Source organism: Amblyomma maculatum, chromosome 3, assembly GCF_055883805.1.
Source record: "Amblyomma maculatum isolate TAMU_Amacu chromosome 3, ASM5588380v1, whole genome shotgun sequence".
In the NCBI taxonomy this organism is placed as follows: Eukaryota; Metazoa; Arthropoda; class Arachnida; order Ixodida; family Ixodidae; genus Amblyomma; species Amblyomma maculatum.
In genome coordinates, this window is record NC_139346.1 from 129,769,181 (window position 1) to 129,841,269 (window position 72,089).

Sequence of the window (72,089 nt, forward strand, 5' to 3'; positions counted from 1 at the left end):
TAGCGCTGTAGGGCCAGCGCCCATCGCGCGAGTTTTGCCCCATGAGGCGTACTAGTAGTGAGATAGGAGAGGGGGTTGTGGTCAGACACCACGGCCATTTCCGTACCTCGTCTCCCATCTGCGCCAAACAAGCCCCCGCTGCAACGTCGGACGCGTCGGTGAACAGCCAATATGGCCTTTTAATGTCGGGGGTGTTCAGCGATGCAGCTTCGCACAGAGCTGACTTGAGCCTGTCGAGCGCGTTTTGCGCTTCCTGGCTCCACGGAATCGTGTTAGGTACACCTCGCCTCGTCAAAGACGTGAGTGGTGCGGCCACGTCGACGTATCCTTCAACGTAATCGCGGTAGTAACCACATAAGCCTAGCAGACTCCGTAGCTGTCTCTTTGTTGCGGGGGGCACGAGCCCACGAATGGCCGATATCTTTTCTGGGTCGGGCCCATGGGTTCCTCCTCCCACTATGTGTCCTAGGTACTTAATGTGGGCCTGTGCGACCTGACACTTTTCCCGGCTCACTTTAAGCTTGGCGTCGCGCAATAAATCAAAAATTATTTCTAAGTGCCGCAAGTGTTCAGTCCACGAGGAAGAGAAAATGGCGATGTCATCGAGGTATGCGGCCGCATAAGCCTAATGTTTCAAGAGGAGGGTGTTCATTATCCGCTGAAAGGTGGCCGCGGCGTTCTTTAGCCCGAACGGCATGACGCGCCAAGCATATTGTCCCTCGTGAGTTACGAAGGCGGTCAGATCTTGGCTCTCCGGAGCTACCGGCACCTGCCAGTATCCGCGTCGCAAGTTGATAAGAGTGATATACCTAGCGCGGCCCACCCTCATGATGAGCTCTTTAGGGGGTGACATTGGAAAGGCATCCGTGCGCGTCGCTGCGTTTAAAGCGCGATAGTCAACACACATGCGCACCGATCCATCCTTCTTACCCACGCATACAGCGGGATGGGCGCACTCGCTTTCCACCGGATACACCAGCCCGAGGTCTGGCAACTCGTTTACCTGGCGGCTCACCTCACTCCTTAATAACTCCGGCACGCTATATGGGAAAGTGCGTTTGAGCTGGTGGCCTTCGTGCAGCTCTATCTTATGTGCCCCAACTCATGCGACTCCCGGCGTTTCGCTGAAAAATTCTGCGTAAGCGGCAAACACCTGCGAGATCTCGAGGCGGTCCTGAGTGGGTACGTGTGCGAGTTTCTCCGCATCTATCAGACAACCACCACATCTCTCAGGCACAGACCGAGGGGTGTACTCGATTTCACCAAACTCCTCGTCTTCCTCGAAAACTACTCCGACATGGCTGACACGTGCGTAGTAGGGTTGCAGCCTGTTCTCATGCACTATCGCTGTAGCCTTTTTTCCCCTGTCGATTCTGTACGAGTTCTGCCTCTCTTGCGTGGTTACGACGAATGGACCGAGCCATTTGGGGGCCATTTTACTGCCAGGGTCTGTGTCAAAGAGCAATACCTGGTCTCCGACGACAAACGTCTTGCTCCGTGCGCGCCTGTTATACGCCTGCGCGTAACTTCCCTGACGTGCGCTCGCAGTCAAACCCGCTACTTCTGCTGCTACTTCTAGCTGCTCGCGTAGCTGTCGCAAATACTTCGCGGGTTCTTCCCTGAGTGTGTTCGGGAGGGGTTGCTGGCTTGTCCATGTTCGGTGCAGAATTGCTAGCGGTCCGATAGGGTTTCTACCAAATAAGAGCCGGAACGGCGCCACGCCTGTAGTGTCATGGGGGACTTCCCTGAACGCCTAGAGAACGAACGGGACCAGTCTATCCCAGTTCTTGGGATCTTTCTCAATAACATGGAACAGCATGTTCTTCAAAACGCGGTTCCACCGTTCCACTGTCCCGTTGCTCTCCGAATGCTCAGGAGTCGAAAAACGCGGTGCGCATCCCAGTCTTGCTAACATCTCACGCGTCAGCTGCGCCGTGAAGTTCGTTCCCTGATCTGAACAGACTGCCTCAGGTATGCCTGTGCGGCTGAAAATCGTAAGCAAGCCGTCCCATGTTGCCCTAGCGGTTAGGGATCGCAAACAGACTACCTCCGGCCACCGCGTGCACAAGTCGACGAGGCAGAGAGCGTACCTATGACCCCTGCTCGACGGAACATCGAGCGGCCCGATTATATCGACATTTACGACCTGAAACGGATGGTCGGGTCTGGTGAGAGGTGTGATGGGAACCCTATCTTTAATTCGCCTGTCTGAGCAGACTTGACAGCCGTGACATATCCTGCAGTGTCGCGTTACGTCCCCTTTTAAGCCTGGCCAGAAAAAGCTGTACTTAATTCTGGTCTTTGTCTTCCGTGGCCCCAAATGGCCTTCCCAAAGGGACTCATGCGCAAGGCAGAGTACCCCTTCACGCCTGCCAAGGGGGAGCACAAGCTGCTTCACTTTGCTACCGGAGATCAAGTCCCAGTGATACAACAAGCCGTCTGAAACAAACATGCCTGCCTTCCCTGCCTTTGCGTCAGCCCACGCTTTCTTTAAGGTTTCGTCTGATACTTGGTCGGATCTGAATACCTGGCGCTGTTTTAGGGCTGCGTCCGCGTCATCCTCGATCGAGATTACATCTTCCTTCTCACTTTCTTCCAGATCTACTTCACAGGGCTGATCCGTCGCCACACCCTGCTCACCACTCATTAGTTTGTCTGCCTCGGGCCCCGCCGCTTGCTCCTCGTGTGATGTAAAGCTCAGCTTTGCGCTCTGCTCCGCCATGGTGACAGACGCGTTAACTGCTTCAGACAGAGGGCAGGCCTTATTCATAACAAGTCACTCGTAATGACTGTCTATCTCCGAAAGCAGTTCCCAATCCTCTCTGTAGAGCAAACAATCCACTCCCTCCGCCAGCTTATCAGAAAGCGCGCATACAATGTCTACTGCCTCGGGCCCTGCTATGTGTGCGGTGGGCCGCCTGATGCTTACCGCAAGAGTGACCAGTTTTCCGTTAACCGTCTCCCCAAAAGCCGAAACTAGCTTTATCGAGCCGGATGGCTCCCGACATTTACTTGGCACGAGGCCTTCCCTAACCACGGTTATCTCGCTACCGGTATCAATTATAGCTGTCGCCGGTATCCCTGCGCACTCAATCTCCACCTGCTGTAGCTTCGATTTGCGTACCTCGTCGAATGACTGGGGCGTTTTCATCTCTGCTACTAGGGTTGTCTGGGAGGTTACTGACGCCGGTGTTTCGCATGCCTCTACGTTGGCTACAGCTACTTTTTGGGCTCGAGCGCGTTTCTCCTTCTTCTGCACGTTTTGTGAAGCGCGAGGGCATTCCTTGACTCGGTGGCCAGATGCGCGGCACTCATAACACTGAATTGGCCGTTTGCTATCATTGTTCGCCGCCTGCGGGGGTCTCTTCGGTTTTTCCGCATACACAACAATTTGTTTCGCTGCGCGCCCCTTGCCCTTAGCCTGTTCGAACGTCTGGAGAACGTCGGATATTTCATCCGGTTTTAGCCACCTCTCCTCCTCACGAAGACGCACATACTCTAAGCCCTCAGGGCTCAAGCTACCCTTTATGCGATCTGCGATGATCAATGATACCAGGTCGTCTTTGGTTTCTACGTCCCGTGACCGAAGGTAGTACTGAAAGTACGTCTTAGTGCGCCAGGTGAACTGCGCCCAAGTTTCATCGCGGCGTTTCGTCGCGCGCTCAAAGCGTTCGAGGTATTCTGAGGGGTTAAGCTACAGCTCCTTTAAAACGGCTGTTTTTACCGACTCGTAGCTGCCACACTCATCGTACCCGAGGTTACGGAGAAGGTACCTGACACGCTCAGCTAGTGCTGGCATGATTATGTGAACGCGGCGTTCCTTTGGCACCTTGTACGTAGTGAAAATTCTCTCGACTTCCTCGAACCATAACGGCACGTCCGCGTCACACGGCAGCTTCAGTCCCTTAAGGACTTTAGTGCATTGGGAGACTGGATCGGGCCCCATTCGACGCTGATCGTCAATGTCTGACCTTACAGACGTCTGCCCGCTTCCCGCTATTGACATTGCAACCGCTGGATCTAGCCCAAGTTTCTGTAACTCTAGGCGTTCCTGTGAAAGAATTTTCAATTTTTCCAGCTCAAAATCTAGTTCCATGCGGCGAATTGCCACCCAATCGGATAACGACATCTCCGCTACTTCACGTAGCGCTCCTGCTACAGGCTGAGTTGTCGCTTGCTGCGACTGCTCGCTGTCACCTGTTATATCTCCCCCTGTCTCTCTCTCGCCTACGCTCGCCATCATGCTCCGTGTTAAAACCATACGCCACTTCACCCTTGAGTCATAGCCACTTCAACAAAGCGCAAGAAATCCCGCTTACCCGTGCTGGTGTCGCCAGTTGGGGCCTCCGTCCCTTGGTGCCGAAGCCTCGTCGGAGTCCTTCCCCAGAGCGCTGCCTCTGGTTCGGGGCCTGGTTCACCTTGCTGCTTCTGGCTGGACGTGCGGACGCTTGTTGCCTAGTGGGTTCCCAGGGCCTCGGTGCTCTGGGTGATGCTCGTGGTCGCTGGTTGCCGAACCCTGTCGTGCTACGCCAGTGATGTTTAGCTGTCTTCGGCAGGTAAGAAGCAGAAGACGATGATCTGATGATGGTCAGGAGGAGATATATACTTACAGAAGCAAAATAGTATACATAGGCAAAGTTACAGCAACCAGTCACACAGACAACTGTAACTTAAAAGAAAATGAAGACTCTCACACAGAGAAGTCACTTTACAGGCCCTTACTTTCCTACCGAGCGTTTCGTTTAGGGGGTGTAAATACGTGCTAAGCACGCAGTCAATCTTGACTGTCGAACATGGTCCGAGGACCGCTTTTTGATACCAGACATCAACAAAGACCCAAGGGCGGTCACCTTAGGTGATCCGCCCCGAAAATGAAGCAGCCAATCAAATTATTTAAAAACATGCCACAACCCCCGTGGGTTGGGAATAATCTTGGACCCAGGTCCTTAATTACGCCAAATAAAAATACAACATTCAAAACACACACTCTCTCCACTCGCTGGTCCCCAAGCCCTCTCACACGGCGCCTGTCATTGCCTCCCCTCCTCAGCTTGTTTGCGACGCGACCTTGCAGCTGGCGCCTTTGGGAAAGAAACGCCGGGGGGGACCAGCCATCCCGTTCGAAGAAAAGGGGGGGGGAGGGGACACTGTTCCAGAGCAGTGTACAGTCGCCGTTGCTCGGACCCAATGTCTCGTGACACAGCGGGAGGCCGCTGGGCTGATTGCCTACTTGGGAGGGCCAAGGGTAGCGCCTATTGTCGCCTTCTGCGGGACATTTAGTGAGCGCTTGTGGCAGTGCAAAAAGCTTCATTAACGTCGTCTCCCTGCACCCATGCTTGGCGCCACGGCGGGACATCGCTGGACGAGCTGGCCGTAAAGTAGTTCGCAGAAGCGTGCTGCTGTTGATCCCGGCTGATAAGGATGCGTCTGCCGCTCGCTTCTTGGCGACGCCTCGGGGCGAAGGGGCGAAACAAACCAAGCCTCCTGCGCGCCCGCGCCCAAGAAAAGGGGAGAAAATGAGAAAGAAAAAACAGCGCTCGCTCCTTGGCCTGGCGCGTGGGGGGTTCGACCGCCAGCTCGACTCCACGTGCGAGTCGCTTTTCACTGCGGCCTTATAGGCAGGTATGGTTTTGCAGCGAATAAATTGCCCAAACTATGGAGTCGAGGACGACGTCAACTACAAATTAGGACACGTGATGCTGTACGTGCCGTCAAATGTCGAAGTCAAAGGCCATGTGGCTGTATACCACAGGTGCTACCATGCTTAAGCTATATATCTACACTGGGAACTCTGGCTGGTTGTTGGTCAAGTAGCCGGACAGGTTGACCTTGGCTCATGAATGATAAAGTGAAGCTTTCGCTTGAAAACAAAACTAGTCTAACGGCGAAATGCGTACTAAGGATGGTACAGGACTGTTGTAGAACACACACCCGTGGCTGCGCAAATCGGATATATCGAACGCAAAGGAACTATATAAAGTCGTTCGCAGCTGAAAAACACGCGCTTTGATCCCATCGTAGCCGTTCTGCCGACAAGATGCTGTGGTACGTTCTTCGCTCCTAAAGAAACATGTCGACCCAACAGTGCAGTTGAAATGACCGCACTGAAATTACCTCATCAATTTTGTCCACGAGCGAAGCGCATGCTACGCACATGGACAACAAAAACCCTCATTGCGATGCCTGTGTGTCGGCTGAGCGCACGACATGAGAGTGACAGAAATAGCGTTAAAAGCAAACTACTTCACATTGTAGGGGGTCACCAATAAGTGACAGTGATATGAGACGTTTCGATGCCCACCGCTAAGTATGCATTTATGGTCTAACTGATCGCGTGGCGTGCTTCACATATACAATCGGCTCGACACATTCTGCACAGCTGCTGGATTCAGGCAGCCTATAGACAGTGGACATTTGCTGCTGCGTGCGTATGCGTATGCGATGCGTTCACTTCTTCGCTACGTCCCTACAATTTCTTCAGGAACCGACAAGAGGCCAGCCATTCGCCAGTTCCTATGAACACTGCAATGGCCGTCCATGTTAATCATCATTGGTATCTTCTACATAAAATTGACTGCGCTCATTCCAGAACCAAAGCCTCCCCTATATTTGGTCAGTTATCCGGGTACTGTAGCAGATGCACCAACCTAATCAGTGCGCACTTCCTAACCTTATCGTCCCACCTAACTTTATGCCGCCCCCTGCTATGCGTGCCTTCTCTTCGGAACTTATTCATTTATCTATCGGTTATCTTGGCCTTCGAATTACATATCCTGCCCACGCCCATTTCTTCTACTTGATTTCTACCAAAATACCGTTAACATACTCTTGATCCCTTTCCCATTGAGCTCTCCTTCCTTTCTTACTGATGTAGGCACTGATGTTATCTTGCCTCCAAAGCTACTCGTGAGCAACAATTTCGGCGAGGAGCGCAAGACTGATATGGAGAGCTTCGAAAGAGCCCTAGTCCGTTGCTGTATGAAGATTCGGACGCGCATAACAAGCACATTTTAAACATTGTTGGTACATCTGTCTGACTGAATTTTTAGCTGCCATGAGGGAATGATGGTAATCGCTTACAGCCATGCTATCGTGGCTTATCGCTTCGCGGCGCAGCCTATTCGCCCGTAGGCGCCTATTAAACGCCCTGAGTGTGCATCATGCACCCTCATCCGCCTTCTCTAGCTTTTCTTGTCTTGAAACTATATGCTTGAATCGCAGTAAACGTTCTTTATTATGCGCACACTTCACTTGTGCGGTTTATATAGCGGAGTGGCCGCTAGACGTGCCTTAACGATGTAGTAGGAAGTCCTCTTACCGAAAACGTACGATACGCATAATGCAGTCCACGTGAAATAAGGTTTTTTATAAGTGTTCTCCAGCTGTAATCAGAGGTCTCGATCAACAGGAATATGGCGTAAGAGTTACCGGAAAGTTTATTAGTAACCTGCAGTTCGCTGAAGACGGTGATTTGCCAAATAACTCATGGGAAGAACTGCAAAGCACTGTCAATGACATAGACAGGCAAAGCAAGACGGTAGATCTCAAGCTTGGCATGTAGGAAGCTGAAGTATTGTTAATTAGAGTAGATCAAAACAACAATGGTTTTCTCTAGAAGATAAGAGTTGGCCGTTGTATAAAGCACTGTACTTGCGGCAGCTCTGTTGTGACCATATATCTGAAACACGAACATGAACTCTCTTGGAGAGTAAGATTGCAGTGGTGTGCATTGAGCACGTACTATCAGACCATGAGTTGAATTTGGCTACTAATACCCGAGTATAAAGTACATTACGCTTATTATGACTATGAAATAGCTGTGAACAAGAGTAGAAGGGGAGGCTCCGTTTAAAAGCCGAGCTTAAGTTTCGGCAAGGGGGCCTGTCTTCGTCTGGACTCGTCTGTCGTCGCCCAAACAAAGACAAGTCCCTTTGTCGAAACGTTGGCCCAGCTTGTGAATCGAGGCTCCCCTTCAACTAAGGCACTGTTCCTCTTTCATAATGTGTAGTCTGCTTCTTTCTCTCTTCTACCTTGTACAGAGTAGATCGGACTTGTTTAGAGCACTCCAGTGGTCTGGTGCGGAGAAATCGCTGTCAAACATCATCGAGGATTCTACGCATTTTCAAGAAGATTGTGGCTGTGTAGTTCTAAGGCCTATTCGGCTATCCGCAAGTGCTATAGTATTACCAATTAAATTCAGTAGCTGCTTTAAAAGTTTGCTTTATTTCTTTGCAAAACATTCTGTAGACAAGTGTGATATAGTAGTAGTAAGATTGAAAGTTGGGTGAGTTGAAGTGTGATATACTTTGTAATGTCCAGTACTGACCTCTGTAAAGAAAGGCGAAGCTGAATAAAAGGATTATATTTGAATTGAGAACAATGTAGCCTGATGTCTCTGTTCAGCTTCATATTTCCTCCTTGTCCATGGTCACTTCCAGGGTTGCCGTTGCGACAGTCCCGGATATCCCGGTTCTACAACTAGGCGAGGATGACGAAGAACAGCGCGAGAATTCAGTTTTAAGCAACATCGCCCTCTTATGCGCTGCGCTGTTCTTGACGCTCATGGCACTCTTGCTGGGCGCCATGTACCTGTACAGATGTTCGGGTGGTAAGTTTCCGCACTTCTGCTCAGATATAACCAACAACTTCCACTGCCACGAGCTAGTTTGAGTGACCGATTCTGCCCAGTTTGTTTGAAAAATATCCACTCCGTCAAGGAAATATAATTGAGTCTTAGTAAAACAAACGCTACGATATGCATGCACACAAGATGATGTCGCAATGTCGGGCGTGACCAGGAAACATTCTCTTGAAAATTTGCTGATAGACGAAAGTTATGTGCAAACGTTTAAAAAGAAGTTCACTGGGATGTGGTTAATAAAGCTTGTAAATAGTAGATACAATTACGTTTTTGCAGAACACCGAAAGCAGCAGGTGTCAAAGACATCAAGAAACATATTAATTCTAAAATATGTTGTTGCTGTATTGCCAGTAAAAATAAAGATTGTAAGCGATGAATACACTGCCTTAACAAGTAGATATATTATTTCTACTTTTTTTTTTCATACATATTTATTTTTCACTGGTAACGAATTCCAATGAATGGTAGCAGATAGCTTTACCTTGATCAAAGCAGCACTGCATTTAGGTGAAGAAAAAATAAAGTTCTCATTGCCACCTTTTGACGGCGGGAGGTTCGGTTACTCATGACGCGATTACTTGTGACCCTCTAATGTTGTGCCCTTAATATAGAGTTCGATAGGCAGCAATAGGCTGCCTGTGGAAATTGTATGGTCAGATTCTCACAGTTCGAATCCTATCCATTACGGTATAAATAGAGCTATATGGTCCCGTAAACATGCATTACATAAGTTAATATCTTTTTTAACACCATTGCACGTTTTTAGAAACTTGCATATATATGTGAAAATGTGAAATAATTCGTGTGAATCAACTGAATTTTCTTCGCGCTTAAGGACGTGCTGTGAGTTTTTTGCGCTTCACAGCATCATGTATACCTAACACAGACTCCTCTGCACATTGCTACGAGGAGTCGAAACGCAGGTTCCCGCTCGGTGTGAGAAAAGAAAGGTGTCCCAACGAGCGCTCCAAACGTTTCACAGAAATGCTCGTAGTTCTCGGTGCTCCGACAGATGGCGTCATACGATTAAGGGCGCTTTTGGAGCTAGAAACGACGAAGTAAATTGGGCACCAATACGCGATAGCAAGAAAATACTGAAGTATTGGGGAAGTATACATTGAAGCGGGACAAGAACAAATGATTTAAATGAAAAGCTTAGCCAAAATTAGTAAATAATCAAAACATAAGACGCATATTTTCTTATAATCCTCAGTCCTTACCAGCAGCTCTCGTAACCTTCAGGTAATTTAGCGTGTGAGAAACATAAAAATTTCCACTATTCGCATGCGACCAGGCCGATAAATTCTAGATGCCTGTGTTTATCGGTCATCTGTTATTTATCAAGCCTTCGAACCGAACAGCATTCACTGAATTTAGTCCCCGACGTGCAGCTTGTCTGAGCAGTGGTGTAAATATATATATATATATATATATATATATATATATATATATATATATATATATATATATATATATATATATATATATATATATATATATATATATATATATATATATATATATATATATATATATATATATATATATATACTGATGTACATTGCATTCGTCATTAACCTAATGCAGTCGATCGGGGAGAAATGATTAGCTTTATTGCCAAACAGCAACAAACTCTAAAACTGATGTCACTGGGAAGTGAAAGAATTCATGTACTACTTACAAGACAAACAGGACGTAAATTATACCTCGAACGCACGTTTTTACCAAACCTTCTGACTTCACCTAGTACGCTATAAGTCGATGGCAGCTTTGCCAAAAGCTCGAAGGCAAAATGTTCGGGGACACTTCAAACAATGTAGCTGAAGACGCGCGAAGTGGTGTCCAAGGAGAATTTTTTTCTGCCGGTTCTTGTCCGTAGACGTACAGGTCTTGATTCGGTGCATCCTCTTGAGGACCACCGAGCGGCTCGTGAAGATTGCGGCGTTTTTTTTCGCACGGGAATGCCGTGCCCCTCAGCAGACCTTTCTCTTCGCTTGCTGACTTTCGACAGGCGTGCAGATAAGCCAGGAAACGTTTTGTCACTGCATCTTTTTCAAGATGCTGACACCGCGGTGCACGTACACGAGTAGATGGGATAGCTTCCCAAGATTTGGACGTGAGATGAGGCTCTAAAGGCTTCTCACATTAAAAGTATGAAGGTCGTAGCAAATGGTCCTTAGATGAAAGGTCCACTAACCTTCAAAATGTTGATCAGAAAAGCTCTTTGGGCCAGTTGGCTCATAATTAGCACATAAAACGTAAACAAAAATGAAACACAAGTTGTTAGTCATTTGGTGTCGAAATCAGCGACAACTTTTCTTTGCCCGACTTATAGCTTATGGTGCATCGCAGAGCAAAGCACTTTCGTCCCATCGTGGAAGCACCTAAGAACAAGCGGCCGTACTATACACACCCGCAGTCAACATGCAGTCATGTTTCAGTGAGAAAAAAAAAACGACTATACAGACCGGATTAGAAGGCCGTGCTGAGCAAATCTTACGTTCACTTGAAGCAGACAACAAGGATGCAAGCAGCGGGAGCGCCCACGTGTCTGCGTCACCGCCTGTCTGCAAGTAGCGGAACTGCGAGACATCAAGCAACTAGAAGCACGGGACAAGCGGCGTCGTTTATACGCCTTTTATTCTTACACCGTGGGTTTCCGACTGTAATTTGAACCATTTTTTCTGTAGCATACTTCATGCAGCTCTTTTCAAAATGTAACCTGAGCCCTTTTTTAGTTATAAACTTATCTCTTAGCTTTTGCCACTGTATAGATCAGTGGTTAATACGCTTGGCTGCTGGTCCTCGACATGGGTTGGAATCCCGGCCGCGGCGGCTACTGCTTTCTGATGTAGGCAAACAAAAAGGCGCCTATGTATTTAGGATGTCTGTGCACGTTAAATTTCCGGGGATATTTTTATAGCACGAGTTCATTAAACCAAGCCACATGCAACTCCAACAAGAAAGGAGTTAACTATAAAACAGGTTTTTTCAAATTTTGCTCAGATATTGCGAACCTGTTTCAAAATCAAATAGCCGCGTCTTTTCTCGAGCAAAATTGTGGAGTGATGAAAATAAACGTCACAAAAGACTATGCACAAAATCCTTGTCGTTATCAGTTCGAACTAATTCTTGCAGTGGTCTACCAAATGTTGTATATCTAGACCGCAACAAAAGGTTTCGTTTTCACTTTTTCAACATTACAATACCGAACTCTAAACCCTCGTGCGTTTTTGAACTCTAATAAATTGCAAAACCTCCACACCGTGGGCTCAGAGCTGTATAAAATTTATTCGCTCTCTGAGTAAATAGCGAGAGAGCCCTGTACCGGGCCGCGATGTTACCGTAATGTTAAATAATGATGTTTTCGTTCAATGAGTTGTTATGGTATCTAGGGCCGGGTCTCCAACTGCCACTTTCGTGGGATTAATATAATTGTTCTAATTACCACCGCTAAGCTTTGCGGTGACAATCAACCTTGTATACCTTCACCGCGGATTGTCTTTCAGTCATCACAGCCAACTTAGATGCGACATACTGGAAGGAGACACAGACGCACATGTTTTCTTCTCGTGTGCTGTTTTGTTGGCCGTTGTTTCTGTGCTAGGTTGTGCCTCACTAGCTCCGATTCATATTCGGTTTCATACGGTTTTCGTCAAATTACACGGTATTAATTAGTTTTTTTTTGTTTCATTGCAGACGCAGAAGAAATTAAAGGTAAGTTTCAGGTGTCGAGAAGTCTCCGCTTTTTGATGAGCTGCGATTCAGATTCGTTTTGATTATTTTGTGTAAATTACATAATTTCTCTCCTTACGTTGCAGAGCCACAAGCATATAAAAGTAAGCTCCTGGTGAACAAACGTTTCTAATTCACCTTTTCTGCTTTTTTGTTTTGTCAGTAGGCTCATTGTCGTCTATATCATTGAAAGAAGTTTAGTTAGCACAGTGTTAGGCAAGTTAGGGAAGTCTCGCTACGCTAACTGTCATGTCTGCAAAAAAAGATATAATTTCTTATACGCAATGAGAGTGCTTTTTGGAGGATTTATTAACACATTCCCTGCATTCGGCAAGTGGGAATCAAGATACCGGCTGATACCTTGATTCCCCCACGGTTTTAAGTGCTAAATTATTGTTCGCATTGAAACCGCAGAATTCAAACAGGCGGTATGCGCGCAGAAGTGATCAAATCTAATTACCTGTAAAGGAAAAGAATGTGGTCTGTGTAGATAGGTAAATCTAAAACAGCGCACAGTAAAACTACGCTTGGCAGACCCGTCATTCCACGTGAAAGGTCCCAGAACCCAAAAGCAACTTGCGCCAATCATTGTAGAAAAAAAATGACGTGTTGGCGGTTGTGAGTGGTCTTTAATTCGTATCAGGATTTATTTGCAGAAACAAATTGCCCACATAAGCATTCTTTGAACTTTCCACGCTGCAACTAAACGTAAATAAAAAAACTTAAAATCAAATGTAGAGCAAGATGCGATGACAAATATTACTATTACAAATATCTCACTTGGATTGTTTTCTCATCTACTTGAGTAAATAACATGAGAATTTTTCGTGCTTTCATTACTCAGTGAAAATGCCAAAATCTTACGCCATTTGGAAATATTTACATTAACCTTGATATTTTATTCGAAACATTAATTTCTTTCTTTGCCGTGTTGCTATACTTTATATTAAAATTTTTCAAACTTGCGAAACAAAGTATGTTTTAAAAAATGTTCCAAAGTTCGCATTCAGTCAAATTTTTCTTCAACTCAGGCATTCGTGAATCAAGGCACTCGAGATGAAAGTGCCTGGGGTGGCTCCATACATTAATCAACATCTTAGCTCCGAATATAAATATTAAAAAAAGAAAGTAGATTTTATGTGGCAGCCTGCTTTCTATATACGCTAATGAATATAAGTGGCATCAGTGAAGGACAAATTCAAAGATTTGGGATTAAAGCAGTCACGAAGTGAATGTTCACCGGCAAGAAGTCCGCAAGGCGAGCCGCCAAACGGGATTCACCAAATCTGTACCGCCATGTCATTGAAGGTGGAGTAAATCTCCGCTAAAATTTTATTTAGCTGTGGTATGGATGTGCATCCTCTTTTTTCTTCTGCAACGCTTATCTCGCAAGAGGGCCGAACTGAGCTCGTGGCTCGCATCACCACCAAATGCATTTGAAATGACGCAGAAAAGTTGCCCCGCCAGTGACAAAAATTTCTTTTTGTCAATAGCATTACTCGGACAAAGCTACAATGCGCGTGACAACAGCATATTCGGTGACTCTGGGTGTTTCAGAGTAGCTAAGCTGCGAAACGTTCAAGTATGATTAAGAGCTTACCAAGCCCTTGCTTAATCTTGACCTTCCGGCAAGTTTTATCCGCCCTAATACGCAGGAGCACAGAAAATGCGGTCATCACGCACGGCAGTCAAAGATTTGGGCGCCTGGCCCTTATCATTATAGTTGATACCATTTATGATTATACGATATATGTTGGCAGACTTTTTTTTATGCTCAAAAGAGTTATCATTACACACGGTTTTGAAATAATTGGTGCATTTACAGAGCTCCCAAAGACTTCTGTGAAACATGTTCCCATACTGTTCCTTATCCTGATATCTTGTCTCTCAGTTCCGTTAACTGCCATGTCTTTTTATAACCAGCCCAACTAAGTGTGCATTTCCTCCCAAACTCTGTAAACGGCTGATATTCGCTCTCGCAAATACTCTCTTACGCAGTGCTTGCTTTGGAAATTCACCGCCTAATCTAAAACTATTTCATGCATGCATAAGCATGACTGCAGCTTCAGCAGCCCGAAGTGCGAAAGTCATGCGCTTGTTATCCATCCCAATGGCAATAGCCCGCGAAATTTAGAGTAGTAAACTTACTGAACCACAAAATGTAAGACCAAGGGGGTTTCCAGGGGTAAAGCACCGCAAATACTTCTGCACGGCCGGTTGCATCGTCGCCTAGAACTAATTCAGGAGTTGTGGTGTCGTCCACAGAGCCTCAAGCAGCCACAGGCAAAGTGGTGTTCCCGGGTCCTCTGTGGTGCATGTATCCACGTAGCGGCGGCGGATACACGCCAGAAAACGTGCCCACACAGTTCTGTTCGACGCTCGTCTACGACTGGGTCACGGTGAATGGAGACTTGCAGGTGCGCGCACTGGACGACCGAGAACTGGTGAAGCAGCTGCCCGCCTTGAGGGCGGTGCGCAGCGCCCACGCCGGGTACGTATATACTATACTCAGGTATGTACAAATCAAGTCTGCTGTAACCAACACACACAAATCATCCGTGGCAGAAAGTATTTCGCTGGCAAAGCTATTGTGGTTGCCTAATGAAATGCAAAGCCTGAACCCAAATTATAAGATACAAAATTTCGATGCCCCGCTTGTTTTTTACCAGCCAAATATAAAACACTGATATTTTACTGTTCACCGGAGCATGTCGGCGCGTTAAATATGCAAGAATCCATAGATATTAAATTTTACAAGTTTTGGTGTATATCTGGAGTGCGCGTTGTTTCACAAGTACCTCGAAGATATGAGGTCGTCGAAGTGTGCGCTAGCAATTACATACGCTCATTGCGTTTCTTTTTCGCGTGCAACAGTCACTGCAGTTCATACAACCTTGTGATGCATCTTCATATCGGCGACTGAAGCTCTGTCACCTTCAACGCAAACGTGCAAGCAAGAACGTACTGCTTCATTAGCGAAGGCGAACATACCCTGGAGAGTAAATGAAACAGTTCGGTGACCATTGGATTATGCAAAAATTAGCCGGACATCCGGCGACACTTCATCGAGTGTTATCGTATCCAAAACATTTAGTAGGAAGTGCTTTCGTTGACGTCGCATCTCTGCTGGCAGCAGGTGAAGCTATAACACGCAGTATTACAAGTCTTAGCGCACCGGATATCTTGCATGTAGTGTCGTGACGCTGGGGCTACGTCGACCCGGCCTTCACTTGGTAGCGTGCAGAGACTCGGGGTTGAAGTAGGATTGAATCTTCGAAGTTGGTGAAATATGTACAAGCAGGTTTACTGGCACTTTGAGAAAACGTATTTACAAGAATATTTACATGAAAAAGAAGGGTACATCAGCAAAATGACAAGCGTTAAGAGTTCATAGCGAGAAGCGACTGGATGAGCCGTTTACCCAGGGCCCAGAGCGACATTTCGTGCTCTGCAGCGTCCTTAAAACCCCCTATGTCCAGCCCCTCTCTGAAGATGCTGACCAACCAAATCCAGGGCACGCCCCTCAGGTATCGGCATCCAATCGAACACATCACTGCACTGATGGTCTGAAGCACTGACTGGTCCGGCATTCATTCGTTGGGCGTGATCACTTGTTGGCGGGAAAAGCTTGGGAACGGCGAGGAGAGGAGGTACATTTCTATTCTTCAGCAAAGAAACCACAGGCTGGTTCTGACAAGTGGTTTTACTTCTCAGAAACCCGAGTGCACGTGGCGCCGCATCCGCTCCCAGCATTGTCCGTTTTCGACAATTGCAAATCTTTCCTGCATTCCTGGGAAATCACTTAATGGCTGTATGCGTCATGCTCCTTTCTTGTCCTGCACGTCAGCGGACATGTCACTCTGTCGTCTCCTTTGGAAAGGAGGCATTCATCACTGGAGGATAGCACTTCTCCACTGGAAGGGTGAACAATTGAACGAAAGCACTTCCTGCTATTTCCCGCAGGGGGACGTTTCTTTGTGTTTTTCCAGACGTTCTCTTGGCAGGGTCAATTTGGCATTTGCAGGTTGTCCACAAAGCAAAACAGGCTTACAAAACAGGATTCCTGGAAACAGGCTCACTTAGAGCCATTGGACCATCACCACATATTCACAATACTTTTCCATGCCCACAGGCGAACAATAGAGCGCGCAAATGCGGATGCACGGTCGTAACAGCCTCCTCCCCCGCCAGAAGAGTCTCGGAGGGCAGCAGTCGCAGCTACTGCATGAAGAGACGACTTAATGGCCTGCACGTGAACGCTTGAAGCTCGCTGTTGCTTGTCGCGGTGTCTTGATTGTTGTAGGCCAAATTGCTCGAGCTGTCTGAAACTCAACCACATGTCTAAACAAGCACTCGGCTCCCGTCTGAAGAGACCAGGTCAAAAGAAAACTGCCATTGTTGTTCGAGAAAAGCCCACTCTCAAGACGTTCAGGACCCACGTATTCCTAGAAAACCAAACGTGCTGCTTTACATAGTCACACATATACAAGCGCACGAAAAAAAAAAAACCTGATTATCAATTTGGATACATGGTGAGGAACATCTCGGACCGCTTAGAAAGAGCGGCTAAGCGCGTCCGCATTCCCATTTAACTTCCCCTTTTTGTATCTTATTTCAAAATTGTACTGCTGTAAAATCAAGCTCCACCTAAGAAGGCGACTGTTCTTCGATGTCGCAGTTTGCAGCCAAGCCAGGGGACAATGGTCCGTCTCTACGGTGAATTTGGCCCCTCCAAGATAGCACTGCAATTTTTGAATGGCCCATACAATGCAAGCGCATTCTTTCTCTGACGCGCAATAAGCCCTCTCTCTAGAACTCAGTTTTCTGCTCAAGTAGAGCACGGGGTGCTCATTACCGTCGTCATATCTCTGGCAGAGAACAGCACCTAACCCTCGATCACTGGCATCACACTGGACCGTGAATTCTTGGCCATAGTCTGGAGCTCGCAATACCGGACGGCTAATCAGCACAGCCTTCAGGTTTACGAAGGAGGCTTCCTTTTGTTCGTCCCAGACTACATTTGTCGGTTCTGTCTTGCGGAGAGCGTCGGTCAGAGGGCTAGCCAAAGCTGAATAGTTAGGGATGTAGTGATTGTAGTACCCAGTCAGACCTAGGAATGCTCGAATTTCCGTCTTCGTGCTCGGCCGCGGATAGTCTGCTACCGCAGAAATCTTAATCTCGCTGGGTTTCCTGAAACCCTGACCTACATTGTGACCCAAGTAGTCCACGGTCGCCCTTGCCAGGCAACATTTCTCGGCCTTTACGGTTAGTCCAGCTTGACGCAAAAGGCTCAGTACAGCTCTTAGATGTACCATATGGTCCGCCCATGAGTCGGAAAAAACCGCAATGTCGTCTAAATAAGGCACTGCGAATGTTTCACACCCCTTTAAAACCCTATCCATGAGTCGGGAAAAACAAAATGGAGCATTTTTGAGCCCGAAACTCATCATTGTTGGCTGGTAGCTGCCCGTCGGAGTGACGAAAGCCGCGTATCTGCTGGCGCGTTCAGTGAGCGGTACTTGCCAGTATCCTCGAGTAAGGTCCAGCGTAGTCACATATGCCGCTCTACTGACCTGTTCTACTCTCTCCTCAATATTCGGAATAGGATACACTTGATCCCTGGTGAGAGAATTTAGCTTTCGGTAGTCTACCACAGGCCTTGGGTCTTTACCTGGAGCTTCTACTAAGATCATAGGCGAAGCATAATCGCTTTCCGAGGGTTTTATTACTCCCAATTCCAGCATGCGAGTTACTTCCCTATCCAGAATTTCTCTTTGCCTTGGAGAAAATCGGTAGCACCTTGATCGCACTGGCACGTCTGAAGTCAGCTCAATATCGTGCTCAGTCAAATCAGTTCTGCCTGGCCTGTCCACGAAGCAGGCCTCAAACTCTGTTATTATCTCGCCCAGATCGGACAGCTGGGATTTCTTTAGTTCTCCTCTCTGCTCCGTCTTTTTGAGAAGCTCCTGAGCGTTGCTTCCTTTTCCGCTGAGGCAAATCAAGTTGTCCCCCATCTCCTCGGGAAGGTTTAACGTTAGATTTACCACGGCTTCCCTCTGCACATAAGGCTTCATAAGATTGCAATGATAAATGCGCACTTCTTTACGCCTATCGGGGATTTTCACTGCGTAGTTAGTGTCAGAAAGCTCTGCAACGACTTTAGCAGGTCCTTCCCACTGTACTTCGAGCTTATTCTTGGGATCATTGGCTTGCTCCATAGCTAAGTCCTCTCGGGTTCCACTTAGAAGTCTCGTGAGATTACTAGAGACTGGCGGCAAGAGGTTACTCTCAAGAACGTCCTCATTCCGCGTCTCATCAAGCTCACTTTCAAGTTGACTTATCTGAGATGCCTCGCTCTCAAAGTTTTCTGACCCGCTATCTTCCGCATCGACCACTGTCTTAACTGCCGTTTCCTCCGCTGTGGAATTTTCTGGTATGAGCAGTGTAGCTAGTTCTCGCGCCTTTGAACGTGTTAAGGCCTGCACATCTCTGTCTCCGAAAATCAGAAGGCAAGCTTTGACCTTCTCGTAGTTGTCCGCGTCCTCCTTGTTTAGCCGCGCGACAACCTCCGCTGCCTCGCAGGGCAGAACCGTCAATAATCTCTGAGACCACGTGTCTCGCTGGAAGGACAGTTCTTCGCAAGTTCGCTCAAAGTTACCCAGATACAGACCGATATCCCCTGATATCACATATGGCTGCATGTACTTTGACATCTTGAAATCTGCCTCCTTGTTGAGAAGAGGTACCGCTAGCTGGGGACAATTGCCCGACCTCTTGCTCAACTCTACTTCTAATTTCCGGAGCTCAATTTCTAGCTCCCGCTTTTTTGCTTCTCTCTCACGCTTCTTTTCCTCTTTTTCCCACTCACGTTCGCGCTCACGCCTCTTTTCTTCTTTTTCCCGCTCTTTCTGCTGTCTGAGCTGCTCCTCCTTTTTTTGGGCGATGAGGTTCCATGCTTCACTGAGCTCCTCATCATCGGCTCCCAAATCTGTGATTGCCTTTATAATCAAAGGTTTTCGTGCCAAACCACTTGTATCAATTCCCAATTCCTCACACAATAGCAACAGGTCCGGTTTCTGCAGCTTTTGTAGGTCCATGATCGCTCCGAGTGTCGGCTACTTCCAAAACAACAGTGCAAACTACCAAACCTAAAGGCGTTTCAACACTTTTTACCAGTTCTAAAATCTAACCCTGTTCTAGAACCTGGTCCACATCAGAAGAAAAGCCAAGCACTCACCCACACATGCGATCGATGTTCCGAGCTGCCCTCTTGTTGGCCGATTGTTGCTCCTGCTTGTTGCTTGAGATGCCACCTCCGATCACCAGATGTTGTGGCTTGTAGATTCTGATCCACCTCGAATCACCAGATGTTGTAGCTTGTAGATCCAGATCCCACCTCCAGTCATCAGATGTTGTGGCTTGTAGATTCAGATCCCAACGCTGGTCACCAGTGTTGGGGCTTGTAGATCCAGATCCCACCGCTGGGCACCAGTCGTTGTGCTTGTAGATTCAGATCCCACCGCTGATCACCAGTTGTCGTGACGCTGGGGCTACGTCGACCCGGCCTTCACTTGGTAGCGTGCAGAGACTCGGGGTTGAAGTAGGATTGAATCTTCGAAGTTGGTGAAATATGTACAAGCAGGTTTACTGGCACTTTGAGAAAACGTATTTACAAGAATATTTACATGAAAAAGAAGGGTACATCAGCAAAATGACAAGCGTTAAGAGTTCATAGCGAGAAGCGACTGGATGAGCCGTTTACCCAGGGCCCAGAGCGACATTTCGTGCTCTGCAGCGTCCTTAAAACCCCCTATGTCCAGCCCCTCTCTGAAGATGCTGACCAACCAAATCCAGGGCACGCCCCTCAGGTATCGGCATCCAATCGAACACATCACTGCACTGATGGTCTGAAGCACTGACTGGTCCGGCATTCATTCGTTGGGCGTGATCACTTGTTGGCGGGAAAAGCTTGGGAACGGCGAGGAGAGGAGGTACATTTCTATTCTTCAGCAAAGAAACCACAGGCTGGTTCTGACAAGTGGTTTTACTTCTCAGAAACCCGAGTGCACGTGGCGCCGCATCCGCTCCCAGCATTGTCCGTTTTCGACAATTGCAAATCTTTCCTGCATTCCTGGGAAATCACTTAATGACTGTATGCGTCATGCTCCTTTCTTGTCCTGCACGTCAGCGGACATGTCACTCTGTCGTCTCCTTTGGAAAGGAGGCATTCATCACTGGAGGATAGCACTTCTCCACTGGAAGGGTGAACAATTGAACGAAAGCACTTCCTGCTATTTCCCGCAGGGGGACGTTTCTTTGTGTTTTTCCAGACGTTCTCTTGGCAGGGTCAATTTGGCATTTGCAGGTTGTCCACAAAGCAAAACAGGCTTACAAATCAGGATTCCTGGAAACAGGCTCACTTAGAGCCATTGGACCATCACCACATATTCACAATACTTTTCCATGCCCACAGGCGAACAATAGAGCGCGCAAATGCGGATGCACGGTCGTAACAGTAGCAACAATTACATGCATTCGAAGACGATGACTGAACACATCAGCACTAATAAATTGTGATATCATGAGATTTGCCTGCAAGAGAGCGATGCATTGTTAAGATGCGGGACAATGGTAACCTGTCGTGATAATCACGAAAAATATTAAGCTTGTTTAAATGGCGATCGGTGAATTACAACCACTAATTGTACACCCCAAAAAATATAAAAAGTACGAAAGAGCAAAATTAACTAACATAAACATAAATATCACCCTACAAACATAAGTGGTCGTGGAGTAGCGTGAGGTGAGCGCGCACTCTCAAGACTAGAGCCTTTGCTGTGCATGCGTTAATTTTAGTGTGATAAATCACGTTCCATGCAGCTTGATTAAGACGTTTCATATGCAAATACTTTTGTGTGATTTTTGTTCATTTGATTTTACTGAAATACGATGTGTCAAAGAAAGGCAATAAAGAAAAACAAGCGGCCGTGGAGTAGTGGTTAAAGCACCTACCTGTGAAACGTAAAGACCGAATTCTTAAGCAGAGTTGTGGGTGGGCACCAAGTTTTATTGTTTTTTTTTTTCAAATGTAGGCAGAATATTTTATAGCTCCCTGCATGCTTTTCTCAGCATAACAAAGCGTTTTTCTTTTTACGGAAACGAGGGCCACCGACCATACAGGAATTTCCGAAATCAGAGCTCCCCACGGTTTCATATCGGGCTTTCCTGCGCAGTACCGGAATTTCCTGTAATACTGGACAATTCTAAATCACAGGTTCTGTACAATAAGCCTGCACACTAATTCCTGTATAGATTTAATGCAGGAGTTTTCAGTAGAGAAGCATGGAATATAAATGACTAATCCATTCTCCCTCGTCTCCAAGCATCTGACAACGAACTGCTTCCTGTAAAAAACCTTACGTTCCGCCCCTGGCTAGTTTGGTTGGCCCGTTTCACAGCATACCGTGTACGCGTCCTACGGCCTTTCTGAGTGGCAACCGTTTGTGTCCAGGATGACCTTACACGTTCGCCTTAGCGGTCGGGGCAACGACGGCGTGGGCAGCCGCGCGCTGGGCGCGGTGCTCTACTCAGGCAGGGAGCCGCAGATCCAGCTTCTCCTGGAGCTCATTACGTTTGTTCAGCTGAACAAGCTGGACGGCGTCGTCCTTGACCTTGGCGAAGCGGTCACCATGCACAAACTCTCCACGGATGAGGCGGTTCGCTTCGTGAGCACATTCGTGCAGGTGGGTCATTTTCTTCAGAGCCCTTCACGCAAGTGATGCTCTTACCACGGGACAATAACACTATTCATCATTCATGCATTCATTGTACTACACATTCCATTTGCTTGTGTTTTTATTTGCTGCCCTAAGTCTCGGGCAGCATATAGAAGCCACGGCCACGTTAGCTTCTCGTTATAGGCTCGAGCCTGTTGGCGAAGCATCTCCTGAGCCTAAGATTTAATCGCAGCGCAACATGCAGGGCAGGAGACAACAGTGCTGTGATCGCCTGCGCCAAAATGCTAATGCGAGAAATAATGAAAATAATCTATATTGTTGCATGGTTTTGGTGTGTACCGATAAACCTAAAAAGCCACCTATGAGGCATATTTTATCTGTTTAGATGAAAACAGATAAACGCCGAACTTGATCTGTTCCCCAAAAAAAAAAAAGATCAGCTTCACTCGAAGAAATTACCAACCCTGTTTTATCTGCTTCGTTGACCATAAAAACTGCCACACGAAACTGTCAGCGTGGCTTTTCTTTTCCATCAAAAACACACTTAATGCACCTCTTCTATCTCTCGTCATTACCAGCATAGGCCTTCTAGTTCAACAGGTGCTCGCAAAATAAAACACAATCTCTTAGCCATCTTTCTGCGGTTGCCTTTAAGTTTCTATCGCATAACTTTATTGGCTCGCGAAGTGAGCCTATCAGGACGTGATTTTGACGTAGCGTATACGTAGGTCTCATGTGAACTCTCTTGAATGTACATTTGGCGGAGAGTATGAAGGTGCCATAATTCAATGTTTCGAGGGGTTCGTTATTCGTTTGCCAGAAATGCTCGAAATTCTGCAGGGGGTATATCCCTCAAACTGCACGTCTCTTGCAAATCTATTGGTGTTGCAGTGGAGCAACTGGCCACAGTAGTTGCCCGTCCTCGCTTTAAGCGCTTACAGATGTTCTTTAGGGCTACTCAAGCAGCTCGCGGCTGGAAGAAGACTGCAAGAAAAACATCAGAGACTGTGTAGGCTCGCTAACCCTTGCTACATGACTACTTTACTGAGAAGCGGAATTAGCGCGCTCAGAAAGTCCACTTTTCAAGACAAGCGAAATTTGTCTAAGGATGACTTTGTCGTCCACGAGTCCTCAGTCATGGTTTTCGGTTCCACGACTTGCTTCGGCGAGATCCGATAGCTTCCGCAAGACGCCCGCCCACTCCCTCTTTTACGTCCTGCTATGCGTGTGGGCACGGTATTAAGCCTGGTTCCTTGGAGTCGATTTTAGACCGTTAGGTTTTCTTATCCTAGCGCGTTCCAAGACGGGTCCATGCATGAACATGTCATAATTTTGACGGGGAGAGCGCGAGGGGTCTGTGGCACCTATTCACATATTCATGGCTTTTGGGGTTCTTTGAGGCAAAGCAATTTGTGAACCCTGGTCCTAGAGTCCACCCTCGCTACTCGTTGCCTATCCGGACAGTGAGTGTAATCGTACGAAGACCGACATACTCTCAGAAAACTGAGCTCTCACTTCAAAGAGTAATGTATGCTCAGCTTTCACGAACACTCCCTTGTGATTCAAAGTGGGAATTCGTCCAATTGTTATTTCTCGAGAAATGACTCCTGGCATCGAAGGCGTTTACGGACCCAGCTAGAATGCAAGATATAATCATAGCTTGAAAAAGATGCCGACGGTTATACTTTATAGTATGAAATTTTAACGAATCTCTGCAGGCATTTCAGTTTTTCATTATGCTGAAGCAAATAAATGAAAGGCATATTTTATAGAACGTGAAATTTGAGCCTACTCTATAGTTCCCCCCACAACCTTCCTTCAACTGGCACTCAACTTTTTCCAGCTTATTGGATAATATTAAAGAGCAGCTTTGATTACACCTCAAGGTTCGGCTGCCGTTTTTGACGACCTCGCTTCGGGCGGTGCGTATTTCAGGCGATCGGGTGCTTCGTCTTGGCTAGTGCCAACTGTGATGAGATGACCACGTTAGCCGCCCTATAGTTACTCAGAGGTTACAGAGTTATTCCACTGCTAAAACATACTTTACCAGCACGTTTGTATATTGCAATTATTAAAGTAAGGTCAGAGTTCCCCTACAAATTTAGATTAAAGGCGCTATATTTCACAACCATTTAAGCAAGGCCTTCGTGTGACATTTTAGCACGATAACATTAAAGGCCCTGTGACCAAACGTTTGGCCTCGGGCGCTTTTCAGCGGCGTTGACATTATGATAAAAATTTATATGTCATAAATATCATCACGAAGTTTCACACATTTCTGTCCTTGGATCATTGCAAGTAACCATACTCGCTACCTGCAGTTATGTTAAATGAATGAAATTTATGCACTTCATCGTCCACTCACGTCATCGTCTCTCGATCGACTGCTACTTAACGCGCGCCAAGCCGACGCTAACAAGAAGCTATCCCGACCTTAATCTCGTACGGTACATTTCGCGCGCCAACACCTTTAAAAGCAGTTATTTCCGCGTACCATTGAACATTGAAATCAATTGCCTGGCTCAGTTCTTTTGTTACCAGTAGATAAATTTAAGCGGGCAATCGACAACATTCTTAGCTTTGTTTGCATTCTCTAACACGATCTCTATTTATATTTCTAGCATCTGCTGTTATGTCTTGTATGTTTTGTATTTTTGTTTTCTTATTGCACTTCTCCTGCAGTATGTATAAAAAACTACCGAGCATGGCGCTGGCAGCTGTCATGGCTGAGCACTAACTGGACGCAGGGTTGCCTGACAATAGCGTTTGGCCACAGCTCCCAACTCGAATCTCTCCTTTCCCATGAGAGGGTGATGTATGAATCAGCCTTGCAGGATCCTTGCATCCACGTACTCCTAGGCCATGTAGGCACATTCATACTGCTCGGCGGTTAAAGCAAGATCCTTGCATCCACTTAGCCCTAGGCCATGTGGGCACATTCATACGGCTCGGCGGTTATAGCGGGGCTTTATATGTGGGCTTGTAGCCTACGCTATCGCGTCATACTCTTACAAGCGGAGCTTACGTGCACCTCGTGTTTTCTTTTATTAGTTCTCTGCGTATACAAAATCATAAATAGTTTACCTCTGCTTCTGGTTGCAGTTGCACGCACTTACACTTACAACTAATGGGAGCGTGAGCTTAAAGAGCCTTTGCTGTTTTGCAGGGTATTGTAAATGAGACCATTCGATGATTCTACGAATATATTCTTGAATATGCATGTTCTTCCAATTTCCTCATTATCCAGAGTAAGAGAGGTAATAACCGCCTATCAAATTAATTTTGAATTGACTGCTAAATACCCCAAGTGAGTAACATCAATGTTAAAAGGCATCGTTCCCTAACTGCTACCTCACATTGCGCCGTTTTCATCAATTTGGAGCGGCTGAAATAATTTTCAATTCTAACACACTGCAAGTCCTTGCAAAACTTGGTATCAAAGATCCTGTCACGAATTCCTAACGCCTGGTCCATCCTATTTCATAATCAATTTTCTTCTTTTGACGACCGTTTACCAATGCAACTTCCAGGACCAGTAAGTTCAGTTTTGCTTCCTGCACCGGCTTGCAGTAGTACAGCGCCCGCATAGTTCCTCCTGACACTGACAGCTACTCCTTCCTTTTCTAACCATCTCTATATAGCGTCTTAGCCTTATTTTTCATTAACCGATATCTCTCCAAACGTTTTGTAGCCGCTCGCTTTACTGGTGTTCAGGTACCATACTTTCAGTGGGCATAAAATAGCCATGTACTAGAGAAAACGCACGCAATGTGTATACAGTTCATATATTAGGTGTGCATTGCCGGCCTTGTTATTACGGAGCATGCTTCACCAATCTAAATGTTGCCCAAGTAGCAAAAGCAAAAACAATGCAATAGTTCATACATACAATAGCATATGCCTTTGGCTTAAGTATGAAATTATTAAATATCTTATCTTCCCCGTGGAATGGGCGAGCATATTTCAAGCACTAAATCGTGCTCGGTATTGTTGAGTTGCACCTGGACTCGCGATAAAATCCGTAGCTTCTTGTGCACCAGTCTGTGAGGCACCATCGGGAGGTACAGCGCAAAGGACACAAGCAAAACAGGACTAGCGCAGAAGTCACCTTGCCGACCACTCCAAGAAATGCAAAACATGTGGCTGCAATCATGATTGCGGACTAGAATGCAGTTTCTAATGTGAGGCGCTGTATGATCAATCTGAGGTAAGGCAACGAGCAAAAGACCTACGAGAAAGGGATGTAGTTGAAGCATGGCTTATGTCTAGGGGTGGAGACTGATGCATCAGCACGTCGTCAATTTGCTTGTCGGAAATTAAAATTACCTTTTTGGATGGCTCTACAAAATTATTTGCTTTGGTTTAAGGGCTGGTTTGCATGTACGGTTTTATTTTGATACTGTTGCGAAAGAAACTTCGGTCGCCCTATTGGACACTGGGATCGCCATAGGAATAGAAAGAAATCGAGATCTACCGCCGGTAGAGGCGGAGGAGATTGCAATAGCCATTGCCATTGCACGACCAGGCGTGAAACACGTCATCAGCGATAGCAAAGCGGCGGTTAGAAATTTTAGCAAGGGTAGAGTCAGCAATCGTGCTGCAAAACTTCTGAACGAGTCGTCTCTCGCCGAAAGCGTGACCATAATCTGGACCCCAGCACACGCCGGTCTCGCCGGCAACGAGGCTGCCCACATGCTCGCCCGCTCCTCGCTACCTCGGGGTGCTGCGGACGCCTCCACAACATCTAAAACCAAAGAATGTATAGGTACCTTTAGGGATGTAACGGACAACTTGAAGAAAGACCGGAGGATATATCCGCCACCGGTTAGATCCCTGAGTAAAAAGGAATCGTATGACTGGAGAAGACTCCAAGCTCGAAATTTCTTTTCGCCCCTGTGGAGGAGTTGGACGGGTGCCAGAGGGCGGAAGAGGGACGGTGCAGAAACCGAAATTTGTAAATTTTGCGGCCACGTGGCAACATTAGATCATATAATATGGAGATGCGTTCGTGCCCCAGGGCGCAACGCGATTAAAACTAGCGATGAATGGGAGACCACGCTAAGAAGCTCCGACGAAAAAACACAGCGATTCGCCGTCCGCCTGGCGGCCGAGGCTGAAGACCTCTTCTCCTAGACGAGGCCGGGTGTCCTCTGGCCGCGGTGTGACAGACTGCCTCCCCGGACGCCTGCGTGCGGACTCGTAGGTGGCTGCTGCACCATATTCGGCGGAAATAAATGTTCTTCCTCCTCCTCCTCACTATTCCCCTCACATTGCTTTGGCGCTGTTATGTGATGTCTATGCGTGAATTCTTCACCTGTTTTGTTGGTGCTGTACGGCTTAGGGGGGAAAACGCAGGAAAAGATTACAGAGCGGGCAGATCCATTAGTTACCGTAATAGGAGAACCAGACTGAAAACCAAAACTGTAACTAAAATTAAAAAACAACACCGCCAACAACAGGTGCGAATGTCAGGCATAGACGTCGCATAACAGCACCAATGCAATGTCCGGGGGTAAAAGAATTTATTTTTAAAATAGCCTCACAAGAAAACCGTAGACACACATGAACCCATAAAAATAAAGCGAACATTTTGATTGAGCCATCCAGAAAGTTTACAGTGTGCGGATATGCTTTTGCTAAGACAGTAACTAACAGATCTGCTGGTTCTCTAGTCCTTTCCTCCGCTTCCCCATCCTAGATGCCTCTAAGCAATCTAAAGAATCTAAGCCTCTAGATTGCCTCTTATTTTCCAGGTTTTATAAGATGATCATTGTGCTGGCAATGATTTGTCTTGTGCGATTTTTGGAGTATTTTTGGAGTCTCTCAATAAGAAATCAGTTAGTAGTCACCGCTAGTCCTGTTTTCCTTCTGCCTCGTTGTCCTTGTTTCTTTTGTGCTGCACATCTCCATGATCGCGCAAAAACCTGCGATACACTGAGGGCTACCCACGCATATGCAGATGAAAGCTCGACTCGGCGCTAACCCTCAATGTCCCCGCTTCTTCCTACGGTGCACGTCAGCACGCGACCGGTAACGTGATGCCTTCTGCCTCTTTCGGCACCTCTGACAACAGCCTCTCCTCCTCCTCCTTTGATGGCGCCCACTCCAACCCCTCCTCCTCTGCAAACACCCGATGCGCTAGGTCACGTGGTATAGGGAGCTAAGGGGATATGCTACGCGAAAACATTTTTTTTTTATATTGATGCTAGGTGAATGAAAATTGCATCACCCATGGAGATTGATCTCCTTTTTACAGATTGGCTTTTAGTTTTGAGATAAGCTTATGACTTCGTATTCGAAACGCCATGCATAAATGAAAAAACAGTACATGCTTGTGCAACTGCTGGACGTAGGCGCAAGCATGAAAGAGCAGTGTTAACTAGTTCTTGTCGCCAGCACTCTACTCAGTGCAAATAAGGAGCATAGCAACATTCTCTTATCAGGCAACGTTTTGAGATAATTTTATATCTGGTAATTGGTCCTTAGTGGCTACAGCCTCAGACATTTTTAAATTTTCGTGCCAAAATATGTTTATTGCATTTAAACCTAGGTATATGCATTCTTCTGATCCTAAAGATTATGCGTGCCAAATTTGGCTTTGATTGGACTAAGATAAGGACATTAAATGTTGCGCACAAAACACGTGTTCGACTCAAATTAAGTTTAGAAAAAGGCGATTGGAAGTTAGAAAAACTGCTTATTGCTGTTGTAGCAGAACTATCTGCATGAACATTGCACACAATGCATGCCAGAGAATCAAGGTTCATTACACAATTTTAGAAATGACCAGCGCCATATGGTGCTACCTCAGAGACCTTGTGAGACGCATTCTCAAGATGCGCCTTCTTGGCTAGAACGCGAAGCGGAGCTTCTGCTGTCAGCCACTGCTTGCAAATTGGGCAGCGAAATACAGACAGCACCTAATAAGAAGACTGCATAAATATAGTCATTATTAATTTAAACATTATTATTTCATTTAAATTTAATGAATAAATACCAACTCGCCCAACAAAGTATCTTGGTAATGCATAAATATAGGTTGCGCTGCAATTTTGCTGCAAAAGATATAAAATCTTGCGCCAAATGGTGGTCCTTTAGTAATTCCTTACGAGTAAATGGCCCGCAAGAGGCAACAAGCTGGGGAGGGGGGGGGGGGGGGTCACATTACCACAAGAACAAGAACGCCTGTATGCCGTGGTACCACTCACCGCTTCGGTTGCTAAGGGCTGCTGACATCATTGTTTGTGTGGCAACTGTGACATAAGTGAGACACAATAGATGTGGAGCCTGCACCCAGGAACGTTGCGGAACGACGGGACATTACGACCTTTGTTAAGTTTCGTTACGACATACTATACCCTGATCCCCTTTACACCCATTTACTAGTATTATCGAGTTATGACGCCGCGTCACGTGATTTTCGGTATCTCCAGTTTCGACGACATGTCGCATTGTTTGCTTTATTATCGTTTTTGTTTTCCTCTAACATGATCCAAAACTACAAAATAAACTGTGTAGTGTATTGGAACAGTAAGCTGAGGAAGAAATAACTACGTTGGAAGCGCGCTGCTTCAGCCTTTCCGTTGATGTGGTTATGCGGCGGTAGGCTACTTTGCAAAATTTACATACGTTCTGGAGTGCACCGCGCCTTTTCCCATTATTATATCTACACTGCAGAGGAATGCACACAGAAAAGTGTGGAAGCGTTATTTTCTGTTCTTTGTATCCCCTGAGAGCCTTGCGATGTATATTAAAATAAGTTGGGGAAGTATGAAGCTTTATTAAAGCACTAATATGTGCGACATGCCGGCGAGCTTAGTTTTATGGCCCTGATTTTGAAAACGGTGTCAGGATATTTGCGACCAATTGTCTGTTTTCTTTAGAAGATAGTGACGTGGGCCTTCGCGCCTGCTTACGTGCGCACCTGCGCGCGCATGTGTGCGTGTTCGCGTTAGTGTGTGTAGTAGGTGGTAGTGGTGTGTGTGTGTGTGTGTGTGTGTGTGTGTGTGTGTGTGTGTGTGTGTGTGTGTGTGTGTGTGTGTGTGTGTGTGTGTGTGTGTGTGTGTGTGTGTGTGTGTGTGTGTGTGTGTGTGTGTGTGTGTGTGTGTGTGTGTGTGTGTGTGTGTGTGTGTGTGTGTGTGTGTGTGTGTGTGTGTGTGTGTGTGTGTGTGTGTGTGTGTGTGTGGCTGTACATACCGGAAAGTTATGCTCACGAAGAATACCTTCAATAGGCTACAATAGAGCATTTGCGTTCGTGTAGCGAGGTGATAGTCAGCTCCTCCTTTAACAATTTTCCTTTCGTTGCGGCATTTATCGCGTCTCTGTCATCTTTACACTCACAGTCTAGAGGAATTGACAAAAAAACTAAAAGAGTGGAAGTGTTAGTTTGTACTCTGACCATTTTTTTTTTTTTGTGTGGCCGCTATTTCATTCATTTATTAACCTTTCTTGATATGTTCGTCACCTCACCTGTGTACCTTTACGTGTCGCTATCAGTTGTGCGCATCCAGTTTCAGTTAGCTGTGCAGAAGGAAGGAAAGAATGAAAAACTTTACTTAGCCCTATGTTATTTTCGGGCGGTTTTTGAGGCGTCTTCAGGGGTGTCTCCTTGTTGCATCCCCAAGAGTCTTCTCTGTCGACCTCATCCACTTGAACCCAATGGAAGGTTCCCATCAGTCCAGGGCTCCGCTGGCCACTGCCGCCCGTCGAGCTCGCTGTACCAAACCTTGCTGGTCTTTGCAGCGGTCGATGGACAGCCGTTTCCCATTGCTCCGCACTCGGCTTTCGAATTTTGGGGACCACGTCTTTATTTTGATAGGCAATGTGATGTGATATAGCATGATTTTTTCATCGCACCACGGACATCTGTCCGCGTATATGGTAGGGTGCATTTTGTTTAGTGTGTGTTAGTTTGGGTATGAACCTGTCTGTGTCTCCAAATGAGACCTTCTCCTCTGCTTGAGAGAACTGTTCGGTGGGGGATATCGCATTCTTCTGCCACTATAGTTTTCTAGTATGGCCAAGTATACCTTGGGTGCTGGCAAAAGTTCCGTGGACTCGTCGGATGATTGGAAAGTTGTGTATGCTCGAAATATCCTATCGGCCCCTTGGTTCCCAGCCATCCCCATGTGCCCCGGTACCCACATAATGTTGTGTGTGGTCTTATGTCCTTCGTGGCTGGTAATTTTGTCGCTCGCTTCGAAGAGTACATGGAGCAAGTCACGCCCTATCCTACCATTTGTGTAATTTCGACAGGCTGTTTGAGAGTCCGTGATTATCGTTATCGACCACTCAGTTTTATAGCCCTCCACCACCGCTAGAGCATCGGCTACTTCCTCGGCCTCTGCTACCGTGCAGGGTCGCATAGAGGTGCTGGTCACTTCGCGAGAGACGAATCGACCACTGTGGCCACTGCAATTTTGTTGTGTCCTCCTCTCGAGGACGCGTCTGCATACACGGTCGTGTCTTGAGCGTATGGTTTCCGGACAAATTCGGCCTTTGCTTCGCTTCTGCCTCGATGGAGGTTGGGGTCCATGTTTTTACAGATTGCAGTTTCCTTGGGGGACTTGCGAAGTTCTTCGAGGATCGTTTCCACCTCGCTATTTCTCGCACCTGCCCGCGGTGTCCGAATTTCTGTGAGAGCGTTCCTGAGTTTTTGCGACTCAAGCTGCGCCTCGCGTAGCTCTTCGAAGGTGTTTTGCAATCCAAGAGCCATGAGGTTTTCTGTCGGCGTGTTGCGTGGTAGTCAGAGCACTGTCTTATACGCTTTGCGTAGCAGGGCATTCGCTTGTTGTATTTCGCTCTTGTTGAGGCACTGGTAGGGTAGGCTGTACATACTTCAGCTCACTACCAGGTTTCTGACTAGCTTCAGTGTGTCCTCTTCGCGAATGCCATGCCGCCTGTTGGTGATGCGGGTGATCATGTGTGTTACTTGTAGTGTCGTTGCTTTGAGCAAGGTAAAAGTGTGAGCACTGCGTTTGTTGGATTGACAGTTTTGGACAGCTCGCAAAGGCATATATGCCGCCTGCCTTTTACCGCGCAAGTCATTTTCTAGTCTCTCTAATTTAAAATGTAAAATCACTGTTTTAGTGTGCACGACACGCCGCTTTTGGAAAGGCAGCAAAGCATCAAAGTACGGTGGCATGTAAAACGTGTTTCACTTTTACGCCGATCGATGGCCGTGCTGCACGTCAAAAATTATCCTTCCGTAGATGTCGATTGGAAGGCATCATTTCCATTTTTATGGGTGCCAAGTTGTTGTCTGGGGCATATCTTGGCCTGCTGTCGAGCGTCTTCCCTAATGCTAGCGCGAAACCTTTTGTAGATGCCAGCTTGTAAACACTACGCCAGTCGAGGTGATGATTGTCGTCTGCTAAAAACTGCACCACGGAGATCACGCCACCGTTACGGCGAGCTAGGGGGGGGGGGGGGGGGGGTGAAGAAACGGAATAAAGATCGGAGGAGCAAACAACCGATATCGCCAATTTGCCAAGTTTGAGGGGTTTAAAGGTTGACAGGTTACGGTGCCCGGTTTTTTATTGTGCCAAGTGTATTCATACGCGGCGACGAAAGATTGCAGTGACGGGTTCAAACAACCGATGTCGCCAATTTGCCAAGTTTGAGGGGTTTAAAGGTTGACAGGTTACGGTGCCCGGTTTTTTATTGTGCCAAGGGTAACGCGGCGACGAAAGATTGCAGTGACGGGCTCAAATAACCGATGTCGCCAATTTGCCAAGTTTGAGGGGTTTAAAGGTTGACAGGTTACGGTGCCCGGTTTTTTTATGTGCCAAGGGTATTCATACGCGGCGACGAAAGATTGCAGTGAAGGGCTCTGAACACGATCGTTTCCCTTGCTCGAGTTTTTCGGGCACTGCAGCATCTAACAGCGCGCTTCCATCTTCTGGACTTGTGCTCATACAACTTCCTGAGGTTTAATCCTGCTCAATCCAATGAAGTGAAGCGAAAGCGTTGGTTTCCTTGGTTTGATTAGCCTTAGTTTTTGACTTCGGCAAACATGGGTTTCCAACGATTAAATGGCCGGACCTATGACATTGAGGACGCCGTTAACTATAAGAGGGTACAAATGATGCTTTATCTGCCATCAAATGTCAACGGTTAAGTGACTGTGCCATTGTTAAGCTGTATAGCCCCATTATGACCTATAGCTCATTGGAAGTCAAGCGTTGACCTTTGCTGATAAATGGCCTAGTGAAGCTTCCGCTTCCAAAGTCAGCCCTGCCACTGAAACTTCCTCCCGAGTTTTCGAATAGAAGAGCACGATCATGGCCCACGGGAGTCGCTCCAGTGGTCTTTTGCTCACTATCAAGTGCGAGGATTCTAAAAACATTTATCGAACAGCTTCACGTGTAAATATTGGCGTAGCCTACATTTTGAATAACGGTAGGCAACTATATACGCTTGGCTTTGAAGGGCTAAAGAAACCGCCAGAGGCAGTGTCGAAAACAGAAATAGTTTTCGTAGTGATGATCAGCAGTGAGATACCTTGCCGAACTACTATCGTTGCCCCTCCCCCCTTTTTTTTGCAGACATTGCACGACTTCTTCTTACAGTACAAGAAGCAGTTGAGCTTGCTTGTTCCGGCCGACCCGGTGCTTTCCTCCTACTACGATGTTGACAACTACCTAACACAACAGTGAGTCGCATCGATCTCATCCACCCCTCACAAGGACTGACGCGTGGAACCCAGCGCGAATCCAGACAGCTCGGCCGAATATTGGGACTATGTTGGAAATATCCCGACCTACATAAGGCCAGTTCATTTCTAACGCACTCCAGTGTTTTGGGCTGCCCGGGACGGCCTGGTGCTCGCTGGAATAATACCGATTCGACTACGTCATCATAGGCATCCCCAGCCGAAGCACAGAATCGCACTTCTGCAAAACTAATTTTTGCCTTTAGCGTCATAAAAATTCGAAGTAATCAGAATTGGATATTGACATACAAGATGATCCCTTATCATCCTTTGTTGATGGAAGAGGCGGTAGATGATTTCGCCAGCTGTATCGTACTCATCGGTGCTAATCTGCAACTGCTGTGATTGCTTGGAACTTCGCTATTGAGCAGGCAAAGAGAATGATTATGAATTCCAACCAAGCAAGCTATCACGGCAACCCCTGGTCGTATGTTAACTTTTATTTGGACCATTCTTTCTTCTGCTTAGTTACGTTCAGTAAGGGCGGTTGTCAAAAGCGGAAAAAACTTCGAGTCACAAAAACCTCATACAAATTATCTCATACCAAACTCATTTCTCATCCGTTGAATGATTTTTTTTTTAATATCAGATTTATATGAGCTTAATGTGAGAGAACATGTAAGTTAATAATATTTCACAGCTTTCTCATAAATATTTTGCTAGAGAGACCGAATTAATTGTCAGAAGTTAATGCCAGCTGTTAACTTTGTGGCGACTTACTCGTCCAAATAGTGCTCGTCATAAGTTTGGACTGCCTAAGAAAAAGCACGCGCTTCGATAGCGGAACAGGAGGACATAATGCAAACGCGGTAGGCTTCAAAGCTTATCCCGAAAAGCTGGGATAGATTGCTAGGCGAAGTAACTACACTAGCCATATTAAGAGCACCATAAGCATCTCCTGGTGTTTTCTTGCCGGACTAACTTTTTTTCTAAGCCCGGTTGCTACGGACACGCAGCTCGAACCTGTTTGTGATCTATGCGACCCACGAGCTCCACTCGAAGGACTACCGTTCGTGTCCAGCACCTTACCGGTTCGACGGTACGAAGAGGCCCCGGGGTGTCCAGGACGTGGTAAGCTCCCTCGCTATAGGCCCCAAACATCTCGTTGCCAACGTGTCTACTATACGAGTTATTGTGAAGAGATCGCTGATGCCGATGGAACTCCTCTGCAGTGCTACATGCGCCAAGAGAAAATGCTCGTTAAAAGATTTAAACTATACTACTCAGATTGCTATAAATTATAATAGGAACAGCCGCTACTTATTTATCATATTTATGTTAACAGTGATAGACCGTTTGCGGTTACAAACATGGTCTATTTATATTATCAAAATGAATGCGAACGACGGCAGCTACCTTTGTACAAACATATCCGCCTGTTTTTCGACATTGTTTCGCGCTAAGGTGTCAAAGCGATGAAATACGAAGCATTTATTTATGCCACCTCTTCCATGTGCATTCCTCTGATATCGGGTGTGACAAACGGTGTCGCATGCACTTGAAAAATAGGTCAGCCTTCTGTTCGATAAAGATAGCGAAAACAGCAATGCACGTGAAATTGGCCAAGCGCACGTATGACGTCGTCGAAAGTCGAGGGCGCTACTCACCACTCAAATGCTAGACACTACTTTAATACACAGGAACCAACTTACTGCGTCAATGCAGGCCAGATTACACAGCCTTTCCAGGTCACCAACTGTGAAATCGTTTTCAGAAAACCTCAATTTATTGCGCCGCTGTGGTAACCACCCTCCCACCTTGTTTTCGATGAACTTCGGTGTTGGATATTTGTTTCTTCTCCATATTTCTCCGTTTGCGCTGCAGTTAAGCCTTGTTTAAACATCAAGGGCTACTTATCGCCATGACGCCATTTTCAGGTATACTGAATACATTACTTTTGCAAACTTAGACCCTCTAGCGAAATGTGTTCGCTTGTGAATAACCACAAAATTCAAGAACTGCACAAAAGTTCAAGCAAGCACTTTTAATTTCTTTATAATATATATATATATATTGTGAGCCCTCCACGGATCTTCTTTCATTTGTACATACCATGATCTTCGTCTTCCTCTTGCACATACCATCATCATCGTCCCGCGGCGCCGGCTCCGGCGCGCGCTTGGGTTTTTCTCCATCAGATTAAACGCTGACACGGCATACCTTGCCTTGCCTTCACGACCTTGCCGTCTGGACCTGGCCTTCTTTCACAAGTGGTGGAGGTGAAATTAGATCCCCTTGCTGCCTTGTGCCCTGCCTCTCGCTGGAGCTACGTTCCGGTCGCCGTTTAACCACTACCATCGTCATGTCAACCGAGAGCAGTCCCGACCCGGCCGGACCCTCTACCTCGGCTACACCGCCGCCTCCGATGGTGCCCACACGACAACGCGACCCGCCGCTGTTCGCTGGTCGTCGCGACGAAGACGTCGATGACTGGCTTGACACTTTTGAACGCTGCAGTGCCTACAACCGGTGGGATGATGCTTTGAAATTTCTGAACGTATCTTTCTACCTTATTGAGGTCGCCAGAAATTGGTTTATTAACCGCGAGCCCCACACCACAAACTGGTCCACTTTCAAGCAGCAGTTCCGACAGTACTTCGCTGACCTGGCTGCTCGGACGGAGATCGCAAGGAACAAGCTTGCTACCCGCCGTCAAGGTCCCGATGAGTCCTATGCGTCATACATAGAGGCCGTGCTGTCACTCTGTCGGCGTATCAGTCCCACTATGCTGGAATCTGAACGTGTACACCATGTCTTGAAGGGAATCAATTCAATGGCATATAACACCCTAGTTGCCCAAAATCCATCAAGTGTTGATTCCATTATAACGACCTGCCAACGCCTCGACCAGCTACAGTCCTCCCGATTGAAGCCCAGCTTCACTACTGCCCCGACTTCTACTGACCTCGATCTACGAGCCATGATTCGAGCGATAATCCGCGAGGAGCTCCAAGCTCTCTGCCCTTTCTGCCGGCAGGGGTGCGATCATTCGTCTCCTCCTAATGACGCCGGCCTCCGCCACATCATTAAAGAAGAGTTGGCCACTATCAACCACCCTATCACGCCTGATCCTCCTGCACCTCGCCCAGCACCGACTTACGCTCACGTCACTGCATCCCCTCCTCCTTTTGTTCCCCCACCCCAAGCACCACCCTACAACCACATCAACGCCATGACGACGGCTCAACCGACGCCACCCTATTACGCACCTTGGCGCCCCTCTCGCCCAGTGTGCTATTATTGTGGAATTCGAGGACATATATCTCGCTTTTGTCGCCGACGCATTCCGAATGAGCGACGTGGTTATGACGCCTTCGAAAGTGACACACCTGCATATTATCAGCGACGACCAATTCCTAGTCAACCTCGTCGATTCTCTCCACCGCCGGTATCCTCGTCTGAACCAAGTGGGGCTCATGTATCCCGACGCCGGTCCCCTTCCCCATACCGCCGCACTATTTCGCCCCTTCGACCAGCAACAACTGTTCCTGTTCGGAAAACTAAGCGATGCAGTTTCCGGAGGAGAAACTGCACTTTGCGAACATACAAAAAGTCCTCCTCGTCGCCCGTAAAATATGATTTTCGTTTTAGCTGAAGGATTACCGGTCGAAGCTTTGATTGACACAGGAGCTGCACTTTCTGTTATACATGCTGATTTGTGCCACCGTTTGCGGAAAGTAACGACACCATATGATGGACCTGAACTTCGTGGAGCAAATGGCGTCCCTCTGCACCCTTCAGCAAAGTGCACAGTTCGAGTTGTTATAGACGGCGTCCGCCACCATGTGCAGTTTGCTGTGCTTTCACCGTGTGCGCATTTGATGATTTTTGGATGGGATGTTTTGTCAACAGCTTCAGCGTTAATTTCTTGTGGCGACCGTGTCATCCATATGACAGACAGTGATTGTTCATCTGACATTTCTGCACGGCATCATTTCCTCATTGCCGCAGCTGATACTGTATTGCCTCCACAGTGCGAAACACTTATTACCGTTTCTTCCGAACACATCAGTGACGGGGATGTACTCATCGCACCATATCATCGTCATCTTGCCCGTGGAATCGCCTTCCCATCAAGCCTTGTACGATTCCGCAGCAGCTCTGCAATAGTAGCTGCCACGAACACTTCCCGTGAATCCCTCGTGCTGACTAAAGGAACTTCCCTGCCATGCATAGTGGATGCTCACCCTATATCCATGATGGTGCTCACTGCCCCGCTACCTCCGCAACGCGATTCATCGCAAGTCTCACTTTCCATGCTGTCGAAGACAATCAATCCGAACCTCAAGCCAAACCAACATCAAGAATTGCTGCAATTGCTTCAAGCCCACCAGGCCATTTTGGATGCCACTTCCCCACCACTGGGACGGACTAGTGTTGCACATCACCGCATCCTTACCGAAGGTAACTCAATTGTACGCCGACGACCTTATCGGGTTTCTCTCTCGGAACGAAAAGTAATTGAAGAAAATGTCAATGACATGCTCCGTCGCGATATCATTCGTCCATCAACAAGCCCATGGTCCTCCCCAGTAGTATTAATTAAAAAAGGATCGGTACGATTTTGTGTTGATTATCGCGCACTCAACAAAATTACCCGCAAAGACGTCTACCCGATGCCGCGTATTGATGACGCCCTTGACTCTCTCCAAGGTGCCGAATATTTCTCGACCTTGGACCTCCGCTCAGGTTATTGGCAAATACCTATGCATGAGGACGACAAAGAAAAAACCGCTTTCGCAACTCCTGACGGACTTTACGAGTTTAATGTTATGCCCTTCGGCCTTTGTAACGCACCCGCAACATTTGAAAGAATGATCGATACTGTACTCCATGGCCTCAAATGGAGAACCTGTTTATGTTACTTGGATGACATTGTTATCTTTTCGTCAACTTTTACCGACCATCTCACGCGCCTGAATGAAGTCCTCACGTGTCTTGCTTCAGCGGGCCTTCAGCTAAACACAAAGAAGTGCCACTTTGCAGAGAAGGAAATTAAAATATTAAGACATCTGGTTAGCCATGACGGCATTCGCCCAGACCCTGAAAAAATAACCGCGGTCTTGAATTTTCCTCGTCCATAACGGACTACAGATTTGCGGAGTTTCCTCGGCCTGGCGTCCTATTTCCGGCGATTTATAAGACATTTTGCAACTATTGCTGCGCCACTTCATTAACTACTTAAAGCGCGCAGCCCTTTCGTGTGGACTGAACAGTGCAACACTGCTTTTAACGACCTAGAGCACGCCCTCACATCAGATCCAGTTCTTGGCCACTTCAGCGACAGCGCTCCTACCATCCTGCACACTGATGCCAGTGGTCACGGTCTTGGCGCTGTACTTCTGCAGCGCGATGCAACTTCACGTGAGAAAGTGATTGCCTTCGCCAGTCGGACCATGACTCCAGCTGAGAAAAACTACACCATTACCGAGCAGGAATGTCTCGCCGACGTCTGGGCTGTTCAAAAGTTTCGCCCTTACCTGTATGGTCGGCATTCCACAGTTGTGACCGATCATCATGCTCTTTGCTGGTTATCTTCACTGAAAAATTTGACAGGCAGACTTGGCCGTTGGATTCTACGCCTGCAAGAATACCATTTCGACGTCGTTTATAAATCGGGCCGCCAACACCAAGACGCCGACGCTCTTTCTCGCTGCCCGGTTTCGGAATCAGCCTGCTGTTTTTCTTCACAATGCATTTCCACCTCTGACCACAGCCGATCATCGCTTCCACCGACGCATATCACTGCAGTTTCTTTTGACGACTCTGAGAACAAGCACGCTCTCCGTTCACAGCAATTAGCTGATGCCTACTGTCGGCCCATCATCGACCGCCTTATCGGCGCTTCGAGCCCACCCAACGCTAGTCTTCGCCGACAGCTTCGCAATTTCAAGCTTGAAGATGGCATACTACGCCGCTACGTGTATTATCCTGATGGAACTCGCTGGCTCCCAGTCGTACCGCGTGTGCTTCGCCCACGTATACTAGCAGCTTTCCACGATGACCCTACCGCAGGTCACCTTGGTGTTAACAAAACATACGACCGCGTGAAAAGACGATTCTTCTGGTCTGGCCTGTCTACCACCGTAGCTAAATACGTTGCTTCCTGCCACCTGTGCCAACGTCGCAAGCGGCCGACCTCTTCCCCCGCTGGTCTCCTACAACCCCTTCCCTGTCCCGCCACACACCATTCGACGTAGTCGGCATCGACTTATATGGTCCCCTACCTCTCTCCAATGGGGGTAACCATTGGATTATAACAGCTGTCGACCACCTTACACGCTATGCTGAGACCGCCCCTGTACCGACTGGTTCCGCTGAAGAGGTAGCTAATTTCTTTTTGCGGTCAATTGTATTGCGTCATGGCGCTCCTCGGGTGCTTCTAAGTGACCGCGGGACGGCCTTCTTATCGACAGTCGTATCCGAAGTTCTTTGTGCGTCATCCACCCTCCATAAGACAACCTCAAGCTACCATCCCCAGACTAATGGTCTGACTGAGCGATTGCACCACACCCTATCGGATATACTATCCATGTACATCACACCGGATCATCAAAATTGGGATACTGTTCTACCATTCGTCACATTCGCCTATAATACTGCAGTACAACGGACTACCGGTTACTCCCCATTTTTCCTCGTTTTCGGCCGTCCTCCCACTACAATGCTCGACACTTCCTACTTCTCTACGCCCGACTACTACTCATCATTACCAGCCCAGTTCTTATCCCGTGTAGCCAGATGCCGTCATCTTGCCCGCCTCAACACAGAAGCGTGCCAGCAGGACCGCAAGAGTCGCTACGATTCGAAACATCGCGTGGTCTCTTTTCGTCCTGGTGACGAAGTACTGCTGTATACACCACTGCGCACTCTTGGCCTTAGTGATAAATTTCAGCACCGCTATCTTGGTCCCTACAAGGTAATCAACCAAACTTCCCCAGTAAACTACCAAGTCACACCTGTTGATCCCCCAGCTGACCGACGCCACCGTGGAACTGAAATTGTTCATGTATCTCGCTTGAAGCCATTTGCGCGCCGCGGTACATCGGTTGGTTAGAAGCGGCCAGGCTGACCGCTTCCGACCCCCCGGGCAGATTGTGTGAGCCCTCCACGGATCTTCTTTCATTTGTACATACCATGATCTTCGTCTTCCTGGAGAGCGCGTTCCTCCACCACTGGGAGCGGACGTGCGATTCATGGGCTCCGTTGACAATCTTCGATTGCGGCGGATTAGAGTACTGGATCACCATATATTTAGCATCCACGGGTTGCCTTCAACACCTGACATAGCCTGATACCACCAGTGAGCCTGTGAGTGCCACATTTTCGGCTGTCTGACTTCTCGCTACCCCGTGAAGAGCGCTGACCCTAACGGCCAAGGGGTTGGGGTGCCTTACCGCCGCGGAGACGCCGGTGCGCCCGCGGATGCGCGGCATAGCGTTCGCGCAACGCGGGTCTAACGACGCTCGCCAGTGAGTGCTCCCGCTTCATTGATGACTACCACGACCACGATGAATTCTCTAAGAGGCTACGACCCGACGGAGATGGACTTCACTCATGTACCAACATCCCAGCAGCAGCTGATGCCCCCGCAGGATCTCCCGAAGGAAGACAACAGCCATGGCTGGAACATATGGTCCCGGCGCAACAACGACAGAGCGGCGCAAGCTAAATCCACGCCTCCCAAGAAAGAGCAGGAGAACAAAGAACACCGAGAGCCTTCTACACCGAGACCTCCGCGTCTACCGAGTCTCAGGAATTTTCCATACAAAGTCATCATCCGACCTAAAACCACGGTGGATCTGCAATCTGTGGCTCCACGCTCCTACGATCTCGAATTAGGGATCCAAGCAGCCCTCAACACCCCTCTACAAGAAAAGCCAACGCTGCGCGTTGTTAGCCAGCAGAACATTATAATGGTGTGTACTCACTGTGAGGAAGGCGCGTTCCGCCTCGCCAAGCTTAATTGTCTGCACCTCGACGGCAGGAGTATAACGGTCACCGCCTATGTTGCCTTGCCAGATGATGTCTGCAGGGGTGTCATACATAATATCAAGCCTGAAGTGAGTGATGACTCTATCTTCCAAGACGTGTCCTCACCCAGCCATTCCATCCTGGGAGCGCGCCGACTGGGCAAGACTACGTCGGCAGTCATCGTCTTCGCCGGGCAGAAGGTTCCCTTCACGGTCAACTACGGGTGGTCAGAGCGCCGCTGCTACATCTACCGCAAAAACAAGGGCGGCTTGTATCAACTGTGGAACGCCAGGTCACCGAGCAGATGTCTGCCCGAAACCCAAGGGGGCTGCTTGCCAAACCTGTGGAACGCCGAGTCCAGATGAGACGCACGAGTGCACACCCGTTTGCGCGCTGTGCTAGGGCCCGCACAAGACTTATGCAAGAGACTGCAAGGAGAAATTCCAGAGACCGCTGAACAAGAACGCTAGTGCCGCGTCATCAAACGCGGCATCAACAACGAAACTTGAAGATGATGAAGATAGGAGGAGGCCAAGGCAGAAGAAGCAGCCTGCACAGCGACACAGAGGAGCGTCGTCATCAGTCTCCCGCTCTCGTTCCGCCTCCCGCGGCCGTTCAAGCTCAAGATGCCGGGCAACAGGCTCCACCCAGAACGCCCGTCACGTGGAGGCGGGTAAAGAACAAGGGGAGGAGAACCTCATCAAGACCACCGGGGCGCCGAAGAAGACGTCCTCGGGTCAGCTTTCAGATTCGAAGGTGAGCTTTGCAGAGTGGCCTCCCCTCCCCTCGTCCTCCCCTCAGAATAACACGGAGTTGGCAGCACTCAAAAAAGAGATAGAAAGTCTGAAAAAACAAGTCAGTGCTTTAACAATCCAAAACCAAGAGCTTAAGCGAGCTACTACTAGCGCAATAACCCCGGTAACTCAGCCGACTCCTCAAAACCAAAAACAGCAGGTAGTACCTAGCTCCCAGCCCGCCTTAGGCGAGGTCTATTAACAAATTATCCAAGAACTGAGGTCCTTCAAGGAGGAGTTTCAAGCTTTTCCAATTTACGTGAACGCCCAATTCCAAGAAATTCGAGAGCAGATTGCAAACAACCGACGATACACGGAGACGGCAATTTGTGCACTTCGGAAGGAACATGCGTATAAAAGACATAAGTCGAAATTTGCTCGTACAATGCAAGTGGACGAGCCATCCGATACGGATTCAACATGCCAGCCAAACATAGAGTAAAGATCTGGCAGTGGAACTGCCGGGGATACAGGAGAAAGCAGGCTGCTCTAAATCTACTTATATCTCAGGAGTCTGACCCACCGGCAGCTATCCTAATTCAAGAACCCCACCTATTAACCTATTAAACCTATTAAACCTATTAACTCCACCTATTAAACTCCAACCTATTAAACTCCAAGACTATGTCACTTACCAGCACGACCAGTTAACTGCCACGTTAGTGCACAAATTATACAATATGCACGACCCTTTCGAGCCGGATATTGCGCACTGCTATATAACTAGTCTTCGTCTCCAAAGAGGAGCGGCAAGCACGCACGTATTGAATGTATACAGCCCTCCTAAAGACAGGCACGCAAAATTGGGTTCCCTCATAAAGAAATTTCTGACCTTAGTGGGCCATTCCCCCTGCGTGATTGGGGGCGACTTCAACGCACCACACCCTTCATGGGGCTATCCGGCAGCGACACCAAAAGGCAGAAAACTGGAAGAAGTAGTGACGCAAGAAGGGTTATCGACCCTCACCGATCCCACTTACCCTACGAGGCTGGGAAACAGTGTCAGTAGAGATACGTGTCCTGACCTGACGTTCACTAAGAACATACAAAGCGCCATTTAGAAGAATACCGAACAGCACCTGGGAAGCGATCACTTCATACTCTCTCTGGAGATAAGCACAAATGCGTACAAGCACAAAATAGGTATCGCAAGAGTTACGAACTGGGGCAGGTGGAGAAAGGCCCAGACATCTCCTGCAAACCCTATTACCGACCTAGAGGAATGGGTTAAAGATGAGGTGCACACTTTGAAAGCCTTTACAAAATAGGTCTGCACGACAGAGGACTGCCCAGCGGTCGATCCGCACCTTCTACATTTATGGGAAGCGAGGCACTCATTGAAAAAGAGATGGCGCAGACAGCGGCTTAACCGCAAACTCAAGAAAAAAATAGAGGAGATAAACAAAAAGGCAGAATCCTATGCCATATCCTTAGCCAGACAGAACTGGAATTTGCTCTGTGATGGTATTCAGGGGAAGCTAGGGGTGTCAAAGATTTGGAAGCTCCTACGTGTCCTAATCGACCCCAGCAGCAGCAAGTCGGCCACTAAAGACAGGCTCATGAAGATCGTACACGCCACCCCGGGTACGGACACAGAGTTGATGGAAAAGCTCAAGACCAGGTATCTGTGCACGGACCAAGTCGTGGAACAGCCGGAGTATTCTGGGCTGCCGAATCCCGAGCTGGACATCCCACTCACGAAAGAAGAAATCAAAGCAGAAATCGCGGCCATGAGAAAAAATGCAGCTCCAGGTCCAGATCAGATAACAGCGAAGCTCTTATTTAACCTCAGCGATGACACCATCACCTCGCTGGTGGAATGCTTCAACGAGCAGCATTGGGCTACAGGAACGTTACCAATATCCTGGAAGACAGCCGAGGTTCGGTTCATTCCGAAGCCGAACAAACACCTTAAACTGGATAATCTAAGACCGATATCGCTGACCTCGTGTTTGGGGAAACTCATAGAGAGGGTCATCAACACGAGACTGAGTAGATACTTAGAAGATAACAATCTCCTACCTAACACTCAATTCGGCTTTCGCCCACACCTATCAACACAGGACGCCTTGTTGTACTTGTACAAAGACCTCCTTGAGACACCTCCCAAATCACAGACAAGGGCCATCCTGGCACTTGATTTGAAAGGAGCGTTCGATAACGTTCTACATAAAAATATCCTGCAAAGCCTCGCCGATACCAACTGTGGCGCAAGAACCTACAACTATATCAAAAACTTCTTATCAGCCAGGCAAGCCACTATAAACTTCGGTGGAATAAAATCAGATCTCATCACTCTAGGCCCGAGGGGAACTCCGCAAGGGGCGGTACTGTCACCCCTCTTGTTCAACTTAGCTATGAAAGATCTACCAGGCCTTCTTTCCGAAATTCCCGGCATCAAACACACATTGTATGCGGATGATATCACTGTCTGGTGCAACTCGGGGAGTGACGCCGAGATCGAGGAGCGTCTTCAAGCAGCAGCGGACACGGTGGCCCGGTACGCCAGGGAGAGAGGCCTCCAGTGTGCGCCGAAAAAGTCCGAGTTGCTAATTCTGAAGAACCCGAGGACACCCCTAGCACAGAACATCTCGGTGTATATAGAGAGCCACCCAGTACAGAAACCCACGGAGATCAAGATCCTAGGGCAGTATATCCCGCAGGGGCGACAGAACACCACCACAATGAAGAAGCTTACAACATCCACCGAGCAAATCCTCCGGATGATACACCGTATCCGAAATAAACACCATGGCATGAAGGAAAGGGACACCATCCGCTTAGTGCAAGCTTTCGTGATCTCGCGGATAATGTACGGGACGGCATTCCTTAACCTCTCCAGGTCGGAAATTGAAAAGTTGGAGACACTCATCAGGAAAGCCTACAAGACGGCCCTGGGGCTACCGAACTCCACGCCAACGGCCAAGCTCATGGCTCTAGGAGTACATAATACCCTCGAAGAGATGTGGGAAGCACAATGGCTCTCACAACTCAATAGGCTCGCACTTACAACACCCGGCAGAGAACTGCTCGAGAAGATCCATGTTAATCAGCCCTATACAATTGACCAAAGGGAAGAGGTCCCACGCGATGTGAGAAGACGCATCAACGTGTACCCCATTCCGCGGAATATGCATCCCGCATATAACATCGAGAGGAGGATAGCAAGAGGGGAAGCCCTGCAGAAGAAATGGGACAAGCAGACTAACACCCTGTACGTGGACGCAGCAGGACCACACAATGGAGTCATGACTATCGTAGTCTCAACACCTGCGGGGTCGATGGTGAACTGCGCCTCGGTGAAAACATCTAACCCCACTCACGCAGAGGGGGCAGCTATTGCATTAGCTGTAGCATCTAACCCCAACGCCGTTGTGCTCACTGATTCCCAAAACGCCTGTCGCAACTTCAATTACGGATTAATTCATAAGTCAGGGTTGTCATTGCTAACTAAGCACCCACCCAACCAAGCATCAATCATCTGGTTTCCCGGTCACCTGGAACTACCAGGAGGAAACGAAGCCGCTCACAGGAATGCCCGAGCTCTTCTATACCGGGCGTCTCCCCCTGATGACCATAAAGGGTGCCGTGACCTGATAGGTTTAGCAGTGTATGCTGACAATCTCGCGCCATACAGAACAGCCAGAAAGGAGTACCCAACACCACACAAATCCCTCAATAAGTTAGAAGAGAACATCCTTAGGAGACTACAAACCAACACATACCCAACACCAGCTAAATTACACCTGTGGTACCCTACACTATACTCTCCGCAGTGCCCACACTGTGGAGAGGTAGCTAACCTCTACCATATGGTGTGGGCATGCCAATTTAATCCCTTAGTTGACCCCCTTCCCAACCCCTCGGAGGAGCAGTGGGAGGCTATTCTGCTCAGCGATGATCCTGACCGTCAGCACTGGCTAGTGGGGAGGGCCAGCGCAGCAGCAGCAGCCAATGGACTACCGGACTAGGCGGCCCACCCACATGTTCTGAGAATACTGAATAAATAAAGATGTTTTCAATCAATCAATCAATCGTCTTTCTCTTGTACATACCATCATCATCGCCCCGCGGCGCCGGCTCCGGCGCGCTTGGGTTTTTCTCCATCAGATTAAACGCTGACACGGCATACCTTGCCTTGCCTTCACGACCTTGCCGTCTGGACCTGGCCTTCTTTCACAATATATATATATATATATATATATATATATATATATATATATATATATATATATATATATATATATATATATATATATATATATATATATAAAAGTCCTCTTTGCATATACAGGTATTTACCTTACTTTGCAGACGATTATAAAATAATTCGTTCAGGCGGTTTGAACTTGAAATACCGTATATTGAGCAAACAGTAAAATTCCAGCCTTCGATAAACGAGCATGCTGCATCTTAATTGTCTTAGTCGCGAAACACATAGTGAAGTGTTTGTCATAACATAGTGACAGTGCTTTACATAACAGTAGCCGTTAGTATAGCAGTAACAGTTACATAGCAGTAACCGTTAGAGGAGTTTAAGCGGAACATGTTTTGAGTGAGAAAACTATTGGCATCAGTATCGAAGGTTGGCAGTTTCAACGTGCCTATAGAATATTTTTGAAGCCCACCTTAACGTTAGCAGTGTCATCATCAAAACAAATTATGGGAAAGTTCTTTAAAGCAATTACAGAAAAATCGTTCGCTTCCTTACTGCCCAACCAAAGTTCCACAAGCACCTGAGCCACCCCTTTGGCAGTATCACCTTCAGGTGATGATGGTGATAGTGTTGTGCACGCTCGCAAAGGCTGTGGTGTATTTCTACCTCACCGCACAAATTTGTGACTCGGGCAGTGCAATGTAGAGGTCGCCACGTATCAGCTTATTAGTGGCGCTCGCTTGTTCTGAGAGTGCAGGAATGTTATGAATAAAGCACTAGAACCCGTTTTACAATGCGGGAACGGTTGGCCAATTGTGGCCGCCAACCGCTTGTTATAAAATTATTGTCGTGGCGGACGGGCTTGCGAAACTCGATGAAGTCGTGAGCTCTGCTGTGTAGGGCCACCCAAGATAGACTGGTCACGGCAGAGAGTTCTGACAAAATGTGATTCACTGGAGAAGGTAATGGCAACCCACTCCAGTATTTCCTGCCAAGAAAACCCTATGGCCAGTCACAATACCATTAATGATATGGCGCCGGAAGATGAGCCCCCCAGGTTGGAAGGCGTCCCACATGTTACAGGGGATGAACAAAGGGCGATTCCTAGTAGCTCCAGGACGAATGAAGCGGCTGGGCTAAAGCCAAAAGGACGCTCAGTTGTGGATGTGTCGGGAAGCGACCGGAAAGTCCGATGTTGCAAGGAGATGTATCACATAGCAACATGGAATGTAAGATCTATGACGCAAGGTAAACTGGATATCGTCAAGCGAGAAATGGACAGATTGAACATTGATATCTTGGGTATCAGCGAGCTCAAGTGGACCGGAATGGGAGAATTTAACTCCGGCGACCATTATGTCTTTTATTGTGGGCACGAATCCAAGAGAAGGAATGGGGTCGCTCTCATAGTAAACAGAAGAATGGGCAAAGCAGTGCTAGGGTACAACCCCAAAAACGACCGAATGATTTCACTGATCCAAGGTCACCCTTTCAACATAACAGTTATCCAAGTCTATGCACCGACCACTACTGCTGAAGAAGCTGACGTTGAGAGATTTTACGCGGACCTACAATGCCTTTTAGACCGCACCCTATCATAAGACGTCGTTTTTCTCATAGCAGATTGGAATGCTAAGGTAGGGAGTGAAGAAATATCCGGAATTACAGGCAAGTTCGGTCTTGGTGAGCCAAATGAAGCTGGGCAGAGGCTAGTAGAGTTTTGTCAAGAAAACAACCTGACCATAGCGAATACTCATTTTCAACAGCACAAGAGGCGCCTGTACACATGGACTTCACCGGACGGTCTGTACAGGAATCAGATCGATTATATTATTTGCCGGCAGAGATGGAGAAGCGCTATACAAGCAGTAAAAACAAGGCCTGGGGCCGATTGTGGCACCGATCATCAGCTTCTTGTTGCCAAGATTAAGCTTCGATTGAGGAAAACGCAGAAAACTAGAAGGCCTTTCAGGTATAATCTGGATCAAGTTCCATTAGAATATGCTGTGGAAGTGAGGAATCGATTTCAAGAATTAGATCTAGAAGACAAAGAGCCCGAAGAGATGTGGTCTGATGTTCGTGATATAATACAAGAAGTTGCTACTAAGGTAGTTCCAAAGCAAAAGAAATGCAAGAAAGCAAACTGGCTATCTGAAGAGGCTTTGCAAATAGCTGAGAAAAGGAGGATGGCAAAAGTTATGGGGGAAAGAGAAAGATACAAGGTTCTCAATGCGGAGTTTCAGAAAATAGCAAGGAGAGATAAGAATGCCTTCCTGAACATACAGTGCCAAGCAGTTGAGGACAACAGCCAATTAAGGAACACAAGAGCTCTGTATAAGACAATCAAAGATATCAAAGGAAGATTCTGTGCTGAGCTGGGCGTGATAAAGGACAAACGAGGCAAGGACCTCACTGAAGCCTCAGAGATAAAGAAGAGGTGGCAGGAATACACAGAAGAACTGTACAAGAAGGACCCGAATGTGCAAACCCGACCTAAGACGGTTGTGATTACTGATCTCGAGCCGGGCATCCTGAAGAGTGAAGTTGAATGGGCCTTAGCCAGCCTTGCTAAGAATAAAGCTAGCGGAATTGATGGTATTCCAGCTGAGTTGCTTCAAAACCTCAACCATGACGCTGTTAACATTCTGCATACATTATGTCAGAAGATTTGGACAACCCTGCAGTGGCCACAGGATTGGAGGAGGTCAGTTTACATCCCCATTCCAAAGAAAGGCAGTGCCAAAGATTGTTCCAACTACCGCACGATCGCGCTTATTTCGCATGCTAGCAAGGTGATGTTGAAAATCCTCCAAGGTAGGCTGCAGCAGTATGTGGATCGGGAGCTTCCGGACGTGCAAGCTGGGTTTCGCAAGGGCAGAGGAACTAGAGACCAAGTTGCCAACCTTCGCTGGATCATGGAAAAAGCAAGAGAGTTCCAGAAACCCATCTACTTCTGCTTTATTGATTATGCGAAAGCGTTTGACTGCGTAGATCACAGCAGATTGTGGCAAGCTCTCCAAGAGATGGGAGTTCCAATTTACCTCATCTGTCTCCTCAGGAACCTGTATGAAGGGCAAGAGGCCACAGTCAGAACTGGGCATGGTCTTACTGATTGGTTTTCGATTGAGAAAGGAGTGAGGCAAGGCTGCATACTGTCGCCCTGCCTATTTAACCTATATGCAGAGTGCATCATGAGGAAGGCCGGTCTGGACGAGTCTTCACCTGGAGTGAAGATTGCTGGAAAACGTATCAACAACCTTAGATATGCGGATGATACCACTTTAATGGCAGAAAGTGAAGCGGAACTCAAGAGACTTCTGATGCGCGTACAAGAAGAGAGTGAGAAGTTTGGGCTTAAACTGAACATTAAAAAGACAAAGATCATGGCGTCTTGCCCTATCAAGTCCTGGAGCATCAAGGGACAAGAAGTGGAAGCTGTGACAGATTTTCTCTTCTTAGGTTCCAAGATTACCTCGGAAGGAGAGTGCAGCCATGAAATTAGGAGACGCCTGCTTCTGGGAAAGAGAGCAATGGTTAGCCTTGACCGCCTAGTAAAGAGCAGAGATTAGTCTGCCAACCAAGATCCGTATAACTCGTGCTATGGTCTTTCCAGTTGTGATGTATGGATGCAAGAGTTGGACTGTGAAAAAGGCTGACCGCCGAAGGATTGACGCGTTTGAATTGTTGTGCTGGCGAAGACTCTTGAGAGTTCCTTGGACTGCCAGAAGATCAAATCAGTCAATATTGTCGACGATAAACCCTGACTGCTCATTGGAGGGTCAAATTCTAAAGTTTAAGCTCAGCTACTTTGGTCATCTGATGAGAAGAGAGGAGTCGCTGGAGAAAAATTTGATGTTGGGAAAGGTTGAGGGTCGCCGGAGAAGGGGTAAGCAGCGAACGCGATGGTTAGATGGCATCCTCGAGGCACTGCAGATGAAGTTATGTGATGTTAGGAAGATAGTGAGAGACCGGAAAGCGTGGCGTGACATGGTCAATAGGGTCACGAAGAGTCGGACACGACTGAACGACTGAACTGAACTGAGCTTTATTTTGCATGACATACATAAATGACCCTGTACTGTTGGCGATCCTGTCATATGAACTCACACTGCTTCAACACGAACTGTCCGGAAACAGACCTCTGTCGCCCGGCTACACGCAAAACAAACTTCTGGGCGAACAGTCGGCGAACACCTTGTCACACAGAGAAAAACAACTTCGGGAATACTCCTCCATTGCCCCTCTAGCGTAGCCGCTCGCGTGCTGATTTCCTTAGGCGATTCCTGAGCAGGGAAGAGAAAGGGAACCAGAGCGGCCCCACCCCAGCTGGTGTCAATGGCAGAATCCTTACCTGATATTCAACAAGGCGATGAAAAGAATTTTTTAATGTAATATTTTTAACCACGGAAAGCATTAAAAGCGATCAATCACCCATAAGCGCCAGCTTTGTTGATTTTTAATTTCTTATTTGGTTCACAGGAAGGGAAAGGCGCAGTATCTATGACACTTGTTTCTGCGGACACCTGAACCGCGCCATAAGGGAAGGGAGGAAGGTGGGAGTGAAAGTGTAAAGAGAGAAAGAGGAGCCGTAGTGGAGGGCTGCGGAGTAATTTCGACCATCTGGGGATCTTTAACGAGCGCTGACAGGCAGAGCACATCGGACTCCACTTAAACGCAGTCGCCGAGGTTGGGTTCGAACCCGGGTCAGCTTTGTTGATGTGTTTCCATAGGTTTCGCTCAGCTGGCAAACAATGCAAACACGCTTGACGAACGCTGTTTGCGTTTAGTTTTCTTTGCTCAAGTCTGTCATGCCGAGGCAACACCCTGGCAACTTTTTATGTTTCTCAGCTGTCTGCGCAGTATGACAAGCGGTTGGTAAATAATTTTCCGGCTTATTGACCAGGGTGTTTTCTTTATGTCGCTGTTGTGTCACCACAGTCTGACTCGGCATTTGGAGTTATGTTCTGGATCTAGTCCGTCTCTTTCTACCTACATTTATTCGTGTCCTCACGGCAGGAGTACTTGGGGGAACGCAAACATCAAGAGGAAATAGTAGCTAACCTGAACGTAAAGCTAAGCTTGGCTCTTGCCATAGCAGCACTCGGTTGGGCAGATGGAATCGGAAATCTTACAATCAATTAAATCCATAGTTGTTGGTTCGAAGCGTTTCCTCACTGAAACATGATATGGAAGTGTTAAATAGGTGAATTTAAAAAGTAAAACGCATGCATCAACAGCACGTTTTGCTCACCGATCCGAAATAGCCCTTTGCCGACATTCAATTCCTACTCATAGCAACGCCTTCGTTTCAGTAGAGGCGTCAAGAGTTAGGAGCGACTGCTAAGAAGACTTTTAAATTCAATTTCTCAAGTAACGAATGAGCGTTTTTCTGCGATCCAAATAGCAGCATAACCATCGAAAGCATGAGAATCAACTGCTTCAGGGCACAATACTTCAATGGAGTCCTCCTCGTATAGATTCAATACCGTTTTCATAAACCGCTTGCTTTGTAGGCTTCGGTGATATCCAGTCTGGAGCTGAGCGTCAATGAAACGGCTCAAATAGGCCGGCTAATGTACGCCGTTTCGGCGCTCGGCACCGTGTACGTGGGCGAGAACGAGACGCCGGAGCGAGCGGCCACGTTTTCGCCGGGCATCTTCCAAAAGTATCTACCGTACTCCAAGGTGCGTCAGTTGAATTTTCATCGCTGCTGTCATGGTTTGCAACAGATCTAATTCAACCGAAACAGTGTCCGGCGAGGAAAGCTATTATTACACGACTCATCAATAGACAAAGAAACTACGGTTGCTGTACGATAATGATTGCGTACAGCTGGAAGTAGCACTTGCGGGATGCACCTCTGGACTCCTTACCACTTGTCCCCTTCTTTCCTGCCCTACACGTCTCCACGGACACGCAGCAGAAGCAACCAACACAAACAATTCTTTTGACGTAAAACTTCTCTTTGCATGTTCCAATGTGGCGCGGATGCTATGTACAAAGCGGTCACATGAGAACACACCTATCAGCTTCCACCCTATGGATTTCCAGGCAAAAACCTTTAACAGCTGATGTGTCGCATCCGCAGAAACTGTCCGCGAGATGTGTCAGCGACATTCAATTCAATTCAACGTTTTATGCAAGCACAAAAGCGGTCCTAATGATGGGACAAAAGGCAGATACACTACGCCTGACTGGACTCTTACACACGTGCTTTGCTCAGAAACGGTAGGTTTTTATATAATACACGGAAAGTGCATTCATAACATCAAATCTTACGCTCTCTGAGCCAATAGGCCAAATAGCATACTAAGCCATACATTTGACCAGCTTAAAAAATAGCACACATACACAAATGTAAAAAGTTTAGCAAGACATCTGTGGCACAGACATGTAATGAACGACATAAATTACGAATGCGCTGCACAGAATAAATAGAAAAAAAGAAGTTACGAGTGTGGCGCCGGAGGGGGTGGAGGGGGGGGGGGGGGTGAAGGCTGCACATTTCGTTGCATTTATACTGTTTAGCACTGTTGAAAAAGAAACTAGGCAAAAGAACTGCATAGCGATGGAATTAAAGGGCTAGAAATGAAAATGAAAATTACAACTTAAATTCCAGAGAGAATGAATACATGAAATATTGTAATACTATACATATTCATATTACGAATAAATCATGCGTTAGTCAAGATTCAAAGAAAATTAATAGCTTTTAGCAGCAGCTTCCTTCAAACTACGGCGTGACAAAGAGTGTTCAACTATAATATAAAGCATATGGGTGTTATGTAAGATGTATTAGGTAAGATAACATCTGGGTCCCATAATTAATTCTGATTCATGGTTTTTTAAGCATACAAACTCTAAAGTTACACTGACTGTTCTTACTTGGTAGGTACGTGTAAAAAAATGCATTTCTATCGTGGTTTACTTCATTAAAGATATGAACACAAAGATCTAGTTCAAATAACCGGCGAACCTTAGAAAGCTGCTGCAAAAAGAACACACCTATCTGGTCATCATACAGCAGGTTTTCAATACAACAGACAGCCTGCTTTTGGAATACCACTATTCTGTCTAAATTTGACTTGGTTGTCGATCCACGGATCAAAAGGCAGTAATGCAGAAGTAACTGAACTAAACCAAAATAAAGCTGACGTTTTTACTATAGAGGAATAATGTACCTTATTCCAAACAAAACGAAAATGTAGGAGAAATGTCGAGATAATTACATGCAATTTATTGATCTGAGGTGTCCAATTACAGTTTTCCTCAAAAGTACCTGAAGAAGTTTGAAAAAACATAATGATGTTCGATAGCCCAGTTCTGAATTAAGAGGCTTGTGCTCTAATCAAGTTTCTTTCTTGGCTTAAATAAAACGTGGCTTGTTTTGATTCATTTAATTGCAGTTCATTACGTTCAAACCAGTTTAATATATTATTTACCCACGTACTTGCCATTCCTCCAATATTACTTAGTGAGGTGCTGATAGTAATAGAACTGGCCCCAAGGTCGAACCATGTAAAACAACATTCATAACCTGCTCTAACCTTAGTTTATGCCCGTTAATGAATATGCACTGCAGTAGACCAGATATATGATTACAGACTATATTTCGAGCTTACTTTCAGCTCTATAATCACCAATTCCACCACAGAGGCAGAGGAGGCAGCCATTGCACTTGCCACATCTGCCACAAAACTTATCTCTGACTACCAATCTGCGATTCTAAATTATGCCAAAGGCTATATATCCCGCACCGCTGTTCGCATATTACGCTTCTGGTAGCCCCGGCACCCCATTAGCCTCATCTGGGCGCCAGCGCATGCCGGCCGCCCTGGCAGCGAGGAGGTTAATTCCCTAGCCCGAGGTCTTACTTTCCGGGCTAGAGAAATGGAGCCCCCTCTACAGGCCGAGAAGCGCCTGCTCTTCTTCCCCGTTATTCTCTTGTACTACCGGGGCAAACGAAGGGACTATACACCCTCAGCCCCCTCTCTCCCCATACCGCAGGCCGTGCACTGGCGAAGCTTGCAGGCTCGGACAGCTCCATACCCTACACTACTACATGCCCGATACCCAGACCAGTTTTCCTCATCATGCAGACTCTGCGGCAAGCCAGGACACTTCCTACACATCCTTCTTACATACTCCACCTTTCCTCATACCCCATCACCGAACGTCGCAAAGTCGTACGGGGAGTCTCTCACGAAGAGCTCCTCAAGCCAACGGAAGATCATTTCCAGTGCTATGAGGAGGATTGCTCTTCAAGGGCTCTCTTTTGCATTATAAAAGTGTTTCCATGTAGTAAGGAAGCACGCAAGTGCCATGCAAGGGGCTTTGCCCCCCTATTTGTTCCAATGGTCCTATGGGGCTTGGACGGTAGGTCAAGCTGCTTGCAATGGGGGCTAGCCAGCCACTAAATTTTTATCTGTTGCAGGCCGTCATTGCACACGCCATCATTTAGGTGGTGGACGACGGCTGTTTCGGCGCGCATCTTTGTCTCTCTTTTCCTTTTCTTTCTTCTCTACTTTCTCCTGTTCGCACGAGGCAGCGGAGGTGGCTCAGCTACAGAGCCAGTAGCAGGATCGTGCATTTTCTTTTCCTTCTTCCTACACCCACAACAACGAACAGAAGAGAAAATAGAAAAGAAAGAAAAAGAAGAGGGAGAGAAAGGCGCCCACCGAAACAGCCGTCGTTCACCACCAAACTGGTGAGGGTCCAATGACGGCCTAGAACAGATAAGAGAGAGCAGAACTTTTTATTCATTCCAGCGGATGAAGAGGCTCCGGCCCTCCGTCGCTTGGGATGGATGGCGGGTGCCCCGCCTCAGACGCAGGCCGGCAGACGTTGTTGGCCGGCGGCGTCCCAGGCCAGCTGGATGACGGCTAGCTGGAGCCCAGGGTCCGAGCAGCGCAGCATGGTCTCCCAGAGTTGCGGCGTCAGATTTAGACCCCTCCCGGGAGAAAAGGGGCAGTCCCAGAGGATGTGTTCGAGGGTCCCTCTCGAGTCATAGTTTGCACAGAATTCAGATCTTTCTCCTGGGAGCATATGGCTTACCAGGAGCGGGTGCGGAAATGTCCCAGTCTGAAGGCGACGCCAGGCGACGGCCTGCCTGAAATTTAGGGTAGGGGCTGGCGCAGCAGCCACCCGTCTACTGAGTCTATAATGCTGCAGAATTTATGTGTAAGATTTGGCACACTCTATGGTCCCCGCTCCAAGCCCCCCCTCTCTGCCGCCGGCTCGGTGGTAGAGCCCTCGAGCCATGGCATGGGCGGATTCGTTGCCGGGAACGCCAGTGTGCGATGGAGTCCAAATCAGCTGTATAGTTCGCGAGATTGGTGATTGCTGTAATATTCGAATTGCCTGGGGAGCAATCAACCCACGACTGTAATTTCGTATGGCAGTTTTGCTGTCGCAGATCACGAAACGCGCCTTTGTCTGGGCGCAGGCTAGAGCTACAGCCACCTTCTCAGCTGCCTCAGGAGATCTAGTTTTCAGGGTGACCGCGGTGATCGGTCTACCCGACCCATTCGATACCGCTGCAACCATAAAGGGGCTTGCCCCTCCGGCAGCATCTACAAAGGCTACTTCCTCCGGCGGCAAGCGGCTAAATTTCTTACTGAGCATTTGAGCTCTTTTTTCCCGACGCTCCGTATGGTGTTCGGGATGCATGTTTTTTGGCAGCGGAGGTATCCATAGCCTGTCCCGTACAGCCATGTCTATTTCAGATTTTGTCTGAGCGCCTCCCCAAGTGTCGATGCCCAGTTTTTCTAGAATGGATCTGCCTGCGGCGGTTAGGCGGAGCCGTTCTACCTGTGAAGTGCGCACCGCTTCCGCGATTTCATCCCATGTGTTATGGATGCCCAGTTGCAGGAGGCTAGCGGTGGAAGTACAGCGCGGGAGTCCAAGGGCTCTTTTAATACTTGTGCGGATGAGGCTCTCTAATTTCTGTCGTTCTGCTGCCTTAAGGAGTAAGTATGGCGTAGAATAGCTGATTCGACTAATGATAAATGCCTGGATTACGCGCAGAAGATTTTTTTTCCTTTAGTCCTCTGCCTTTACTCGAAACTCGGCGGATGAGGCTAACTGTTTGAGATACATGCCGCTCAAGCTTTTTAATAGTTTCTCCGTTGTAGCCATTATCTTGGAGTAGGAGCCCTAATATACGGATCTGCGATACCTGGGGAACTTGATGTCCTTGTACCGAAATCTGTATATCCACTTTACGCTCTTTCCGCAGGCACCGTGGATTGTAAATTAAGAATTCTGATTTTTCCGGCGAGCATGTAAGCCCACGTTCTGCTACAAACCGCACGATCGTGTCCACCGCCTCTTGTAGCGTGTGTTCAATTACGGCATCGCTACCCCGGCTGATCCATAGTGTAATGTCGTCAGCATAAATACTAAAATTTAAATGAGGGTAACGTCGTAGTTGTTCTGGTAATTTTGCCAATGCTACGTTGAAGAGAAGAGGCGAGAGTACCGAGCCCTGAGGAGTACCCCTACTGCTCAGAGGAAAAAGTGACGATGTGCTATCGCGGAATTTAAAGCGGGCACTACGCCCACTCAAAAAGTTTTTGATATAGTTATACGTTTTTGTCCCTGTGGGGCGAGAGGGATCCTCGACCACATAATTTGGGAGTACCCACAATCTCCAGGGATAGGGCAAAATATTACAAGTAGAAAAGCCTATGATATCCTGCTGCGAAGCGCGGAACCTGCGATCCAGCACCGCACCGTCCATCTGGCCGAAGAGGCCGCAACAAGCCAAGGGCTACATGCCAGCCTCTAATCCCCGGGCGCACGACTCCCCGTTTCCGATGGAATTAAAAGTTGTACAACCAACCAACCAACCAACCCATCAGGGCCAGGAATAGCCGCTCCCCTGTGCTGTACGATTGTGCATGACGAACCCCAGCTAGTCGAAATTATTCCAGAGCCCTACACTATTGCGCCCCTTTCTCTCTTTTTGTTTTGACTGCAATCTTCCCCCTTCCCGCCCTATCCAACTCTTCTGGGTTCCGGCTCACACAGGGCACCCTGGAAATGAGGCACCAAATTACATCGCTCGCGATATGACCGACCGGGCTCGCCCCCTCCACTCTGGGATGGACACGCGTGACTTCCTCCTCACCTTCCATGATATTACTCTCAACTATCACAACTCCCGCTTATCCCTTCCTCCCCCTCACAAGTCCCTATCTAAAATAAAACAGACTACTTAGCGCCATTTCCTGGCCCACACTTTCCTATCCCCTGCACGCCTCGCCCTTATTTACCTAAGTGCTTTCTTGCCCAAATGCACGCTATGCAGCTCTCCCCGAGCAGACTATGCTCACATACTATGTTCATGTCCAGCTCACTTTCCCTCCGTCTCCTGGCAATTAAACAGCACGCAGCTGTGGGAGGCTGCTTTGGCCAGCTCGGAGCTGCATATTCAACAGTGGCTTACAGCCTGGGCAGCGGAAGTCGCTGTAAGGCATGCCCTGGAGTCCACGACAAGCAGAAGGAAGGCCACCCATGAAACGACGGCAACAATGTTTTTGGCCTTCACAAAATAAAGTTTTAACCACCACCACCACACCCTTATCCCTAACAGCGTGGGTCAGGGGTCCGCGGAGAAGTGCATCTTTGGGAGGCCCGCCGCAGTCTTACCAAACGATGGAAAAAAACAGAAACACAACAAGAAACTCAGACACCGCATTTATTGAACTCACCCAAAAGGCTGCCGAGTATGCTACTCAGTTAGCCAACACTTGTTCCCAAGGTTGTGGGATCGAATCCCGACCTTGGCGGCGCTTTTCGATGCAGGCGAAAAGTAAGGCGCTCGTGTGCTGTGCGATGTCAGTGCACGATAAAGAACCCCAGCTGGTCGAAATTTCCAGAGTCCTCCACTACGGCGTCTCTCAAAGCCTGAGTCGCTTTGGGTCGTTAAACCCCCCAAACCAAACCAAACCAGTAAGCCGACACTAACTGGGTGGATCGATGTAACACTGCTGCGCGCTAGATGTCTGGTCGTAATACGTAGCGTTTGTTTCATGCACGTATAGACCGCTCTCAACCATGTGCAGAAACGACGCGGCATCTTCATCGTGTCATTCATAAATTTCCCGGTGCTACATCACAGTTGGTCCGCACACTGTGTGACCGATATCTTTGTACCACAATAGACCCTCGTCTTTGCCAATGCTCATACGCAGGCCAACCAAATTTAGTTGGCCAGTAGCAGAGCCAGTAGCAGCCCCGTGCATTTTCTTTTCCTTCTTCCTACAGCCACAATAACACTAAATGTCTCTAGTGAACGACGACACCACCTGTTAGACCACAGCGCACCTAGTGGGCGAAGCATGAAATGCCCGGCGTGGCTACCAGCCACGCTACGCTGTTGTTGTGGCTGTGCGAAGAAGAAAAAGAAAATTCACGGGCCTGCCACTGGCTCTGTACCTGAGCCCCGTCCGCTGCCTCGTGCAGACATAAGTGAAAATAGAGAATAAAAGGAAGAGGAAGAGAAAGACGCGCGCCGCAACAGCCGTCGTCCACCACCGAAGCGTTGGCGGGTGCAGTGACGGCCTACAACAGATAAGATTCGGTGGCAAGCTAGCCCCCACCACTAAAGAGCCGACTTGGTAGCCCATCTTTGCCCAACACCACTTGCTCCGCCTCGCCTATGACGTCACACCCCGTGTTAGACTACAGCGCACATAGTGGGAAAAGGGAAGGAAGGAAGGGGAAGTGAAAACGAAGAGAGAGAAAGGGGTGCCTTAGTGGAGGGTTCCGGAGTAATTTTGACCTCCTGGGGTCTTTGACTCGATGTTTACTACAAAGTTCACGATTTGTTGGTTGGTTTCTGGGTTTAATGTCAAAAAGCGAATCAGGCTATGAGAGACGCCGTAGTGGAGGACTCCGGAAATTTAGACCACCTAGGGTTCTTTAACGTGCACTGACATCGCGCAGCACACGGACGCCCTGCTTTTCGCCTCCATTGTAAGGCGGCCGCCGAGGCCGGGATTCGATCCCGCGCCCTTGGGAACAGTAGTCGAGCGCCGTAACCACTGCGCCACCTCGGCTTTTTTTTTTCTTTATTGCCTGACTTCAGCACAATACACAAAACCACTTACAAGGCACAATGAGCATTCATTAATACAACAATCAGCCAGGTGGGTTGGGTTCGCACCACTGCGCCACCTCGGCGGGGTCGACTTGTTCGTCTATATTTCCGAATTATTTTGGCCAAATGTTATAGCAAGTACCGATTGATCCACAAAACGTTTCATTTCATTACGGTCGGAGGAAAAGGATGGGATGTTTAATGGAATCAACTGAAACGAAATTAATTCAATCTTAGAAATTTTATAGGGGAAATGGGTTAACAATAAGATTATGTCCTGCTACTTTTTTATAACATAACTTTAGTTTGGGGAGGAATTCGTCCAAAGGAGGTCGCCCTTTTTTTTACCAGCAGAAAAAATAACGTAAGCCAAAAATAATTTGCGTGACCCAGTAACTAAGAAATTAGGTCCAAATGCTACCAGAATCGTTCTGCTCCATCCCGCGCTTTCTATGGAGCAAATCGCTAATCGAAATAATCTTTAAATCAGGTGCGCGTGACTAGAGAGTTACATTGAAGATTAGTTAAATTATAATCGCATGAACACTTGGAATGAGGTAGGATCGTGGAGTTGTATTTATTCACTATGAATACAGCACTCGCAGTACAGTAGTCAGAATATACTGTACATTGCAGTAGAAATACAGTCAAAATGCAGTAGTCAGAAAAGCACTCAGAGTCGAATAAAAAGGAACCACGTCAGATATGTTTGTATGTCAGGGACAACAAATTGCAATAATTAATGCATTTTACCCTAGAAATATGCTTTAACAGATATTTACATGCTCAAAACTCTCGATTTATTGCCCGAATGCTGCTCCAAACGAGTTTATGCTGCTACCTGAGGTTCTCCAAAATGCTCAAGTCAGCTTCTTCTCCGCATTTTTAAAGCCCGATTTCGTTGCACTTCTAAAGGTAAGTCAGATCCCATCCGTACTGTTACAGCAATACCTTTCAGTATTCTACCTTTTATAAATTATTATGAAAATTCATGTTATTTTTCTTTACACATCGCTACCCACTGCGAGCACAGGAAAAACTAAAAGCAATATTTTGGTATACGCATTTGAATGTTTTGCCATTCGCATCAATATATGTTCATAATACCATTTTAATATTGCGTCTCAATTAACATTTTCAAGATTTTTGCTATTCGCATCAGTATATTTTTACAAAAACATCTTGTAATATTCACAGTTTTCTCATAATGAAGAATAACGTCCTACAAAGCTGCACTGCAGTGCGCCAGTGTCGGCACGCCAGTTTATCAATCACCTTTCCTCCACAATACGCTGCACTCATAGGCCAATGTTGTAATGCGATTTTAGCACAGAAATTGATGCGGAGCACGAGCTGATCACAAGCGCTGTTGCATTGTTAAGCTTTCCGTCATTGCTGCAGATCTGCAAACAGTTGACCAGCGATAACCAGTGGATGCGACACCGAGACCCTCCGGCAAAATCAGACTGTCTGGTCGCATGGAAGGACAGCGTTTGGATGTCAACGCCCACACCGGAATCCTTCTCTTGGGTGGTGAGCATAGCCTGCATTATAGCATTCACGCGAACGGTGCTGCCATACTGTATCGCTTGTGCCATAAAGGGAACAAGCGATCGCTTGGCCTAAACATTTTGCATAGCGCTGCAGCCGCCAACTAGCGAGAATGGACAAAACCACGTGCATGCTTACTACGCGTGCACCTTGAGCCATTATTTGGCGCCGGGTCTCTACGGTGTGCTTTGTAAAGCGTGGCAATCAGGCGGTCTCATATTCCCTTTAACAGTGGAACGCACTGTATGTCTAGGATGAAGTTTCTCCAGTAGTTGTCGTCCACCAATAGTGATGCTTTATGTCCGCCCTCACCCCCGTGAGAGCATCTCTGCTATAGCTATCGCCACCGTAATCTGAGCGGCCATCAGGCTCCGCATTATTATATTACGTGATCATGCACATGTCCGTCCTACGCAGGGCAACGCCAGCCTACGCGTGCGCAGCATGGCCATGTTCAACATAGAAGCCGATGACTACCAGAACAGCTGCGGGGGCGGTGTCCACCCACTGCTGACCCGCGTCAGACGGCTTCTGGACAGGCGCCACATCTCCGCCGTGGCCAGGGCGCGTATACACGATGGCGCGCTGCGACAGCGCCTCTCGCGAAGGGACAACGGCGCCCTGTGACGTGCCTTGACAAACTGGTTGCCTTCGCCCACGCTCGAATAATTTCACAATTCTTCTCAGCCATTGTATTTCCACTTCGGTTATGTTCATTGTGTTTTTCTTTTTTTATTTTATTGCATGAATTAGGAAAAATAAGTGGCAATACACTATCCCTACGCCGCCTGCTTGCGATGTTTTGTGGCGGAAATTGCCGCCCACCATGATAATGGTGAGGATTTATGACCACCCCCGCCCCCATCAGATCAGCTCTCTTACAGGTGTCGCCACTGTATACTTTTGAGCTTCCATCAGGCACTACATATAGGTCTACAATGTATGACAGCGCTTAAGTCCTTTCATAATCATAATTTTTTCCTGTGACGATATAGACCGTTTTATCATGGGCGCTGCCATTTTGTGTATGTGGCGCCATCTAGCGGCCGAGTTGTGAATAACCGCCATGCTGGTATGTGGGGTCCCATCCGCGGAACAGGCGACAAGTAGCGGAAATCGGCATTTTGGAGCTTTTCGCGTGCAAATTTTTGCTTTCTGAAAGTACTTAGCTGAAAGAAAAAAAGTTTGCAGTAGCATGCGAAGCCATTCGGTCAGAAATGACAAAACATTATGATCCTGATCAGGTCGGCTGAAGGCTACAAGCCTGATTACAATTAGTGTGTAACTTTTATGTGGCACAGAGAGGCGGCGGCGCACCATTGGCAGTGATGGCAGCTTTCGATCGACTTTTTATTCTTAAATTATTTCTAGAGACGGCTTACCGTAACAATTTGAGGAAAGAAAGAAAGCGAATGTAGCCGTTTCTTGTCACGTTTAGGAGCAATGCTAATCGCGCTAGATTTGTTGGGTCAACCGATCCTTCATATACTCTTTAGTGCTTGAGCGGCTACTGCGGAAGTTCCCACACCTCTACTGGGGTTCTATGCTTAAGTATCTATTATCCATTTCGGATCCATTTACTCTTCCGTGGCTACTTTTGTTGCGCGACAATCAGGCAGGGTGTTCAAGCATCCACTATTAGGCAATCGGATTTCAGCATTACCTACATGACTCGACCACATGTTTGCCGGTATGTGCGGGGAGTGGCGATGACTTAACAGCGGAAGCTGCTATCCTGCAATATATCTGACTGGGCGTTAGTTGCGTTTGTCTGGCGCTGCCGTCATGCTTACATTAAAATACAAAATGAAATGGACGAATGATACCTATGGAATAGGGACCTTAAATTATGTCCCATAATGACCTCATCGAAAGTTGCTTTTGTCAACAATTATATAGTCCATTTTTCGTCGCAAGGTTTGCTTACTGCAAGCAATCGCTGCTATTCCTATGATCATATTCCCATTTATTATCGGTAGCAAAATCTTACGAGATGCGTGTTTTCAAAAAATATCTGTTTCACTAAATAAGTTGACAACCAATTTATTAGTATATCGTTGTCTTCAAGTGGGACAGGTTCTTTCATACTTGCATTAAGCTCAGGTGACTGAATCGAAATAGTTCTTCTTTACCTGGCGGCATCTCGTAAATATTTGCCTCAAGGAATATCATCCGCTTGTTGCCCAAAGTCTGCCACTGTTGCATGGGTATTCAGTTTTTCCGGTCCCTACTCTACAAACACAATGTTTGGAACTCGCACAAAGGGCTGCCAAAGCGAAACATTTTCGGTTGGGGCTTGAAATTCAGAAGCTGCTCGTCTTCGCTCAATTGAGTGAGTTGCAAGTGGAACAGTGTAGAGCAACACACGCGCATACCACCACTGTTAATCTTTTATCTTCTGTTAATCATCTCCTTTTGGTTGTTGTTTTTTTTTTGTTAACGCAAACAACTGAGTAAAAAAAAAAAAAGATTGCGTTAACCGCGGCAGCTCTTAGCAGCTAAACCGCGCCGGCGGAAATGAAACGATCAGGGAAATGAAGGAAAGAAAGGGGCGAAAGAAGAAAGAACAGGGAAAGAAAGCACATCGCTCACATCAGCTAATCGGCCTAGATACTTTGCGGCTATTCAAGACGCTCTGTGTGCAAAAGACTGCAACGTGTGCCCTTTCTCTGTAGAATGCCCTGCCGCCCCCGCTGCTATCCCCGCGTCCCCACATACCAGACAGGAGGAGCCGCGCAGCGCGTTCCGGTTCGAGGCTATTTTCCTCCTCGCCGCGAAAACGGTCTATAGGATATTTCCATTGAAAGTTGTTTGCTGATTCCTTGCCGTCCACAGAACTACATCGCCTGATATGTGTGGTGCAGTCGTGACCGAGAATGGACTACCCCATCTGGTCATTTGACGGCGAGATTTGAGGCTTATTGCATTATTTGCTGGATATAAATGTGCATGCTTGGTAACATGTCGAGTTCTTTCTGCGCCTCTACACAGGCACGGCCGATGAATGTCTGTTTAATACACTTTCCCACCCCCTCGTTGAAACAGAGGTGGCGGGGGAAAAGACGCGGGAGCTGACTATGTTAGCGTTTATAGGAGCTATCAGGTTCATTTTTATCATTTTTAACTGCTATGATCTCAACATTTTTCCTTCAGAGGAATACATTTTGTTATCACTAGTAGGGTTAGAGTACGGGCTACTTGATGTTCCATTATGTTATTTTATGTGGAAGTTTAGCGCTTTTGTGCCCTCGTGACCTAGTGTTGTCTTTTCTTGCGTTGCGTTGGTATAAAAACATGCTGCTCTCGCTGAATTCACTCGAGCCTCCTCTGAACTTATGATGCTGCATACAATTTGCACAAGAGCATTTCTTAGCTCGCCCAATTTCATTAACTGCTCATTCTGCACTTATGACCCACCTGGTCAGTGCTATGGACATTACACCATTTCGGTTTTTCCTCGATTGCCATATTTTTTTTTTTTTTGCCGCGCACAGTTGAGAAGTAGAATAATGTTGATCATTCCTTACGACGGCTACAAGCCTGAGCAGTTTGTTAAAAAGCCTTTACTTATCCACTGTGACTTTCATTTCATTTATTATATAACCACTCCTGCTTTTGCTCTATTCTGAGAAAGCAGCATTTGTAAATTAATAAATACAGAGGCTAAGGTATTCACAAGCCAATAAAGCCAACGCCGGCCTCCTTCCACGACAAGTCGACCTGGGTAATCCACAGCACAAGCATCCCAGAACGTCAGCATAATTGTATAAAAACGTTACGTAAGTATCAATACTGCTGCGTGTTAGATTGGCCTGTCATATTCAAGTTAAACATTAGCGCATAACATTACATGTTGTAATAAAGCAGAATATTATGCGGAATAAACTCTGCCTTAATGGGAATTTTGAACACACTAAGGTTTCGCATTGATAACTAATGCCAACTTTTGTATCATAGTTATACACACGGTTATATTTTCTTCTAAACGTTGCTATAATGTTTGAGTCATGCATATAAAACGATGTTAGAAATATTGTCAAGCACAAGGCTAGCAAAATATTCTAATGTGGACTTTACAGTTGCTAGATTGGTGCAAATCAAGAAATAATAATGTATCATAATAATTTAACCGCAGAAATAACCATCGTAACATAGTTTTCTTGACGTTGCAATAATTGTGTGAATATATTAGGTCAAAATTTCCGGAGTCCTCCACTACGACGTCTCTCATAGCCTGAGTCGCTATGAGAGACGTCACAACCCCACAAACCAAACCAAACCATAAAGTACATAACAGATATATGAATTAGATGTATTTTCCAGCTAGCAGTAATTTGCTACTTTCTTAAATCTTACAATGCCTGCCCTAAGTTACATGCACAGCTTCCATACTTTTTGTTAAAATATTTTCCTCCTTACGCGCTCGCCAGCATCACACATGGTAAAGCTCTCAATAATGGCTAAAACGGGCCAAATGAGGTAGTGCAGAGTAGGGCTTAACCCCGGGTACACGCTTGGCCAGCGTCACGACGCTTTCACCCGTCGTTTGCCGGCTCCCTAATAAAGTTATACATACATACATAAGCTTGATTTTATGGTACTCGCTCAGAGGCGAGTGTACGAGGTGCAGGTTGAGCTCTCTTAGTTCGCCCTTATGAAGCGTCTAGTTGGATACCTTGCCCGTGCAGGGTTGCTTTACCATTGGCGACAATTTTCGAATGCATGCTGCATTGAACTGTGTAAATGTTTATTTGTTAGTAGAGAAAATGTCTGTCTAGTTGGATTGTAACTTTACGAAACAGTTCGAAAAAAAGACGTTAATAGCTTTGAAGTCTCGTTTGACCCAAACAAATATGTAATATTAGTGTAACGCTTTAGAGCTTAGCGCAAATTCGTCTGTGTGTAAATTCGCGGATTAATTGAAGCCAATTGACAAGCTACGGCAAATAGTTTCGGCAAATATGCCGTGAATTGAGTGATTTTCTGAAATCGAATGACGCGCATAAGAAGCTGACCGTGCTGTTGTGACCCAGTATGCCTAATAATGGTTAAAGCGGCTTTCAGCTGCTGTTGGCGCTATCTTGCAGACACCAAAGTGGACCGTTTTATTTAAAGCTAACGATCACCGAGCACACTTCAGTGTCAACCGATTTGAAATCAAATTATTGTTCACAGTGGCGAAAACAGATACAATTAGCGGAGCGCGCCAATCGTACGCGGAATCAACGTTAACACGGCTATCAAGTGTTTGCCTACTCCGATGCGGGCGTCCCCAGGTCGGCCTCTGGATGTGGACGCCTGGATAATAGGTTCTCATCATCGGCTCAAAGCGATTCCTGTCAGAATCCGGCCTGTGCTTATGTTAGTGCTTAACTATTTTATGCTGCAAGCCACGCTGTATACGTCGCAATAAAAAACGTTTGGCAGACGTGTTTGGATTTATCAGCGCTGCTTGCAAATATACTGCAAACCTGAAAAACCAGAACTTGAAATAATAGTAAGGTTGAAAGTTGGGCGAGTTGAATCTGGTTCATTTTCGCGCTACCTTCAAAATTGAAATAATGTTTACCATAAAGAGGGCTCGGCTTGAAATTGGCGGCCAAATCTGTTCTACGCCAATATTATTCCAATGCAGGAATGCATGCGTTCTGTCCCATGTTTTGTTGGCATCTAAAATGGGCAGATTCCGAGGAAACTTGGTTTAGTCACGCGTGTGCTCCTGTGCTCTCTCCAAGGACAGCCAATAGCGGCATTTGATAACGAAGCAAACCACATTTTTCATGCTGGTTACATCTCACGTGTCATGAAATGACGTAACCAATACAAGTCACCAGAGGTCAGGTTCGAATGTCACATTTCTCGGCGGGCACATTAAAAAAAAAACTGATTTATCTATAGGAAGGGAAGGACGCGGTGACTGTCTCACTTTTTTTCTGTAGACACCGCAACCGCGCCGTAAGGGAAGGGAGGAAGATGGGAGTGAAAGTGGAAAGAGAGAAAGAGGAGCCGTAGTGGAGGGCTACGGAGTAATTTCGACCACCTGGGGATCTTTAACGTGCGCTGACATCGCACAGCACACGACGCCTCTTCGTTTCGCCTCCATCGAAACGCAGCCGCCGAGATCGGGTTTGAACCCGGGTACTCCGGCACGAACCCGAGCTCGGCGGGGGCATTAACCGCGCATTAAGGGAAGGAATGAAGGTGAGAGAGAAATAAGGAAGAGAAATATATAGCGCTTTGCTGTCACGTGCTCCAGCATAATTTCGACCACGCCGGGATCTTTACCACGCACTGGCATCGCACAGCACACGGAAACCTTTACATTTCATCTCCATCAGAACATGGCTGCCGCGGCTGGGTTCGAGGAGGCAATGGTTCGCGGGTTTTTAATGCTTAAGCATTAAGTGGCTATGTTTGAGTAGTTTGTCACCACAATACTGTCGGCAGGATTGCGTTAATGTGAGGGGGAGTGCAAAAATAGAATAGTTGTAGTCCACAGAGAATGGAAAATGTCGTCATAAAAGACACTTCGTACATGTTAATTAATACGAAAATTCGCAGAAAAAGCTGGAAAAGTGTATTATTTTGAAACAAAAACGTGATGTACTCGATTGCTTTCCCCGTTTTGGGGGCCTTTCATGTATTTTGTATTTTAGTTGTCATGTACAATGTGAAAACATTGGCTCTAGTTTAGCTCTGGTTAAACCTGGTAGAGTAGCGAGAGCTATAGACCCGCTGTACGGTTAGGATTCATTTGTGGCAAGCAATGTTATGCTGCTAGTTTTAGTTATGCTTTAAGGACAGACACATGATTAAGCACCGGTTTCAACTTTTCCTTACGACTCGATTAAGGTGTCCGCGGAAAATTGTGACAGATACTGCGCCTTCTTTTTCCTGCAAACCAAATTGAAACGCCGCTGATGCCTGATGTAGAGAAGGGCCAAATAAATACGCCGCATGGACGCCTGAATAGAACGCCCGGTGGGGTTAATGACGATTATGTTAAAGGGGTCGTGAAACGTTTTCCGGAAATTTTGCACGGCTTGGTTAAATGGAATCCTTGTCCTGCATCATATAATATACCTCGATTCGTTTCATCGCCCGCGTTGATTTAACAGCGACAAAAACAGAATTTCGGTTTTCTAGTGCGCGTCCTCCTCAACTCAACAGATACGTCATAGCGCTAAGCCAATAAGGAGCTCCGGTTGCCGGAGCCTGCTGAGCCAAAGTTGACCGAGCTCGGTGTATTTTAGAGGTTCTTTGTGCCCTACTCTACGCTCACACATGGTATTTTAATATGGCCGACGCCTAGGTTTCTCCGTGGGTTCCAGCGTCGCTGTGCTGCTATAGTGAACTAGAATATAGTCGCTACTGTTAAAGCATGGTTACATCTTGGGCTTTGAGCCTTACGCCGACGCAACTTTTCGGGTGCCAGGTCGGCGAAGATGGAGCCTGCGAGCGACCGGTACAGCAACACTTGTGTCGAGAGGTCGCGGTAGCCGCGGCACAACTCCGGCTTGCAGAAGCCCCGACCGTCAGCCTCTCGATCCCAGCCGTTTCGCAACTACACATTGGTATGTATGTCCGAATCTTGCAGCCTAGCCTACGTTTGACCGTTGCGAGAGTGCGCAATCGCTAACCGAAGCTTTCGAACAAGTGCAGCTGCGGGCGGTGCGTGCCGATGCCGACTGCTCTTGAGAGCATCTGGCGAGATCCCGGCGGCGACTACGTAGTTGAAGCAGCGGTCTGGGTGTTACAGATCATCCGCATTTACTCCAAATGCTTCTTGATCATGGACTGCTAGTCGAGAACACAAGGTAAGAACCTTGAGCGAAAGGCGACATAACTTGAACAAGCGGCCACCTGTTTTTATTTTCTCGAGCAAGAAATGCTGTAATGAAATCTATTGCGGAAGGCAGTGTTAATAAAAGAAAGCTTCCCCTTTAATGTTACTTACTTGCGTTCATCTGCACTGTCTACAGTGTCGGTATTGCATCACGTTAGCGCGAACACAACATCGCTGGTTTTCATATTTTTCTTGTTTTCGTAGAAGGTGCGCATGAGCATGACGTTTCACCATGCAAATTACCGGTTTGCTTAATTCCATGCACGAGTAAATGAGAAAACACGCATCATCTGATAGTGTGAACTTGCTAAATGGAAAGGGCATGCACATTGATGTAAAGTAACGACAAAAAAAAAACGCTGTCCGGACATATTTGCTTGTTTTATTATCCAGGTATGACCTTCAGCAAGTGCAGCACTTCAAAACATGAATACATAAGGAATGCCACAAGAAATGCGGTAAATAAGAACAAAAGCAATCTCAATTCGGAGGACTCTGTGCTAAGTGAAACTGCGTGCAGTGAAGTAGCCTGTCTCCTGCAGAAGCCATGGGAAAATGCACTAAAAAACGACACAGAAGAGAAAAACACACAGAGCAGGACTGGCTTCTGCAGACGAACACTAACTAGCCCGACAACTCTTGGCCTGTCCCCACTTGCTGCCAGAACAATCACCATACCAGCACTCAAATTTTTATTTGCTAGTTTTTTTTTACCCACTTGCATTAGGTGAGTGTTGTATAATGTGCAAATATAATTAAAAAAAATTGTCTCAAATATCTCAAATATCTCAAAGTTTATTTCCCATCTAAAACTACAGATGGAGGAAATTTCCTTGTTCACTGATACCATCATCAACACCTCCACACAGTAAACCTCTCCAAAATGCTTTTGACACTGACATTTTACATGTGCTGAAATGTGACAACCAAAAAAAAAAAAGAAAGACGTTCTTCCAAAGGCCAGTACACCGAACCTTCCACAGCTTGAGTAAGTGTTGGAAATTTTACAGTTAGCAAATGAAGTTAGAGAGTAGTTTTGCGGCACTTGCAGAAAGTTTGGCACGTGGCGTGTTGTGGGAAAACAACTGAGAGCCGTTGACAGAAGTGCACTTGCAGTTTATGGCTCCTTCGAATAGAATGACTTCATGCACAAAGCTGTTTAATGCATAAGTCGCATACTTAACATCTTCGTGCTATGCGGATGATATCAGCGTGGACATTGACATTGGTCACAACACTAGTATAGAGGGTGTAAAACGACTACCAGGTTTTGTCAGTCAAAAGCTGCATTGCCTTCAGGCATTATTTTGCTGCAGTAGCAAATTGTGATTGCACTGGAGTTCTAATATTGGGTGGGTCACATTCTCTCTTGATCACCTGCAGCAGAATTCAATGTTTGCAATACTTCCAGGGAGAATAAATTGACAGTGAAAGTTACACTGTACAGCTTCTGTTAGACGGGAATTAATTGTACAGATGCATGAATAACTTTCAAATTTGTAAAAGACCCAAACCATATTTTCATTTTGCTATGCTGAAAAGTGAATATTGCTTTTTCTCTTGTCAACAGGAGGCACCGCTACATCTGCTACAGCCAGCTTGCGCACTGGCTTTGGGGATGCCTCGGCAGACATCACAGTAAAGTCCTCCCTATTTGTGATGCAAGCCAAATAAGAGAAAGGTTTCCATCTGACAGTTACACTGGTTTCCAGTTTGCACAAGGTTTGTAGAGTCATCACCTTATTCATTCTTAAACAAGCTGGAAAACATGAGAAGAGAGAATTGCAGGACAGCTGTACTAATAACTGGAATTTTACTAAAGGATAGAGGCAAAAGAAGACTAGCACAGAGATGCACATGTAAAAAAGGCCCCAAAAGACTGTTGACTGATTTCTTAGCCACACACACGTCCTTAGCCTTTGCAGTATAGTGTGCCTTTGGATTTGGATCTGTGGCTTCCCTTTTGTAACGAGCGGTTCTTGACCATAAGGAATTTGCTTTTTTTAGATGATTTTTTAGACCCTTTCTGCTTTCCAAGCTTTCACTGCTTTGGGGGTTTTTCGTGCACGTGCATTTCTGTGCGAATCTTCTTTTGCCTCTTTCCTTCAGTAACATTTCAGTTGTTAGTCAAACTTTGTCTTGTGCTCCTCTCACGTGTTTCGTCTTCTGGCTGGTTTTAAGATGAATCAGTACCAACTCATCCAGTTGTTAGTCTTGTTGATATCACTAGCCTGACTGCACCCACTGCTGGGCAAATGCCTCTCCCATATCCATCCGAATAACCCGATCCTGTGCCAGGTGCATGATTCTTGCAAACTTCCTAATTTCATCTGCTTGCCCGAGTTTCTGCCGTCCCCTGCTACACTTTCCTTCCCTTGGAATCTAAAAGACATATATAGGCTCACTTAGAATGAATTTTGTGTACTCACTCCCTTCCCTTACCTTTGACGGGTAGAATGTTTCTTTTTTCGGAACTGACCGCAGATACATCATAACCGGGGAGGCATCATAATAGATGACTCTCCCATATCCATTCAAATAACCCGATCTTCTGTCAGCTGCATCCATATGATCCCCGCAGACTTCCTAATCTCATCTGTCTGCCCGAATTTCTGCCGCCCCCTGCTACGCTTGCCTTCCCTTGGAATCTATAAGACATATATTGAGGCTCACTTAGGATGAATCTTGTGTACTCAACCCCCACCTATACCTTTGATGGGTGGAAATTTTTTTAGCACTGACCGCAAATGCATCATAATTGTGCAGTTGTGTATATACCTGCTTGTATAGATGCCTCTCCCATATCTATCCAAATAACCCGATCCTCTGTCAGCTGC

The 72,089-nt window shown here is 47.1% G+C and overlaps 2 protein-coding genes across 2 annotated transcripts; both read left to right on the top strand.

Annotated features, from left to right (window-relative positions):
• The first annotated feature begins 12,347 nt into the window (after positions 1–12,347).
• LOC146196015 (uncharacterized) lies at positions 12,348–58,271 on the top strand. The gene is made up of 8 exons (XM_084596904.1): positions 12,348–12,358; positions 12,463–12,480; positions 14,642–14,867; positions 21,888–22,119; positions 33,660–33,766; positions 34,783–34,897; positions 52,264–52,434; positions 58,140–58,271. The coding sequence occupies exons 3-8, from the start codon at positions 14,692–14,694 to the stop codon at positions 58,269–58,271; spliced, it is 933 nt and encodes a 310-aa protein (XP_084453030.1). The 5' UTR covers positions 12,348–12,358; positions 12,463–12,480; positions 14,642–14,691.
• Positions 58,272–61,280: 3,009 nt separating this feature from the next.
• Positions 61,281–62,306, top strand: LOC146196016 (putative chitinase 10). The gene is made up of 2 exons (XM_084596318.1): positions 61,281–61,388; positions 61,824–62,306. The coding sequence occupies exons 1-2, from the start codon at positions 61,290–61,292 to the stop codon at positions 62,031–62,033; spliced, it is 309 nt and encodes a 102-aa protein (XP_084452444.1). The 5' UTR covers positions 61,281–61,289; the 3' UTR covers positions 62,034–62,306.
• Positions 62,307–72,089: the final 9,783 nt, after the last annotated feature.

Bases quoted from the DNA above. Each gene is read 5' to 3' on its own strand.
- LOC146196015 (XM_084596904.1), top strand. From the start codon at position 14,692: ATGTATCCACGTAGCGGCGGCGGATACACGCCAGAAAACGTGCCCACA. The intron at 33,767-34,782 runs GTGAGTCGCATC...ACGGACACGCAG, and splicing joins GACAACTACCTAACACAACA to CTCGAACCTGTTTGTGATCT. The intron at 52,435-58,139 runs GTGCGTCAGTTG...GCAATTAAACAG, and splicing joins AGTATCTACCGTACTCCAAG to CACGCAGCTGTGGGAGGCTG.
- LOC146196016 (XM_084596318.1), top strand. From the start codon at position 61,290: ATGCGACACCGAGACCCTCCGGCAAAATCAGACTGTCTGGTCGCATGG. The intron at 61,389-61,823 runs GTGAGCATAGCC...CGTCCTACGCAG, and splicing joins CGGAATCCTTCTCTTGGGTG to GGCAACGCCAGCCTACGCGT.